This window comes from Galleria mellonella, unplaced genomic scaffold, assembly GCF_026898425.1.
Source record: "Galleria mellonella isolate WM207_F2 unplaced genomic scaffold, CSIRO_AGI_GalMel_v1 utg718, whole genome shotgun sequence".
Taxonomy (NCBI): Eukaryota; Metazoa; Arthropoda; class Insecta; order Lepidoptera; family Pyralidae; genus Galleria; species Galleria mellonella.
Genome location: NW_026442143.1, coordinates 540878 through 612966, shown reverse-complemented (window position 1 = coordinate 612966; position 72089 = coordinate 540878). Strand labels below are relative to the sequence as shown.

General features: G+C 30.9%; 1 protein-coding gene across 5 annotated transcripts; it reads right to left on the bottom strand.

Moving 5' to 3' along the window:
• Positions 1 to 38528: 38528 nt before the first annotated feature.
• LOC113516141 (protein drumstick) lies at positions 38529 to 70728 on the bottom strand. 5 transcript variants are annotated; one of them, XR_003402223.3, is made up of 4 exons: positions 70191 to 70476; positions 46321 to 46586; positions 39845 to 39921; positions 38529 to 39467 (listed from the first exon to the last, which is right to left on the bottom strand). XR_003402223.3 is itself a non-coding variant. In XM_026900517.3 (3 exons), the coding sequence occupies exons 2-3, from the start codon at positions 46536 to 46538 to the stop codon at positions 39419 to 39421; spliced, it is 267 nt and encodes an 88-aa protein (XP_026756318.1). In that variant the 5' UTR covers positions 46539 to 46586; positions 70522 to 70728; the 3' UTR covers positions 38529 to 39418. The 5 variants fall into 5 exon arrangements, 4 of the variants coding, with proteins under 4 accessions (XP_026756318.1, XP_026756317.1, XP_026756319.1 ...); XM_026900517.3 differs by lacking the exons at positions 39845 to 39921; positions 70191 to 70476 and adding an exon at positions 70522 to 70728; XM_026900516.3 differs by lacking the exon at positions 39845 to 39921 and having other exon boundaries at positions 70191 to 70494.
• Positions 70729 to 72089: the final 1361 nt, after the last annotated feature.

Sequence of the window (72089 nt, the reverse complement as noted above, 5' to 3'; positions counted from 1 at the left end):
CATAATTAAATACGCATCATGCTTTCTTATTTAAGGGCATGTGAACAATTGGTTTGCTTGTAAATGTATCCCATGATTAAGCGGTAGCTTGCCGATTGCGGCTCTTAAACATTAAGAGAGAACAATTTTGTTGTCAAATATGAATTATTAGATGTTAAAATGTGTTTGATTGGCTATTATTGTGTTTGGAAATCGATGATGTTGCAAAATATTTAAATTTAGAACGTTCAAATATTTTTATAAGTTTAAAAAGAGTATATTTAATTTCACTATCTATTCAAGTGTTATTAACTCTAATAATCATAATATATATATATATATATATATATATATATATATATATATATATATATATATATATATATATATATATATATATATATATATATATATATATATATATATTTTAATGTTTTTTAATTGTATTCACTTATAATTGTATTTTCTGATATTGCTCACAACTTAGGTTACATGTTTATTTTTATAAGTAATAACGCAACTGTTAAAATAATTGTAGTCTAATGTTATTTAATTCATTATAATTATTACTTCATTTTGTTAAAGTAAATGCTGTGATACCTATAATACCTATAATAGACACGTGCATTAATATTGTATTATATTTAATGTTTGTTATACCTATATGTTATAATGCAATATGCTGTTGGTGTTCCTCAAATAAATAAATAAATAAGTGTAATTATGATTCAGTTTTAAATATTCAACTAACCATAACTTTCCATTCATTAGGTACAAATTTCACTAACAACAAGGAAATTTATCTAAGATAATAATAACGAATAATCTTGGTTTATTCAGTTTTGTTAGTAGATAAAAAGTTCTTAACTACGTTGTTGAACGTATGTTATTGAATTATGCAACTTTTTTTCAATTTTTTATGACTTAGCAAAAATAAAATTATTTTATCAATTTTATTAATTTTTAAATATCCTTATTAATCTATTGGATGTGTTCTTTATTTTGCAACACTTTCCTCGAGACAATAAATTAAAACAAATTAGCTATTACTCAAAGAGTCACTCCTGTCAGTGAGGTTGATCGGTTTAAATTAAAGTTAAGGGGCAGTCATTAGGTCCACCGTCCATTTACTGGGCTTCTGTTACACCTTTTTGTGTAGTGAGCTCGATTACCCGCCGATAATGTATTGACGATACGCATCGGTAGAAACACTATTGGTTACAGGATGTTCTCTTTTAAATTTTATTTTTACTGTTAAAAATTAATGAAACACAATAGAAAACTAGTACTTCTAATGGTGTTTTCCACTTATTATCTATATTTTCTTTATCAACTGATAAACCTGATAACATAATAACACAAGTTGTTATACTTTCGAATAAAGTCACCATTAGCTGACTTAACAAAGCCTACTACAATCATATAGATAGTTGAATAATATGCTTGATAGTCATTCGTCATTGCTTTGTCAATCGACAATATCATACCTACCGATTCATCTTACACGCCCATTTCTTAAGTGATAACGTATCCATAATAAAATGTGTCTATCATTTATATTCTCATAAATAATATGTGTAAATAAATTAAATTAAATGAATAAGGTCGTCTTCGCAATAATGTCATTCGTTCCATTTACAACCTGACCAAACCAAACCATATCAACTGTTAACTGCCCACTGCGAGCAACATAGGCCTCCCCCATAAGGGGTTTTGACCACAATTAGACTTTTGGTTGATTTTAAAAAGGACGCTACTCTCCATTCTTCGTCCACTAAATGCCCTCAGTCGCCTCTTACGACAGCTTACGCTAGTTTGATCATAGTTCTTATTTTCGGTAAAAGTACATATACTGTGTACTCCTTAACAGTTCTTAACGATCCAAATTCTCTTGACTATCTTGAAATTTCTTGCTTAGTTTGCCAGCCTTGTTATATACATGAAGTTAAATAAATAAATGTATATAGCATAGTCGATACCGCAGAAAAGTCTGGAAATGAAAAAAAAATTATTCATTCAATAATATTTTTAATACACCATTTTAATAATTATAAAATTTAATAACTAAAAATGTTTAATAAAATATACTAAAATGTGCTAATCTACAACTAAATATTAACCTATTTTAGGTTTTTGTTTTTTTTTTAATGAACAAAGATAAAGAATGACAAATACATATCAAAATTAATTTTAAAAATCATCAAGATAAATAGCAATATATAATTTTATACGAGTATTTACTAAAAGTTTTGTGTTAAACAAATACTACTTAAAAAAAAAGAGAAATTTTAAAATAAACATCCTGTTGTGAAACGTTTGAAACAGAATGCATCAGACTTGTCAAAAAGACGTAGTCGCCGCGTCAATCAAGTAGGAACCTTCGGGAAAAAAGTAAATGTATCGCCAATTATTGTAGGCTTACCCTTAATGGGTTTTGCTTGTGCACTGATTAACTTCAGTATGCTATTTCTATACAGGTTTGTCGAGTAATATACTATAATGTAGGTGCTTTTATATATCGTTATTTTTTTATTTTTGATAATCTACATAAGAGGGAGACTTATATATCTGTCCCATTCGTGTTTCTATTTGTTTTGCATGGCTGTGTTTCGGTTTGATTTTGAATTTACTGATAATGAGTCCTCAGGAATGGCATAAGGGCGAGATACATATGGTAGAGGCGAGTTTTTCCATCAGGTTCAGTTGTTTGCCATTCTAAGTTGTATAAAAAAAAAAAAAAAAAAGAGAGTTTATTTGTTTGTTTACGAGTATTATCTCTAGGCCTTTTAAAAGCTATTACAGCCTTATAGATTTTAAGGGTAAAAGATTTTAAGGTTATTGTACTGCATTTAAAAAAATACTGACATCTAAATAATTTTCTAAAACATTAAATTACGATATTCTGAAGTAACAAACATAAAAAATACAACCGAATTGAGAACCAACCTCTACCTTTTTTTAAGTCGGTTAAAAACTATTCAAACCTGTCACCAATGTGTTATACCATAACATGTAGAATATTATTAGCGAAATATAGACTAAAAGATTTGATTTCGTTACATTTTTTTTTTGATGGGTGAAAATGGTATGGTAACCCCGCCTGCGCTAACGGGATACGCTGGCGGAGCACCAGTGAAGGGTGATAGATGAGAATGAAAACAGGCCAGTTAGCCCATCATAATGAATTCATCAGGAATTAACCATGATAGTTTCCAGGGAGAACCGCGAGGAGGTCGACCTGGTTGGGTATATTCTAACAATGAGATTCTCAGTTTTCATTACTAATAATCCCTTTCCCCCCTGATTTCGTTACATTATACCTCACTATTAGGTATCAGTTATTGCGTACATAAATAAATACTTATATTTACCTAAATGCTTTTTTGTAAACACATAAGCATTTTACATAGAAAACACCCAGACCAACACAAACGGGTGTATATTCTGACAAAGCAGTGTGTAAAACCGCTACACTACCAAGGTCGTTAAATAATTTAATTGAATTTATAACAAGCGATAAATCGAATGAATTCATTATCAAGGTATTACTAATCGTTTACAGAAGTTCAAGGCAATTATTAATTTGCAATCATAAAAAAAAATAGTTCCGGCGTCCGTATATTTTTTCTTCCGTACATGCATATCCGTGCATTTTTCACTATCAATCGTTCAATAATCGAGTATTGACTCAATAATTCAATCACAGGAAATCACGATTTCACAGACAATCGAATCTAATCGATTAATGAAGATCCTTTATGTTTTAGAGATGAGTAAATTGGAATCTAAACAACGGAAATACGTTGTCCTTTATTTTTATAATATAAGTTTAAATCATACCGTCATAACCTAGTGATGTTCCGTTTTAAAAGATCTCGAATATTATGAATTTAGAATCTGATTTAATATCAGAAAATCTGTGTCAATTTAATTTATGAAATACCTACCTGCTTGATGGAAAGAGATTATTAATAATAGGGTCTAATAACCTCATTGCTGGGTGGAAAGAGATTATTTGTAATACGGACTACGAGTCGCATTGTTATCAATATACACTCTCAGGTCGAACTCCACGAAACCGTCGTGCTGAATTCCAGGTGTATTCGTCACGATGCGCTGACTAAGCCTTTTCATTCACACTTATCATCCCTCACTGGTGACCCGCTAATGTGTACCGTTAGTGCTGGTGAAGTTACCATTCTATTATCATTCATTAAAAAAACAGCCTCATTGCTAGCAATACACTTTGTCAAGTCGATCTCCATGTGGTTCCTCATGAAAAACATTGTGGTTAATTCTTGTTTAATTTGTTATGATCGAACCTACTTTTATCATTCCTAATTAGTGCCCCACTATTATAGGTAGACTGATAACGTAGACTGAGTTACCACTTCAATGTCACATATATTTTTTTTATAACCCACAACCAGGAGGAAGCTTTTCTGAAACCGCACTGTACTATGACCATTTTGGTTCTAAGATGTGAGAATGGATTCCCTGTCGATGGCGAACTGTACGATGATGAAAGGTGATTGTATCTGTAGTATTTTGTTTGTAAAGAAACTTTGACGTTTATAAATTTTAACAGAATCAGGGTCCAAGAAAAAAATATAATATAATAATCGGTTTTTTTTATGCAACTTAGAATGGCAAACAAGCTATCGGCCCACCTGATGGATAGTGGTAACAGTCGCCTATAGACATGAGCGGTACCATGGACATAACAGAGTATATTATTTCGTCCATGATACCCCCCATGCGTTGCCATTAATGAGGACTCAGATGTTATTCCTCTGTACTCAGTAAATTCATTGAGGTATTGAGTCATTTGTCATACAATAAAAAAGTCTTGTCTACCTGCTTGCTAGAGAGTTAGAAGAGCCAGATAATGGCCCCTTGCACAATAGCTATCTCAAACAAATACGGCAAAAACAAAAATATCATCATAACACTTAATCACTGAGTCGGTTAGATTTGTTTCACAGTTTGTAACCACCGGTGAAGTCGTAATGATACGTTTTACGACAGTGGTTGTCAGTTTCGCCTCATCCTATGCCACTGGAGACGTTTTGACAGACGTAGAAAAATTTTAATTACAAGATAAGAGAATAACCACCGCATCTTACATAATAATGGGTGGAATAATTATAGAAATATATGCTGCAATAAATGCAATTATACAAATTATAGTCCATTTCCTTCATGTCGTTTTGTAAAATTTACTCTACTCTGTATTATTAACCTACCTATCCACGTACTTATTATTCTAAGCTATCTACATGTAAAAAAACATGCAATGTAATAGTAAATCGTTTGAAAAAGAAAAAATAAATAATAATAATAGTATGTTTGATTTTTCACAATATGAATATACGTATTTTTTTACAAATTCTGCTTGCGACTTTCACACAGCTTTGCCGGTGCATTACTTTTATTACATTTTGCAATGTCTATAAAAGACATTATCTGATGTAAAAAATATATTTATTGATATATTTTTTTCAGTCACTGTAAATGTAATAGGTATAATAGCTGTAATGTAATAGATAGCTAATATAACAAAGTAGTTAATAGGTGCTTTCCTAGATACTTAATAAAATAACTAACATGGTTTACATGAAATGTTAATTTTTTTATAATGGAAGAACTGATTTGTTGTGGAAGTAGCATTTTTTTATGTTTATGACGAAATTTATTTTTTCAATCTAAGCCACGGATTTATTAAATTTTTAAAAATATAATAATGTTACAGTTTATGAATCATAACAATCGATAAAGACACTCAATTTAATAATGGTACCGATATGTGAAAGAATGAAGGTAATTTATTATTTAACATTTAGATATTGATAAACTTGCATTTTTGTTTAATAATTATAAGAATATGTTACTTTGCAAATAAAATTTTACTTTTTGACCAGTCTTATGTAACTTTTGACTATCGAGTATTGGCAATATTGTCTTCAAATAATAGAAGTATTTGTTTGTTTTTATTATTGATTGACATTAGCTCGCTCCGTGACGATTCAAATTTATCAATAATAAAGTATTTCATTATTTAGAAAGGTATCAACGTAATTCATATGAACAATATTATTGGCCGTCATAAAAAATCAGATGAATTCAGACTGATTCCCTTCTACTGAACATCACTTATATATATAGTCTTTGTTTTTTTAATCTAAATACCGTATGTGTAAATCTAAATTGTTTGTTAAGACACATAAATTAACATATTATTATTATAATCTAAGTACTAAATAGGTGACAAGCAAATAGCTAATTGTTTGTATATATAACTTAATGGTAAACGATTGCCTACCTTCAAGCAAGATCGTAAATTCATAATACCAAAATAATATCTAACTTTATATAACTCTATAAAGTGGCGCTCCTCTCAACATAATTAATGAAAGCAAATCACACCTGAATGAAATTCATAGGAAATATGACTGTGGGCATAAACGGTCTATTTATAGCACCCGCCATTCTAACCCTAAAACGCGTCCGTTACAAATCACACAATAAGAGCCGATAACTTTGTCCAATCCCATCACTTGTTCCGACGCTTCTAAACCGTTTGATTAATTAAAATTCTAAATAATACAATGCGTGAAGGGAGCAGTCAATAAAATTTGTTTTTTAATTATACTTTATTAGACTAAATTGGCTTTGTTTTTTCTATGAGTGCGGCGGTAAACTGATTGACGGAATCCTTTGTATGGCGATCGGTTCCATTGATGATTTTATAAGGTCAATAATCATTATTGTGTGTGATCATATAATTAACTAGTTTTAGGGAAGGAGGCCCTTCTATTAACAACATTGGATTTTACCGAAGAAGTCCACTATAATTGTTTTACAACTGGCTTTCTGTCTTGAGACGCATATCTACTTGTTTTCGAATTTGTGCTTCCTTATATATAATGATTATTTATAATATTTATAATTATACGAAAATTTGGTATGACTTTTAGTCTTTAAAATATCGCTAACGCCTAAACGTCTGTAACAAAATAAAATCTAATTGAATAATTAAATAATACTTGTTTCATATAGTCGGTAATGTAAATTATCTAGTCTTATTAATTTATAAGGTAATTTAATATTAAATTTAATTATTATAATAATAAAAATGTTTTTTTTTTATTTAAGAGTTTCCTCTTATCGGTGCAACTAATTCATGCATCTTTCTCTAGCCAGTTCTATCCCAGGCCATATCTTTAACCTCCTTATACGACATGACACCTAGTGTTTCTTTTATCTGTCTCATGTAGTTATTCCTCGGTCTTCCTCTTCCTCTTTTGCCCTCTATTTTTCCCTCTACTATGCTTTTAAAAAATTGTCATGTCGTATAAGGTGGCCCAGCATTTTGCCTCTTCTATTCTATTCTCCTATTCAATAACAATGATAATGACACACAATTACTTTCACGGGGTATCTTATGTAAGAAAATTTTGCAAATTTTTTTACAATAAGACTATCTATGTATCTATAGTATAATCGAGCGTCCCGTCTCGGCTTCATACGGCTAGATCTGAATATCTCTAATTTATTAAAAGAAAATTTAGTCCATGTTTCCCTCATATAATGTAACTTTTTATAGGTGAATGATTTCTTTAATTTATATATTTTAATTTTTTTCATAACAAAAAATAAATCTAATCTACAGATTAATTTACACATACTTGTACTATCATGTATATATTAATGTATCAGTACATTCATCGTTCAAGTATTTTGGTAACATTTTTAAAACAATGTCGTCATATATGTCAACATAGTCCATAAACAAAATTAGATTTTTTTACAAAAAACGTTTTAAGAAAAGATACCATTTAAACAGCTAGCGTCTGGAAAACACACTTTATAACAAAATACACACCCATATTGATTTTTGTTTCGACCTCTGATTACATTATGCAAATATTTCTAAAACGTCGTAAATTCCCTTTTTCAATAAGAGACTATCGTATCTCGGGGTCCATTAATTTCGTGCACCAAGGTGGTCACTCGATAAGGTTGTTTGGACATGTCGTATTTATGCAGTGTTGGAACACACACCTTTTATCTAAATTACAGTATTGGAAGCCCGGATATATCTATTCGAATTCCAATCTCAATTAAGACAGATGTACATTTTGTTTAGAATATAGTAATATATACCTATACGGACGAATGTATTGTAAGATTTTTAAATAAGATGTAAGATTAATTGTATTTACTAATGAAATCTTTTTACTTTTAATCATTGTTGTAAGTATATAATAATGACATATTTCATATCAATCCTTAAGTATTTTTTAATTCATTACATATTTGATTGTATGATCTATTTTATCAACAAAATAAATACGTACTTATTTATTATCTATTAGTTATTTATTTTGTTATGTAAATAAAAGTATTTAATAAGTTATAAATAAAAAAAAAAAAGAATTAGTAAAGGTCACTGCTGAAATTTTGCCATAAATAACTTTATAAAACTATTTCTTTCTTTAACTCTCATAACAGTTACGTCTATTTAATTTATTGCGGTAAATAGTATATGACATCGGCCATAATACTCGTATAAGTATACATATTAATTAAAAAAAACTCCGTGTGCTATCCCACAATCGCAGCTGTGACAAATTAATTTTGTTAATCAAACGCCGCGCAAGCGCAATGCATCACGTGGACAGCGGACCCACAGATAACATTAGCGTGATATACGAGTGACCGAAAATGTGGCGAGGTGTTAAAAAAGATCCGACAGCAATGACAGGGTTGACACGTACTTTTGCGCGGACGTCACATTGACAAATTTCGTGGTGTTTTGGAAACGGTGTTGGTTATAAATAAAATGAGAAAAATAATGTTACTTTTTTGGCACGTTACTAATGTGGCTCTGGGTGGCGTTTGGATATTTATAAATATCTACTTAATATAACGTATCAGTAATATTATTATTATAATTGATATAGTAATACTAACAATAATATTATATATAATTGATATAAATTAAATGTTTTATATCAATTTACAGAAGAAGTTAATTAAAACGATCTTAGATTTAATTACAAAAAACTTATTACAATATAAATATTCTCCATATTTTAATCTCGATTTGTGATTGTTTAATACTATAAATTTTACTTTAAAAATTGTAAATTGAATATGATTAACGTATATTTTTGTATTATTTTTATAATTCAGAAAAAAATTCCCCAATTAATTATTAAATGGTTTTTTTTATACAAATTTGTAATAAGCTATCTTCAATTTAGTTGTACTCGTAGCTTAATTTTATCGCAAAGTAGTAGATATTTTTGTCAAATTATTACAATGAAATTTAGAGATAAGTTTAGACAGTGACACTTAAGAATTGGTCCTAATTTCTGCACTGTAATTTGTTTTCTATGTCTTTAAGTAATAGTCATATTTTTCCATCAAACGAACAACTTATTTACCATTACACTAAAACATTAAAAAATAATATGTGATAATCCGTCTCGCATGGGGGGAAAGGAATTGTTAATAATGGAGACTGAGAATCCCATTGCTAGCAATATACCCAACCAGGTCGACCTCCTCACGGTTCCACCTGGAAACTATCATGGTTAATTCCTGATGAATTCATCATGATTGGCTAACTGGCCTATTTTCATTCTCACCTTTCACTGGTGCTCCGCCAGCGTATCCCATTAGCGCAGGCGGGGTTACCATACCATTTTCACCCATCAAAAAAAAATCCGTCTCGTTTATTTATGTTCGAATTATTTATTTTCATCTTAATAGTTATAATAAATATCAACTAATTGTGTTTGATATCTGTGGTGCGTACAGAAATGATTTATAGTTCGTCATAGAGCCCACTCGAATTACATATCATTCTTTCATAATGTGTAGTCGTCGGTATATATGTGTGAGTAATTAAATGGTTTTATATATGTATAACTATAGATGAGTGTGTTAGAGGTAAATTGTGATTAAGTTTAATATATTTCATATTTCATGTATTACAAAGAGAACAGAGATAATCCATATCTAACAAATGTTTTAGTTCAATACTTATTCAAGTTCATTAACTTGTAAAATTTAACTGTTTAAATATCACGACTTCACAACTAGTTTTTATCCGCGACTTCATTCATATGACCGTGATACGTTGATCGACCGGGATAAATAATAGCCCATGTCCTTGCCCATCTCACATAGTATGTGTATAACAAATTTCATGACGATTAATTTAAGAACTACGAGGTAAAAAACAAACAAACTCACTTTTATAATTATAATAATTAAAGATTTGGCAATTTATTATATAGTTGTAAATTAGTAAAAAAAAGCTTAGAAATTTAGTAGAAAAGGTTGAAATATCCGTGCAGACAATTTTTGTATAAATTTCAAACTTTAATGATAAACAACTAATTCTATTAATATGTATATTAAATGCGAATATTTATAAAGATGTAATAGATAGATGTTTATTACTCTTTCACGCAAAAACTACTGAATGGATTTGAATGAAAAGTAAGTACACGGGTATGTTACATCCTAACTTAGTACATAGGATAATTTATGCAATACACAAATTTTTTTTTTTTATACAACTTAGAATGGCAAACAAGCTGACGGTCCACCTAATTTATATAGACAATACACAAACAGAGTTATTTTGCCCATGATACCCCCCATGGAGAGGACTCAGGTGTTATTCCTCTGTACCCAGTAAATTCACGCCATATCCCACCCTTCGAACCGAAACACAGCCATGCAAACACAACTGCTTCACGGTTGAAACACGAATGGGACAGAGGTACCCAAGCAATCGACTTTTGTACAAAGTTTCCCTCTGGTATTAAAATTCTGGTAAATTATTATGGAGAATTAGTATTTACGCGAGCAAAGCCGCGGTATACAGTTATTATGTAATAAACGTAATGTTTGCTTCCTGCCATGTTGAATTAAAATAGAGACAGCGAAATAATTGTCGCAGTAATAAAAGCGGATTAATGCATCGGAGTACACCAACTTATGCTTAAATACAGTCGTAGAGTTATTTACATTTTGCAATAATTATGACCTCATTACGGGCAGAACTAATTATTGTATTTACTTATCTCCATACTTTATAACTAGTTTTTCTTAAAAAAATAAAAATGAAATTGAAATATCGCCTGCACTATCAATATACGCTGGCGGGACACCAATGATAGATGACAGATGAAAATAAAAGCAGCTTAGTTAGCCCATCATCATGAATTTACCAAGAATTAACCACGATGGTTTCGATCTAACAAATTATATTGCTAGCAATGAGAGTCAACGGTCCCATTACTAACAATCTCTATACCCCCATCATCGCCCTTCAACTGATTATTAACTGAATAACAAAAATATAGCCACACACTAATAATAACAACATTATATTTTTTTAGAGATAAGGTCATATTGTAGCAGCTTCTACTACTTCGTGCCATTATCGATTGATGTCATTATTCGAATAAAAATCGTAGGCTATTTTTTTTTTGTAAAAAAAATATGCACGACGTATACATATTGACTACACGATTTTGCAATTTGATATCGAATTATTCGTGTCTTTGGAAACTCGATTTCGATTAACACATCATTGATACGAGTTGCGCGACTTATTTGACCTATGCTCATTTATTAGTGTTGAGGTGAAAATACTGTATAACTTATAAATACATAGAACTTAAATTTGAATACTAATAAACGCAATAATACAATACATACAGTAATATTAATAACTAGCAATCCACAAAGACTTCGCACGGGTTTTTTTGAAAATAAAAAATAGGCCATGTCAGTCGTTAATAATATTTCTGCTATATATATATATCTAATATATAAAATTCTCATGTCGCGGTGTTTCTTACCAAACTCCTCCGAAACGGCTTTACCGATTTTTATGAAATTTTATACATATACATATATATATATATATATATATATATATATATATATATATATCGGGTATGTCTGAGAATCGGTCAACATCTGTTTTTCATACCCCTCAATAATAAGGGTGACCCACCTCTAAATTTTATCCATTACAAACAAACATACAAAAAATCAAATAATTCTTCTTTACAACTGATAAGTATAGATAAGCTTAGATCCGGATATACTCGTATGGCACTATAACTTTTCTGAGTTCAAATAGTTCAAATCAGATTTTTTTAAATCATCCATAAAGGCTCATAGGATACTGCTAAGATTGAATACAGAATCTCTCTATAAAATATGGTTATACATATTAGCCTAATATGTATAACCATGCTGGTAATTGGTTATTCTCATAGTTTAATTTTTTTTATCGATAATATGCTTTCCTATTTTGTTACCAAATAAATAGTTATATAAATAATTATGCAATTTTATACAAAGTTTATGGAATTTTTGCAATTACTATTTTAAGGAATCCTTACTAATTCCTGCTAAAAAGTATTACAAATAAGTCTGTTTGTTTATTCCCTATTAACGGCTTAACCATTCATTATGAAATTTAGTAGATATATACGTACTATATGGAATTAAGAAGGGCATAGATTGTTTTTTCACCTTACAGTGAATATAAAAAAGTAAACGCTTTTTATGAAATATAATCTACCTAGGTAGTTTGTCGTCGTTTTAATTTTTAATCGAAAGTTTTAGAATGAGTCTGGTTTTATTGTTGCACAATAGTAGGAATTACAAAATTGTGCAGGTAACAAAATATACTATGAATCCTTCCACCACGTCCTCGTTCTTACCGCAAAAATATCCACAGTCATTCTCCTTTCACCGATTTCAAAGAACAATTTCGTTACAGAAACGTGCTTATACAAATTTGTCCTAAGGCGTACACCGAACACTGTAATCATCCCATCTATCTTGCCACATGACGGATTGCTTATTGTCCGCCCGCTACCGGTCTTTCCTGTCTACACCTGCCTCTAAAACAACCTAAATACCAAATTATAGCAAAGAAAAATGAACTTTCAACCATCATTCCGAAGACACAATTCTCTCCCAGCAACTTGAACCACTTGCAATGAATAAAATTCTAGATCAACTAAAACCTGCTACCAGTGTTACGTATATACATGTTATTCAAATTTAGACCGTATTATTTAGAATTTTAAATGAATCTCGGTTACAACATTCCAAGAAAGGTTTTGTGATCATAGCCGGCGGTTAAGGTGCAATTTACAGAGACGCTAGTGTAAATGAACCCTGTATTTAGGGTCGGGTAAAGCATTGTTCTGACAAATATGCATGGTGCATGCTGTCACATCATTCGTGTATAGATTTGAGAAGATTTCCAGCACTCTTGATACTCGTTCGAAATTATGACAAAAAATAAGTAATCTGAATCTTGAGGGCCGGTGTACTGATTAATGATTACCGGTTTTATGAAACATGAAAAAAGAATAAAAATGATGAGAAATCATATAGTTATCATTGTCGGTGACGGTTACCTCTTATTATTTATTAAAGTAACAATTTATTTAAAAACTAAACGAAATAGTTTATTGTATCAGTCTAATTAGTTCATTTTATCAGTCTCTCTGATCTTTAGCTATAAAATGTTTCAGAATTAAGACAACTTAGTTAACATCTTAGTCCTCAGAAGTGACAACGCATGAGGGGTATCATACTCTGTTATGTCTATGTCATGAATAGTACATTCATGTCTATAGGCGATGGTTACCACTTACCATCTAGTGAGCCGTCAAGTTATTTACCATTTTAAGATAGGGTAAGGAAAGGTATATTGGTGATATAAGTAATTTGGTGATAGTTTTTAGAAAGAATACCACTCATGTACCTGTACAAGCACATTCAAGAGGCAGCGCTAGCAAGTTGTTACGAGAGTGAGAAAGATATATATATATTACCCGTTTCGATACACGATTCCTGCGTTTAGTAAACAAACTTTTATGTTGATTGTGCATCAGTGGCGCTATTATTTACTGAGTTTGCGCTACGTTATGTATTTCGTTAAAATTAACTGAAATAAATTAGTGAATCAGTGTAAAAACTTATCTTTCAATAAACTAATGATTATTGAAAAAAAACTGTAGTGAAGTCGTGACACAGTTAAGGTGAGTTTTTATTTCTTAAGTTGTGGCCGTTGTTTCTTAGTGTTTTTGCCAAAGTTTTGGATACATTTTTGAGAGGTTAACTTGAGATGTATTTTATGCTTATATTAAAAATAAACTAGGGAAGTCTAATATAGAGTTCGAAAGGTATTATTTTGAGTATATTTTTTTTATCACCAAATTACCTATACATAATTTTTTTATATCACTAAATAACCTATTTTTGTTATATCTCTAGATTGGCAATGGAAAAAGAGAGTAAATATAGAAAATATAATCAGCAGCAACTTCAAAAAGCCATCAGTTTATAAGAAATGAAGGTAAAACCATATATAAAGCTTCCAAAGAAGCAGACGTCCCATTTAAAGTGATACCTAGAGAATCAAGAGGATTCTGTAAGAAAAATGGGAAGGCCTTATGCATTTCCTTGTGAATTAGAGATAAGGCTTTACAATTATATTATAGAAATGCAAGAATTGGGGTTTGGACTTACCGTTTATCAAATTAGAAAATATGCCTACGATCTTGCTGAGGTGGCTGGTCGGGAGAACTTCTTGCCACCAGCTAATCGCATTGCAAGCAAATGGTGGTGGAACAGCTTTAAATGTAGGTACAATTTATGCTTACGTGTACCAGAAAATCTTTCAGCCTATAAGGCTTCTATGGCTAATGAGGTAATGATCAAAGACTTCTTTTTTAAACTAGACGATGTTCTTATTAATCTCGCTATCAAGGACAAACCACATCTAATTTGGAACTGTGACGAGACTGGCTTGTCCTATGTAGTGAAACCATCTAAAGTTGTTACTGGTATTGATAAAAAGTATATTTATAAAAGATACTACGCTGAACGAGGTCAAAATCAAACAATGTTGGCATGCATTTGCGCAGATGGAACATGGATTCCTCCTATGATAATATTTAAAAGTGTTAGGTGGAACGATACACTTAAAATGATGTTCTTCCCAACGCATTAATCAAACTATCACCCAAAGGATGGATCAATTCGGAATTATTTTTAGAATGGTTCAATTTTTTTATAACTTCCATACCACCCGAACATCCTGTGGTCCTTGTAATGGACTCACATTCAGCACATATTGGACCAGACGTTCTTAAAGTTGCTAAAGATAACCAAGTTTATCTATTTACTTTCCCAGCTCATTGCACGCATCTATTGCAGCCTCTTGACGTGGGTCTATTTAAGCCACTTAAAAGTTACTGGCGTGACAGCATGAATAGGTACATGAGCAGTAACCCTACAGATGCTCCAAAAAAAAGTAAAATTCAAGAAATAGAAAATGATTGGGAGTGTGGATTATGTGAGTTCTTGTACTCAGTGTATGTAAAAAAAAGAAATGAAGCCAAATACTTTATATTTTAAGTTCAAAATATCTGATTATAAGAGATTTTCATACTATCACCAAATTTCCTACCCAGTATCACCAATCTACCGAACTGTATCACCAACTTACCTTCGGCTTCTTGTGTACTAAATTGAGATTTATTCTTAAAGTTATTAGATTTTTGTTGCTAAAACTATTCTTAATATTTACTTCAAATAATAGATAATGCAGTAAAACAAAAGTGACTTTTTGCTTAGTTGCAATATTCTTATAAAATTAGTTTTTTTCATTTTTATCACCAATATACCTTTCCTTACCCTACATAAAAAAATTACTATAAGTTAATTTAACTCTAGATTTCACTAGATACAGGTTTAAGTTCACCATCAAAATATCAACTGAGCTATTAGTAACTATAGTTATGGTTCTATTAGGTACTACTCATACAGTAATTTAACAATAGATAATGCATTTTATTCTAATACATAAATTTTTAGGAGATATGTTTATTTTATATACCTATAACCTTATTTAAAGTGTTCGAAATTTAAAATATAAAGTATCAAAAGATGTATATCGTACTATCAGCCTGATTTAATAACAGCACCATAGCCGATCGTTCGATTCCCAAATGCTTTTGATTTGCTGGGAAATTATTATAATCTGTCGCGGAAACAATGGGAGGCGGTGACGATATACCCCTGAAGCCGTGTCCATTCATCGGCTCGCTCGCGCCATGCTCGTCCTGTGATACAATGACAGCTATCCAGAACTAAGGATGGCAACATAAAGTTTATAAAACTATGGTTTAGAAAGTCCATTCTATCATTATTTTCAAATCTTCTTCTATGTTTTCTTATTATATTTTTTACTATATTTAATCCCTTTAAATACATAGTCAGGTTCCCAATAAAAATAACAGTTGCTCTTCTTTGCTTCTTAGCTGTAGATAAACAAAACAAGTCGTATTTTATTTCAATAAAGCTGCAACATAGATACATGTATTTAGAAATAGAATCATATGACACTTATCTAGGCTTGAACGCTATTTGTTCTATTTTCTTTTCATTAATCTTTTAAATACTTTCAATTTAACTATATTTTTTTATTCCCGTATCTACCAATTCCCATTAGTCTATATTAAATCCCCTACCCAAATCGACGTTTCGAAAATTAACCAAAATCTAAAATTTTTTTTTAATAAATTAATATTTTCCCCCAACAACCTATCATTAAGTACCTTTTTATACATACGCGATCCGCGATTATATTCATGTTTTACCACCCCTGAAAACCAAGGTACCAACCAAAACATATTTATTTATTTCATCAACTGGATGAGCTTTACAGTCTTCCAATATGCTCACCCAGGAAAGCATAAGTACAATAATATACATAAAAAAGGAATAAATAACACATAAATAAAAGGAATAATAGAAAAAAGTTTAACTTAACTAGAAATAACATTAGAGCCTAAATCTCTGAACACAAACACTCTGTGGTCATCCGACGAAACTTCAGCAAGTTGGAGGCAAATACATCCAATTGCGGATATCGGCTTAAAATATCATTAAGTAGTTTCAAGGCAAGAGATAGGGAAGCTTGCTTAGTCAACTCTATTCTTATATTATTATTATAGTTATCTAATATTAGCAAACATCTCTACGGAATGTTTAACGTAAGCAATAAATTTATTATCATCTCCACTGTGACAACCCTATCTATGTCTATACAGTATAGAATAATGATGAGATGTTGCATGTAACGTTTGCCGTAAGTCAAACAGAACTTATGGGGGACCATTAATTTTGATGGAATAACACGCGTGAGGTCGCCCTACAAGACAGATTCGGTTCTGTTATTGCGTATTGTTGTTGAGTAATTATCTATGACATGGTGTGCCCACTTGTGTTTTGGGTATGAAATATAAAACATAATATTTTTTTAATGAATGAAGATGGAATGCTGATGGTATACGATGGCAAAGGAGTGGCAATAATAAAGGAAAATGAAACATCATTACATATCAACTGTTAACTTTTCACTGCTGAACCTTCCCCTATTGGGGGGAAATGACAATAGTTGCCACGTTTTGCAGGCTAGTTGGCAACCACAATCAGGCTTTGACCATTAAGTTCTCTTAGTCATATCTTACGACCCCCACAGGAAAGGAGGGTGTGGTCCATTTTATGCCTAGGATGAAATAATGAGGATAAAATTAGATCTTTAGGCAATTCCACCTGCGGTAAGGATGAACAAGTCTGTCAGCCCATTGGGGCGAATTAACTACCAATTGATCACTATAGTTTACAAGGGGCACCGTGTAAAGATTGACCTGATAAGATATAATTGTTAGCAATTGGAATTATCATCTCTTACTATACAATCCCTTACTAACAATCCTCTTTTAAAGGGGTATCCTTTAAGGGAGTATCCTTTAAGGGAGTATCCCTTATGAACATTGGTCATAAGCGATAGCCCATCGTGTTTGATTCCAGAAGCATAAAACATGATAGACTTCAAGGGGAATCGCGTGGAAATCTACCTGATAAAATATAATCACTTTCTTTTGTATAATATTTACCTTTTATATGTATGGTGTTACGCATTTACAAAAGCAATGTAAGACTACATCTCATCAGATAGAGTAACCACCTCAAATGTATTGCAGGGAGTCAGTGGATACAGGTGACTTGGGACTATTCCTTATGGCAGTCTATGGTGAAAGCTTATGTTCAGCAATAGACAGATAATGGCTGAAATTATAAATTATAATAATAATATATGTTGATGGAGTAAAACATAAACAATACAGCCAGTCTTTCTAGAATTAAGATTTAAGAATCCAGAATATCGAAAAGTGAACTAAAAAAATAATATATCTACTAAACTAAATTTTGCAAGTTATGATAATAACGATTTGAAAATCCCTCTTCATTGAGCCAATTGTGAATATATGTATCTATGTATTTGTTATGTATATATGTATGTATATATATATATATATATATATATATATATATATATATATATGTGTGTGTGTGTGTGTGTGTGTGTGTGTGTGTGTGTGTGTGTGTGTGTGTGTGTGTGTGTGTGTGTGTGTGTGTGTACACATAAATATATACTTACACACGTATATATTTATGTGTGTAAGTTTTTATTTATTTATGTATTAATGTTATATTATTATTCATGTACTTTTATTATTTACATATGTAGGTATATAGAGCTGTTTTTATTGTATTATATACTAAATTTTTTACTGGGTATTATCTAGTTTATCTTTAATTGTACGGTTATTACCCTTAAACATTCTATAGTTTTCTTTCAGCTTCTCAAAGATTAAAGTAAAGATCCCTTTATGGGATAAGTCCGCCATTGTATATTAAATCATTTATCAGTATCAATATAGTATTCAATAATAATTATGTACAATAAAGATTTTACAATACAATACAATTAGACTTTGTAGAACTAGTTGTATCCTGAGACTTCACTAGTTTGAATTAGAAACAAGTTATCCCATATTTATCAAAAATATAATCTATCAAATCAGAGGGCCTATCGTGAAATGTTAAATATCTATATATTAAGAAGGAAGGCGCTCAGTCAGATATTAATTTTTTGTGAAATCTTGAAATTTTCTAAAATTTCAGGACCGAACGAAATATAAATTTGATGTTAAAATTACATAATACATATCATTTAAAAGTATTAAAAATATTAAAACATCGTTTCATTGAACTTTAATGGTAGGATATATGGCGAGTCTATTTTGGTATAAACGAAAACACGAAATAGAGGCTGAGAATTCGAAATTTCATTTCATGGTAGACCCCCTATCAATTGTTCAAATATGATTGAGTAACAAACATGTTACATAACTTTTAATATAATGTATATATCCTGATAGTTATAACCTTAAAACATAACTAAGAAACTCCAAGCTCTTAGCACATGATTGTATTAATTAAAACTTCAGTTTGAATGTTGCATTCCAATTCAACCACAACATTATTGCATGTTACATGAAAAAAATATGCGAATGATTAAGCTTTGTTTGAGCTTATTGCAAAATATATACATTGGTTCATGAAATAAAAAGGTATAATTTGTACCTGTCATGTAATATTATAAATAATTATTATTCAGTTAGATAGCACAGTGGTAATTAAATTAACATTTAGGAAAATTAATATCTGACTGAACGCCTTCCTTCTTATTATTGTATGACCTAACCTAATGTTTTAGCCTCTAAGTTCGAGTATTTCCCTATCAAAACTATAAGAATATTGTATTCTATTTAAATATCAGCGAATTTTTGTTGATGGCTAAAATTTAATTCCTTCTTCAAGAAATATAATAAGTAGTTTACATTTGAGTTTACAAAACAATTGATGCTTGAATCTATTTATATATTCAAACAAAACTATTTATATATTCTTCAAAATACTGATTCAAGGTAAGAATGTTCAAATTCCTCTCACGATACTAAAAATGGTCGATTGTACGGAACAAACATAATGTGCTATGTACATGCACAGACTTCAAACTTCCGCAAGAATTCTAGGAAATATTATTTTGTGTTATTACCATAAATAAATACTAATTATATCTTAGATATATGTTATTCTAATAAAAATTAAACATCCTCACATAAATCAGACATCATCATATCAGCCGACTGTCCACTGCTGTACATAGACCTCCTCCATAAGAAAGGTTTTGCCAGTAGTTGCCACGCTTGGCAGACAGGTTAACAACCGCAGTTACGCTATGGGGATATTTTAAGCCCTCGATCATTAACTTCTTACGACATTCGCGAGAAATGAAGGAGTGGTCTATTCTATGCTAGGAGCATATGGCTAGATCAGCTTATCTATATATATTTTACGAAAAAAACATGCAAGTATATGTAATATTTTCAAGAAACGCCTAATTGTTTCCAACTGACTACGAAAGATATTATTAGCTGTTCTGATCCGATTTTAATGTTTATTTTTACATGACTATATTAAAATAATAGTTGTATTGTTTTGTATTTTGTCAAAATGCTTAAATTGATTTTTATGGTACAAAATCTTAAATATTATTACTATTGTTCTATCTAATTGTATTTTAATTAAATATTTCTTTTCTAGGCCGGCCATAAATTATCGTCACAATACTAACCAGCAAACGTTAAGCATTGAAAAATTCCAATATTATTATTAAACATAACCAACAGTGATAGAAGTACAAAGCGAGACACTAAAAACTTATTCTAGACATTTCGAAGAAAATGCGATAAGTTTATATCACATTTTACAAAGGGTACGAATGAAATAAAACAAGTATACGGTGTACAAGCGCGCATCGTCTCTGTACTGCAAATGAAATGACATTAGACATTTAACGTACAACGCTATATATTTTAAGAGTCGCGCATGGGACCGTTTGTGACCTGTGTTGTTGTCTGTCGCCGCAGCCGCTACGGGTTTAGCGAAAGATTGCGCCCGCGCCTGTAGTGATGACACCAACCAATAGGTATCGATTATCGATAATAAAAGTAACGTATTTTGTGTTTTATTTTGTTTATTTTTGTCCTATTTTTTATAAAGGTAAATGTCTGCAATAATATATCAATTTATAGTAAGCGTCTAGCCTCCGAATATACTTGAAGCATTTATCTGATGTGTTTGATTTTTAACTCTATAATACTGTTTCAAATTTACGCATAGTTTTTTTAATCTTACTAATATTATAAATGTAAAAGTAAGTTTGTAAAGATTAAATGAATATTTCTTATTCAGATCTCTTAAATAGTTAAACAGATATACCTAAGTAAAATTTGATATCATTATATTATTTATAATATAATGATATATGTAAGATCCGACTAAAGGAGAGCAAGGGATGGATAGCAACGTCCCTCTTAAAACATCTATAATACCTGACTGCGGTTGCCAATCCACCTGCCAAGCATAGCAACTGCTAGCAAAACTGGTGGCTTATGTTCAGTAGTGGGCAGTTAAGGGTTGATATAATGATGATGATGATGATATTATTTATAAAAGACCAAAGTTACTATAAATAGATAGCAATATAACTTATTACCTACAGTAAATTTTAATTTTACCCAATATAAACAACGAATATATTTGATATAATGAACATAGGCTCATTATGTTAACATAAAAACTGGCAGGTTTAACACCTGGATCCTATATCAAATTTTGTTTTATTATTGACACATAATTGCATTTGCTAATATAAAATTATAATGTTATTCATACGCGCCAAACTAAATATTGATAATTATTGAATTTTTTAATTTAAATTTCAATATTTTTACTGATAAATATACATTAAAGAAATTACACGATTAAATATCGATAAACAAAATGCCATATATGTAACAACCCTAATCGGCCGCCGCCCACGCGGGTCGCTCACGGCGCTTGCGCCGCCCCGTGTTCGTGACATAACATCACGGGATCGTTCAATATCTTTCGCAAGTCCCGGTCACACATCCGCAACCTTTGGAATCAAATTAAAAATAATACTTTCGAAACACAACACGAAAAATCAACACGTTTAAATTAACATTGCAGACGTTTCAACGCCCACGACCGTTGAAAAAACTATTATTTATGTCGCCATATCATGTTCATTCAAGAACCAATTAAATGTATTCATTGACTGGTCCACAACGGGATCGTCCAGTCACAATATTGTAATATAATATCAGATCATTAAGGCACTTAAACGCGGAAATGTGTGGGTGCGAAACCACCGTATCTAAACTATAATTTGAGATCTGTCCGACAGTCCGTTATGCGTCTAATAATCGCCGTGACCACATATAATTGTTGTTGAAACTATGATTTGTTTAAGAGTTTTAATTGTTAACACGTGCGTCCAAATCTGTATAAGCACTGTCGTATATAATGGCCGGTATTGATGTGGGTGCTCCTAAATATTAGCTTTCTATTTGTTTAAACATATAATTTAAGTGACAGCAGATGAAATTGCTAGCTAGCGCCCACTGTGTTTGGAATGGTTGGATGCAATTTTTGGATTAGCTGTTAATTTATTTTCTTATATACAACTTTTGTAATATACATATACAATAGTACAGTACGTTATTATATAATTCAGTAATTAGCGAATATTTTAAACATCCTATACTCTTTAGGAGACTACACCTACCTTACCTAATCGTGGAGAAAATAATTGTTAATAAAGGGAACAGGCAGATCCATTATTAAAAATGCGTATATTAGTCCTGTCAGATAGGTGAATTCATTTTCGTCACATTAACCAACTGACCTACATCATCTTCATCGTTTCATTTTCCTCTGATCCCACGCACACTAACGCCCTCACACATATACATGGACATAAGTAGATGTACTATTCCATTTTTGGTCATTGGAAAAAAAATTGCAGATTCTAATAGTGTAGATGGCTGTAAATGTTAGAACCTTAATTTTCTGTGCTATATTTTGTACTTGTGACTAATTTATTATTTAACTAAAGTACTTATTGCTTTTTATTTTGACTTAGTTGCCTACTCCTGCTCAAGAGCCCCGACACTCGGCACGCGACGTGTGCCCAAGGCTGCGACGGGACAGCAATACCCGCGTAGACCGCCCTTGTTGTTCTTACAAAATACCAAGATTTTGTTCATCACCAACAAGTATTAGAAATATGTATTATGGTAGCGATTATCTTAATAATAAAGAGATTAACGTATCATTGTCATACAATCAACTAATCATATAAGTATGTAATCAGTTAATAATAAAAGAGAAAGAATTGTTAGTAATGGGCACTAGCAGCCCCGTTGCAACGTAGTAATATGCCTATCAGGTCGATCTCCGCACGGTTCCCACTGAAAATCATCTTAGTTAAGTTCTGATGAACTTTCATCCCCTCCTGTCACTCCTCACTTGAACCGTCAGAGCAGACGGGGTTATGATTATATTATCATCCTTATAAATAAATACTAAGTAGAACATAAAATGTACTCAAACAAAAAAATTTTTAAGAATAAAAATGAAACGATTCCCTGCTTGCGCTATCAGTATGCGCTGATGGGACACCCGTGAAGGATGATAATTGAATTATGAAGTTAGGTTAGTTAGCCCATCGTGAAGAATTCACCGAAAATTAAATTAGCCATAATTGTTTTCAGGGGGAACCGCACGAAAGTCGACCAAACAGGGTATATTGCTAGACGTTTCGCCTCATTACTAACAATCCATTCCCTCTTAACCACATCAACATTATCCATACGGTATAAAACATATATACATATATACATACCGCATATGCGGTATAAAACTACAATTTTATAAAATGTGCAATGGAATGTCTGCTGTTATTTATTAGCCACACTGATTGCAGCATTGTTTTATGGAAAACATTTCGAGAACGAACCGAAATCGAGTTGAGTATCGATTAATTTATTGATATGTGATTTATCGATAAATTAGTCTTACCTATGTTAATTTATTTGGATTAATTAATATTTTCTCTTTCCTTTTTGCAATTTACTCCAACGATGATCACATATTAATTCTTTTTTTTTCTTTACAGAGCTGATTGTTTTAAAACAAAATCTACTTGTAGACACAATTCATTCAAATATTTTAATTCAATGTCTGTAAGTGTATTTTGCGATGTTCGTAGACGCTCTTTTATTGCAGAACAATTAAAAACATTTAAGTCTAAACTTGTTTTTATATGCCTTCTATTTCAAATAAATATTTGTCTGTCCTTATGTGTGTACCTAATATTAAAAAATCAATGAAACTACGAGATCAAATTAGATGCAGCTACAAAAAGGAGATTTTTTATAAGACTGTATTTTTTGTATGTTTTTATGCAACTTAGAATGACACACAAGTTGGCAGTCTACCTGATGGAAAGTGGAAACTGTCACCTACAGATATGAACAGTACCATGGATATAAAAGAGTATAATGTATCGCCTATGATACACTTCATACGTTGTCATTCCTAAGGACTTTTGTACAAAGACTTTTTTTATTTCATTGTAATTAACTACTTTATGTAAAAATACCCGCAATTATTTGTTATTATAATAACTTCATTGAGTTACGACGAACAGTCGATTTAACAAAACCCTCTTCTAAGAAATTAGGTCGCGGCTTCATTGTCAACAAAACGAGAAGTTTCACCAAAAGTCAATTTCATGGCGTTTTACGTCACCACAACCACAATGTGTGTTGTGATCATATGATCTCATGATCTCATGCCACGATCGACCGCATCACTCATTTGTGGAGTTATGAAACATACACTGAAGATTAAAGGTATCGATATAGATAGATAAGTTAATAACATACTATTATCTATACTAAGTAGACCAGCGAAGTAATAACACAAACTATTACGCACAAAATACACCATATAATACGTATTTTTATGGATAATAAATGAAATGGTATCCCCGCCTACGGGTACGCCTATTGATGAAAATGAAAAGGCATTCAATTAGCCATTTTTACTTAGAATTAAGCAAGATGATTTCCAGAGAGGGCTGCAAGGCGATCAATTTGAATGATAATAATGAAGTTTCTAGGTCCCATTATTAACAATAGCTTGCTCTCCTATATACGATATTTAATATATGTATATGAAAGAGGAAGATATTATATATATGTACAAAATGTAACATTATAAAAGGCAGCTTTATTGCTAGGAGCATAAAAATATCTACAAACAATATATATAATTATATACATCATATAACAACCCGAATAACAGCAGTAGGAAAGAATTTTTTAGACTATATTGTATATCGAGAGCCATATCCATCAATAGGACGTTTATTATATTATTTGGACTAAATTAAAATGAGACGTGCACGGAATAAAACCTAACGATTTTTCGCTTGCACAAAAAGAACCATCCAAATCTAAGGTATCGCGTAACGTACAAAAAAAAATAGTCCAATTAAAAGCCTCCATTTTATAGTCGCTTGTAATTTGATTTAGTATTGTGTATTTTGTGCACTTACACACAAACAGATAGACAGACGTTTAAAAGATTAAAAAAACCTTTTTTAAACAAGTTATTATCAGAAAATATAATACTTAAGATTATTTAACTAATTCTTTTTTAAAATCAGGTTCCTTATATAGACATTGTGAATCTTAAACCATGAACACTCTTAACTGCACATGACTGTACGTCTACGCCCCTCTTTGAATTGCATGTACTGATTTATTGCGTATAGAATTTCTTCATCACACCTCAACATGTCACCGATGATCTTCTATTCAACTCCATAATGAAGTACCTACGCCAAGAAAATAAGTTTGTTATTAAAGTTACGAAATAAGAATAATTTACACTCCTTTGCACTGTAATAAAATAGACACTGTTGTAGTGTGAAAAAGCGTTATTTGAAATGATCATGATTGTTAATATTTTATTATAAATCATTCAAAATAGATTATTCATTATCATTCGAAGAAAAGAAAAACGTGATGATCACAAAATAATGTAGTCGAATTGAAAATTTTCTCCTTTTTGAAGTTAATAAAAAATTACAAATAGATACACGTTTCTTACAATAAACGGAAGATATATTACCCTGCTTTCCATGTGGTCCCGACAAAGGATGGGCCATCCCTTCTTTTTTCATGAATGTCGTAAGAGGCGGCTAAAGGAACCTAATGATGGTGATGATGTCATCATCATCATCGTCCTATTATCCTGCTATCACGCTGCTTATTTCACATTTTACTTCTCTCTTGCCATTTATTTTTAAATTGCAGGGAACAAATAATATATACTCAATCAATTAAATAATCTGATATCCACTTTTAATCTTAAGTAATATTATAAATATGAGAGTAAATTTATTTGTTACTTTTTAACACCTCAACGGCTCGATTAATCCTGATGAAATTTGGTACACATGTAGTATTATATTTTTTCCCGGCTCATGTTAACGAAATGGAGGTTAAAATGTAGTAAATAATAATAAATTCATTGAAAATTGATCTGTTCACATTTACTTAATTTATTTTATACTTTTTCAAAATATGAGGCGCTGCACAATACATATGGCATATTACACATGTAAATTACAAAGATAAGGTAGTTACATTGTGAGCAAAGGTATTTTAATTACTATATTGTAAAAAATTCGGCACAATTGGTTACATTTTTATTACCTTATAATTGACTCTCAATATTGTCAAAATGCTATATTAATTTGCCAAATTGTAAAGCGTATAATTAAATGATATTTTTATGTTTGGATCACAACAAAGCAAACCGCAAAATTAGACAGGTTCACAACACCTGCTGTTTCGGCAATTATTTACGTATCAATGGACAGAGATTTTTGTATCTTTTATTCATAACAATCGAAATAATATTGAATGAACCATTCTTTTGTTCCGTTAATAAATTAACGTCCATATTGCACGCAAATTATTCGTTAATAAAATTCCTTTATAAAAGTTTGAATAAATGTGATGTCACCCTAATCTAGGGATGTGTTTTAAAGTAACAGTACATGAATTAAACTTTGGGTTTGCTGGAAGAGAACTCTTTTTGAGTTAAGCTCGCCTTTGTGCATTTACTTACCTCTGTCATATTTTTATGTATTATCAGTGTGCACAATATATTGTAATTAAATAAATAAAATAGTTCAATTTAGAAGTGAACGAATTGATCATGAATGAAGACCACACATAAACTATTTAAAATTACAGTTGATAAGTGAATTATCTTTGATTAATACAATATTATTTACTAAAAAATACAATTTCTATAAAACATCTCGATCCATTTTTGCTCTAATATAATTTACAAGTAAACAAGCAATCGCTTGCTTGATGACTTTATATACTGGAGAGATAATCATTAACTATTTTCTAATTTTCTCAGCTATTTCATCATTTTTCGTACCTAATATTTAGTACAATTGATAAAATACAATTCACCTTGTGGTCCTGGCATAGAATGGACCATCCCTTACTTTCCATGGATATCGTAATAGGTGACTAAGATAACTCAATGGTTGAAGGAAAAACAGCAGCGTCTCTCTTTAAACGTCACCAAATCCTAACTAAGGTAGCCAACCCGCCTTTCAAACGTAGCAACTACTGGTAAAGCCAGACCTTATATGGGAGGCCTATGTTCAGCAGTGGACAGTTAACAACTGATAGGGTGATAATGATATGATTATCTAAAGACATGTCCATAGCGCTATAGGTATATAGGGCTATGTCCATGCCTTTAGGTAATATTGTAATAAAGGACAATACTCTTGTATTGTCTGTCAGTAAGTATATATCTCAAACTACAAATTACTAAGAGATCAGTTATACTTTCAGCATTTATTTTCTTAAATATTCTATAGTATCTAGTTATTCGTTCTTCTTTATATTTAAACATAAGAGTTTAAATAGTACAGGGCCAACAGGATGATAAAAACTATAGAGTAAAAATAATAATAGTAATAATCACCAAAACCGTTTCAGAACTGAGGAAAATAGTTTTCATAGATTCTAAAACAAAAATTATAGTCAAATGATATGCCTGTACCTATCTGAACTCAATTAAAAATCTATTAACGACTCTAAATGTTAAGTAAATAAATCTCAATCTATGTTTGGCAATCCTACTTAAAGTATTCCGGTTTCCATTGATAGAAATCCAATTCGTTCATTGTAAAGCTGTAAAACGATTAACTGCAATTATTATTCTCAATAGTCCACAAAAATAAAATCACTCAAACCTACGAATTTAATAAAAAATAATGCGTCAAAACAAAGAAAGCTTTTATGCGTTCATATTTTTTTTTTCGTTTAAAAAACTTGTCTTTTATTACTTAATAGTGTAAAATGATAGAAATTATATGCAATGTCAATTAAAATACATAAAATAAAATTTGTGAATCAATCTTAGTCGTATACAACTTTACAGTTTTAAAACAATAGATTGATTTATTATTGATAAGTTAAACGCACTTTTACACATAATAACATTTCAAAACACTACGTTGAACACCCTAAGTCAATTTAGAAAATTCATTTTATTGAAAATTGGCCCAATCGAGACTTAACTTATTTTTTAAGTCTATATTACGTCATAGACACTCTGCTATAATCATAATGATAATCCTGGTATTAGAGGCACCAACATAAATTCAGCTAATTGTAAAATTCTGTAATATTTTGAAGTAAATTTTCGCTATGATCGATAAATAAGAAATCAAGTTGGTTCAGCTCATCGTGATGAATTCAATAAGAATTAACCGCGATGGTTTCCAGAGGAACTGAGTAGAAGTCAACCTAACAGAATATATTGCTAGCGACTATACTCAACTGTTATAAAATAGATATCATTTCAAAAGATCAAAAAACCTGTATTGCAGTAAAAATGTAATGAGTCCTTTTAAAGTACTGCGTACTTGATGATTTTACGGAAATATCACTTTGTATGTAACAAACTAGCTTATCTACACTATTTCTAACCATTCACATAGCTGTAGACTACCCAAGTTGCTGCAATCGTACAAAACAAACAAACAAACACACGATCTGCGCCGCGCTAATTTCGCTCACGGCGCGGCGCGTTACAACCACACAATACGCGGAAGGCTTTGTATTGTAAGTACACCGGAGTTAAAACAATAAGGGTTAGGAAGCTATTATTTGCCAGCTTTTTCTTGTATTGTTTCCGTATAGGAAACTATTAATAATGATGATATTGAATACACCAGCTCCGTCACGAACACGACTGTCTCTTGGATATATACTCTATCTATATAAAACTCTATGAGCAACAAGCAATCATATGCGTCTAGACAGAGTGTCTCAATACAAACGCTTTGCCCAAAACAGGCGGACTCTTTATTCTCGTGTACGACGTGTGAATAATGATACCTGAATGTATATTTATTAATCAATAAATGAGAAATTCTAAGGTTAAGTTTAAAAATAAAAACAATACAAAATTCTCATTCCGAATTGAAAAAACAGGGTAGACAGATAATGATACATGTATACCTATAGCTGTTAGTCTGATCAGATATATTTATGGTAAGTACTCAATCTCAATATCATTAAAAATTACCACCATTTTGATTTATTGTACAATATGTATCTTTATGTTATTTTATTTAATAATTGATCAAATCTAGAGAATTTTTATTCCAATTACTTACAATTGAAAATTGGGATACTATGCTTTATTAAAAAAATATGAGTCACACTCTGCTGATTTTTTTGGGTCCGTTTATTGATACTCAGTGTTACATCTTGAAACATATGATCTAAGAGTCAAATATGTTAAAATAGGACACGAAAACGTGCCGTGATTAAAGTTTACTCGTGTCGTGAACGAAACTCAGACGTCTGACTAAGTGCCGTTCGAACTTTGGCCTTGAACTAGATAAGTATTATGTGACCTAATTCTGATACCTTTTATTATCCGGTACTATAAAATATATCAAACCTAAATTTATAAATATTTGTTTAAATGTTGTAATTCAGAGAGCCACTAAAAAAAATCTGCGACAGTTTAAAATTCCGATTGAATGAAGTTTGGCAAATATTGGTGTACGTGCAGGGAACCAATATTAGGGTCCTAATGAACGTATTGCGGCTTTGTTCCGAAGATCAAAGATATACGTTAAGAAGCATGCGGGTTAACCTTTAGCTGTGACATAGTAAGCTGCATCCACCAGTAGGTAGCTCTGTGTCTCTGCTGGCGGTAATCCTTGCGTTCAGGGCCATGCAGCGCTTCTTCTCGGCCAAAGGTCGTCTTCGTCTTGAGATCAGCAGAAGTGGACTGTATCGTTGGTGTATCACGGTCTATCTAGCGTAATTAGATGGTAGAAAAACAAAAGGCGATCAGCTACGATGAAACGGCGTCTCACATGCGGTTTAGAAGGGCAGTTTCCACCCAGCATGGGCGGATATTAGAGGGAATACAATATAACAAATAGTTTTAGTAACACTAGTGCATGCAGTGAAAAAATAATGAGAGCGGGGCGAATAAAATTTAAGAATAGAGTAGATTAATTATAAATTGGCGGCGTCAATAATTGGTAAGGTGATTTTTTTATAAAACTTAGAATGATAAAGGTGCTGACCGTCCACCTGATAGGAAATGATAACTGTCGCTTACAGACATGAACAGAGGTATAGATATCAGAAAATATACTGAGAGAATGCTGTATAGCATTAAGTGCGTCTATTGTACCAATATTTTTTTATAATGTGGTCAATAAAGTATTAATAATTAATAAAGTATAATTCATAGTAACAATATTGCGAGCAATTTCAATAATAAATTTCCCAATGTTATTGAATAACTGTAAAAAATATTGTACAATTTAATTGTAATGAAAAACTGAATGTCTGTCAATCCCTCGAACTACAGTTCCTATGTATTTATACGTAAGCATGAATCAAATGTCGCTGTTACATAAGCGATTAAATTACAATTTACAACAACTATTACAAGTATTTACCATTTAGCAGTGAGCTGTAGTACTTGTAATCTTGCAATCTGGGTACAACCAGTACTATAGGCGCGTGGGTGCCTGTTAATGAGTCCAGTTCACACACACTGTCAAACGTTAGACAAATGCTCCGGCTCCTCATTTCACTACTGACATAATTTAGGCATATGTCGGATAGTTAAACTATTTATTTCTACTAACAATATAGGAAAGTCCTTATTTTTTTATGGTTGACAATAGAATGCTAACCTGCCAGTGCTATTAGTATGCACTGGCGAGGCACTAGTGAACAATAATCGATGAGAATGAAACCATATCAATTAGACCATAGTGACGAGTTTAACAAGAATTAAACAATTTCCAGAAGGAAATACATGGAGATTGACATGATACGATATTGCTAGTAAAAGGGGTGTTAGACCTCTTTCCACTAAGTTCTTATGTTACCTAGATCATTATATAATTTTATAATTAATATGGTACGTAACTAAGTCATGATGAGAGAAGTAATTGTTCGCAATGGAGATTATTGACCTCATTGCTAGTATATAGACTTCAATTTCTGGTGAATTAATCACGATGGGTCAACTGACTTGTCTTCCTTTTATTTTTTACTATACCTGCTACTAAATAATACTGGAGCCCTGGAGCTTCAGCGCAGAATTGGCTCGATTGGTATACGTTGCTGACAACGAGTTACCGTAGGTACTATTATTATTATTCATAATACCTAATCCGGTCTCAACAATATACCTTATCTAATCGAACCATACCCAATCTAGACAGGTCATCTAGGTGAATTCATTCAACATGACAAAGAATTATCTAGGAGGGCTGACTCCAATTTTATGAAGATATACAATACGAAAGAAGAATATGTCTATCGAAATCAGGGGGTTTAGTTTCCCAGAGATGTGCCAATATAGCCAATTCTTACGCTAATAGCTTATTAATCACATAAAACTATTCAGTAACACTAGAATGTTGTTAGATAAACATAAAATTAAGTAATTTTGTTACATATTTATAAATAAATATTTATAATTAAAAAGAGAAAATTAGTTTATTTTAATTTAGAAATTTAATTCGGTAAGTAAACAAGTTTAGTTAAAATTTCTTTTTTCTAGTAGTTGTTATAATATATAACATACTCCCATAATAACAAGCGTCCCACTAGTTGGCAATCGGTCACTTTATTCCCTTGGTAAAGTGTATATTATTCTGTAGTACTACTATTAAAGCAACCATAGCCTGCTGTACCAGTAGTGTCGCACCCTCTCATACTCTGAAATATAAAAGATTGTTATATAAAAATAATAAAAGTTTGTGCCAAGACGAGCCGTTCGATTACTAATACAACAATGGTACAAGGCATATATACGTATTTAATTAGAAATAAATATCTGTTACCAAATTTTACTACATTACTAATTAGTACTTAATGAAAAACAATAATAAACCAATAAAAACACAGATTAATACATTACATTACATATTAAAAAAATACTATATCAAATTAGCTTTCAACGGATATGATACTCAGTTTTTGAATCAAAATAGTGAACCCCCAGACGATAATACTCTGAAGAAATCATCAGCTGAAGGGAAAATTATGCTGAAAACATATAAAGCTACTGCATGTGACTTTATAAAAATGTATCACTAAATGTGTTGTTAAAATCAAAAGTCCAATTGACTTGACTTGTTAAAGTTCGACGAAGGTTCTTGTGAAGTAGAAAATTGGCAAAAATTCCCGGAAAAATATAATGTCTGTTTACTACCTGGATGGAATAAAAGAAATCCCTTATTTAAACTGTTCTTTTAACAGAACGACGTCTACCTGGTCAGCTAGGGAGCTATAAATTAGTAAATGCATGATCCTTTCCATTTTCTTACAGTTCCTCTTTAGTCACCTTCAATCCCCGCTCACTGTATCGAAACTATGCCGTGGGAACATCATTCTGATGTGAGTTACAGTATAAAAATTCAGCTTTCTCGCCGCTCTGTGCTTCCGTTGGGCGACCCGACCCGCAGATACCATCTCAGATGGCCGATACCCGTCGCGAAACGACCGAATGACTCACGCTCGTCGTAAGCACGGATCCCTCGTGGATAGATCCGTATCCGCGTATCATAATAGATGTGGTAATCACAAACCTTAATTTTGGCAAGGGAACTGCCAAACATATACTAAAAATAATATTATGATAGATTTTTTGAGAAATTTTCTTAATTTTAATGTCATTTATAGAATCGTTTACACATCTATAACGTTTACATTAATTATTTTTGTATGTGGTACTTACTCACTACATTTTTCATATTTAATCAATCCAAAGTCACTTTAATTCTAGCTGCATACGGCAACGTCAGCCACGTAAATCAATAAAGTATCATATGTGCTAAGTTAGTAGTTATTGTTAGTAAGTAATCTACACTTGTACCAGATTCCAATCAAATCCGTTCAGTAGTTTTTGCGTGAAAGAGTAACAAATAGCCCTCCATTCTTCCATTCATTCATCGTTACAAACTTTCGCATTTATTATATTAATAGGATAAAAATGGACATTTTTGATAATGCAGTCCTGTTGGGCAATATTTGCGCAATATAAAAGATTGCAGACATTCCATCTTGTTAGAAAATAACATTTATTTCTATTTCCATATCTGACAATGAAGGCAAATATTGCCTTGTGCTAATATGATTTTGTACATGGCAACATAATAACACAGCTCTTTGTAACCACACTCATTGTAATACTCGCTCGAAATAAAGTATGCATTCCACATCGCGGCGTTTTTATTATTGCAGTATCAACAAGCAGCTTCAGTCCACTTGTCAACCGTACATATCCGTATACATACATTACAAAAACTTTATTTTCAAAAACAATTTCACTATCATCATCATCATCATTATAATAGCCTTTAACTGTCCACTGCTGAACATAAGCCTCCCCCATAAGGAGGGTTTTGCCAGTAGTCGCTACGCTTGGCAGGCGGGTTGGCAATAGTAGTTAAGCTTTGAAGATGTTTTAAGATAAACACTGCTGCGCATCCCTCACCCTCCCTTAGTCGCCTCTTACGAGACCACTTAATAAACTTAAAGAAACTAATGCTATTAAAATTGTACCCTTTTTGTCATAAATCTTAGTAAGGTATTTAAATATCACTCTCCAATTATGTAAATGAGAATAAGGAATATGGACACTGTTTAAATGCATATGTTATTGTATGCATGAAATACTGGTTCAACACTTCATAATAGATAATGTACTTATGATCAAATACTAAAAAATATTTCTCTAATAAGGTTGCGGTGATTATCAGAGAAATAAATTATTAATAAAGTATTAGACAAATAAATTCGTGAATTATGTAAAATATTATGCAGTTATTAAACGGATAAAATTTATGAGAACGAGTATCGGAAATAAATATTACCTATACAATTGACTAATACATAAAGTATCGAGTCATTTGCGCCAAACAGGTTTAGCGGCGTAACGCGGTAGCAGACAGCGGGGCTCCGGTTAGTCATCGACAACTATCGATGCGAACTAATATTCAAACATCGATACGAGTGTGATCAATTTAATGTACTTGACTACATTGGTAAATTTATTACTACCAGAGAGAGACTTTGTACAAAAGTCATTTGCTTGGTTATTTCTATCCCATTCGTGTTTCACCCGTAAAGCAGTTGTGTTTACATGGCTGTGTTTCCGTTTAAAGGGCATATGGCAGGGAAGTTACAGGCTACAAAGGAATAACAAATTAGTCCTCAGGCATGGCAACGTATAGAGGGGTGTCATGGGCGACAGTATACTCTGTTAAGTCCATAAGACTCTTCATGTCTATAGATGACAGTTACCACTTTCTGTCAGGTGGGCCGTCAACTTGTTTGCCATTCTAAATTGTACAAAAAAAATCTAACCGCCTCCGCGATTTGTCTGAAGTTAGTACTAAATGTTCTTTGAGTTGTTATGAATCATATAAAACACCCCTAGAATTATAACCAAATATGCTTAATTATCTAGATTTATCTATATTTATTTCATATTTTCTAATATTGTATTTAATAACATCATCCTATATAGCAAAGCAATAACAATAATTTTGCAATATGAAAATTATTTTTTTGCAACATCGAAAAACAAGATTTGTTCCCCAGGTAAGTCATAAATAGTGGAAATTTATATTTTATATTTTTTTAGTATAACCATCACGTACATAAATACCTATATATTTATTAATTTGAGTACAATATTAGTGGATAGAAACTGAAATTATTTTAAAACATTAACATGGATTTACTGTTTGACTTTGTTGCAAACGCAATTTGTAACTAAAAGACTTTAAACCTATTGTCAGCAACTGAGTTTTAATGGTCTATTCTTTGATGATTAATTAGACCAACGTACTATTTCTATTAATAGTATCGCTCCATCAATCTTACTGACTCGATATTTCGCAACGAAACTCGATTATGACTCATAATATGTGGGGCTTCCCTAGCTTCCGTGTTACTCAGTGGTCGAAACTTGTTCCTGTATAAACTTTGGTAACCTCTTAATAAGTATAATGTTTATGATTCATCTAAATGAATTATATTTTTATCTGTTTATGTCTCGTACAATCATAGCTTGCAGAGTTAGCAAATATTTAGAATCTAGTAGCCTCTATTTGAATTAATATTACAACTCTTACTTACAAATATGTTTTACCTGTGACTTTAACTATGTAGCTAAAATATGTTTATTAATCGGGATAAAATGTAGCCTATGTCCTTTTCTATTCCACTTAGTAAGTACACCAAATGTTATGATGATCAGTTCATCCATTAAAGTGCCAAGAATTAACAAACAAAATTACTTTCATATTTGTAATAATAGTATTGATTGCGAATCCAAACTATGTATATAGACTTATAACCAAAGACATATTTTATACGTATTTCTCAGTTTGCCCAATGGTTGACTGGCAGAAAACACCGTTCGATGTTAAGTCCGCCAAATGCACATAGAATTTTACTGTGCATTAAAGTTTAAAATAAATAAATATATGGATTTATAACTGAATTCATAAGTCTATCAATTGTAAACTTCTTAATTCGTTTAGTCGATAAGGTGCCTAGAGATATTAAATATAGAATTTCTAGTAATAATAACACACAATAATAATAACCCTATATTGGATATAGAGAACACGAAACTAAATAGCTATTATCCATCGAATACCTCCACGCTTTCCAAAGGTTGGTTGATAGAAAATGCACATAGCTCTAAGTCTACATTTTATAGCACACTTTATTGGGCAATAAAGTTGACACTTACAGTGACAGAGTAAGAATGTAACGTGTCATTATTCCTCTTTAAATATATAATATACTCACGACTATAATCCCTAATGATGTACTCAGAGACATCTGTCGACTATTCCCATTGTTCTGAACCTGACAAAATCATCGAAGTATTGTAAGAAGTAATTAAGGGAATAAGTACAATACATAAGAAGAACGGTAGGAAAATTCTAATTAAACTTCTATACCAAGTCGTTTAGCCTACATATTAGACTAAACTCTCTTCCTATTGTAAAGTTTTGTGCCTAGTAATGACATGTCAATGGGTTTTTATGATAAGGTAAACCAAAGGAATCGTCAGTAATAGAGACTAGTGTCTATGTTTCTAGCAATATCAAGTCGAACTCTACATGGACCTGTAAACCATCGAGGTTATTTTTTGATGAGTTTGACACGATGGGCTAACTAACCTTCTTTCATCCTCACTTATCATTAGGTAGTACCCTGCTTGTGTGTACCGATATGGAATAGAATGGTTATTCCGTCTGCGCAGTAACCATTCCATTACCAACAATTAAAATAAAAGGTAAGCCAAAATTTGAACGAATGAATAAATAACAATAACAAATAATAATTGTTCAATTATTTATTACCATTGATCTACACAATGAAATGGAATACATACATACATAATGTAACGTAGTCGAAATATTATATTATACATCTAAAACTACATCAAAATTATATGGCTAACGACAGAATCTTAATTCTGCCCTTATATTGGCACATGGGACGTTATTTTTATCAAAACTTAACCTTTACACATTGTAACCATTAAACTAACACAGAAAATTAAGAGTATTCATCCAAAGTGTGACAACGTAAAAATTAATCCTATCAATTAAAAAAAAAATGGCAATTTCAATATTTCTACTTGCTTATTTAAGTATTCCACTCGCGAAATAAGATGCCAATTATACATATATTATCACTAAAAATTTGGATTTTGATAACAAAAAAGTATATAAAAACTTCACAATATATATGTGCATAATATTCCATAAGTAACATTTTAGTTCGTTGTCATAGTATTTTTTATAAAAACATATGAAGAAATAACCACAATAAGATCACAATATTGAAAAATTGTTTAATTACTTTTGAAAATTTACAGATGTCGCCACATTTCGGAATGAACTCTCTTAAACTGACGATTCATTTTATTGTATAAAGGTGCTTTGAGAGTTACGACGAATCGTGACCGTGATGTAGAAGAGAAAGTAAACAGTGCGATATGAGTGACCGAGTGATAGCGCGATATGAACGTAAAGGCGTGTCCATTACAACCATATTTTTGATAGAAATTATCAAAAAAGAAAAGACAATTAACGTGTTATTAATAACCAGGGCGACTGTTTGATTTAGTCTTTCGCTCTTATTTATAAAAACGTCAAACATCTCATTAACCTATCTTAGCTATTGAACTGTTTCATCTCTTTCTTTTAGTCTACATTCCCAACTTGAACGAAAGTGACGAAACAGTTCTATAGTTAAAATAGGTTTGTAGTAGGTTTTAGTTTTAATAAATAAGGGATTTTGCTTATAACGAATATTTGTTTTATTAAAAATTAATGCAATGGACACGGATTTCACACATTTATAATTTCAATTTCTTCCAAAACACATTGACGGTCGTAAAAACAGTAAATAAATAAATATTTTCTTATTTGTATTGCTTAATGTGTTACAATGTATTAAGTTTTATTAAATAAAATTATTAAAGCACGAATATATAAGCAATGTAACTAGTTGTCTTATATGACAGTTCATATATAACATTTATATATTGTGTATAAAGACAGTTATGTTAATTACCAAGAAACCTTGCCATTTATTTCGCAGAAACGTCGAAATATGGCAAAGCATTGTAGAAACTAATTGACGTCTTGCATTTATTTATTGTAACTTGAAACTCTTATACAAAAATATGTTATTAAAATTCAAGACTAATTATTAGGAATTATAGCAGTAATACTTACAGAAATTTGGAGATTTAATACGTTTTTGTTAGTAACAAAAGAAATTTTCAAAAATATCAGGCATTAGATAAATCTTTCATAAAACAATGTTTCAATTCATTCAGTACGAGTAATTAAGTTAATATCGTAGCGCATTTTTGTTATAATCAAAATGCGAACATAAAAATAAATTCTAGTGATTTGGAACAATAAATAAAATATGTATGCGAATACATCGAATTCTGTTGCAAAAAACAAGTTATTTTATTTCGTTGCGTTACAAAAAGTAACATCGATATTAACATAATTAATGTAGAAATAAGTCAAGCACGCATCTTTCAAACTCATAATACCACAATCTCCGCCTTACCCATAGCTCTAAAAATTAGGAACAACCCTGAAAATATACATTAATTTAAGCAATAAATGGAATGTGTCGTAAAATAATTATTAATAAATAAAAATTATTGAAAACATATTTGTTAATTTCTAAAAAAACATTCGTGTCTATAAACGCATTCGTTTTTTTTTAAGAACTGTATACGTTCTACGTGTCATAAGCTAATAGTAATAACAATATTTTTAAATATAATATAAATATTATTTTACATTAAAATATAGCTAAGCAGTTAAGCCGTTTAAATGCTACAATCACTATCCTAATAAATACTATTTACAAATCACCAGAATGTTTAGCTTTTATAATCACTATTTAATGGAATAAATAAACAAATATTTCTAAAATCTGCAAATATATTCATCAAATATTTAGCTATTATTCTTTTTTAAATATATCATAAACATATCTATCAATAAATATAAAAATTCTGGCAATTTAGACAAATACCATTTATTTTTAATTTGTTTAATTATTCCATATTTAAACATTTTTCATGACCATCATAACCACATACAAGAAGACTTACTATTCCAATTTCCAAAAAAAAAACATCCAATATCACAAAACATAGACAAAAACTTAATTTCAATTTTGATTTTAGAATTTAACTTTGCAACCTTATGAATTCAACATTCTAACAATAAAATCAAACATTGCAATATCCCATTCTGGCGGTGTTAATGATGAAGCACGAATACTGTTATGTAATTGTGTATAAAACATCCAATTGTTAAAATTGATGACTGACGTCACAATGATCTCGAAAATGGCGGATATTACCATCTTAAGTACATGGTCTCCTTTGTTGGATTGTAATGTATTTCTCTGTAACAAACAAAGTATAATTAGGGGGAAAATAAAAAGAAAAATGTTTTAACCGACATTAAAAAGGAATAAATTGTGAACCGATTTCGATGAATCTTTATCCAATCGAAAGGGTTTCCTCCCATGTTGGCCCAAACTGACTTTGTTAACGCTGATGTCGGTGTACTTTACTTTTCTTAAAAAAAAGTTAATAGAAAATTCTACATTAATGCTTGCAGGGTATTTATAATACAACACGATCATTGATCTTTTACTCTGTGCGGTCTCTGGGTACTAAAATGATTCTACACTACACTTTATAATACTAACACTAAGTACATTTATTTTTTCATATAGTGTACTATACTGTGTTTGCAATAAAGAAAATGAATTCTTACTCTATCATGTAAGAGAGACCGCTGTAGTAGGATCGTGCTTACTCCATCACCTTCACCGCCACAAGCATTGACTACATCTACAACAATTAAGAAAAACATTTTATTAGTATTTTTATTATTTCTACTTTCAAAATGGTACTTTTGTTACATTCAAACAAATGTATCTACACTTCCAATACTTTGATCTAGTCTGTATCTAGATAGAGTGTCTCCGTACAAATGTTTGTATAAAAACAGCCAAGCCTTTGTCAAAATGGCGTACTATTAAAATTGGGTAAGATTTCAGTCAAATAAATCATTATTGTTTATTTATTATTATTATCAATGTTATACTGTTACATTTTTGTGCGCTTCGACAATGAACTGAATATTTCAACATTCGATGTAAAAAATTATATGTTAGCCAATAATTGGCTGTTTTTTAAAAGGTTATAACATTCAGCACTCTATCTAGAAATATATTATTTAGGTATTTGTGTTATTTAAATATACCTTTTTGAAAGTATTCCAAGTGTTAAATAGTTCAATATAAATAGTAAAACCTCAACATTATACACAGTGGTTGGTGATTCTTTTTAGAAATTCCTCGACCTCGCATGCCGAAAAGATATAGTTATACAGTGCAAAAACAAAATTTTGAATGTGTAATTTTAATAAAGTTAGTGTATGGTTACCATTATTCTTAAATTACCGTTACCATAAACAATAGAAAACCTCAACAATGGTGAAAGATAACATTTAGAAAAAAGTCACTGTTATTTTTCTACGAAAAAGACGACACTCAGTCTGCCGGTGCTATTTTTAAAAACGATGGAAGTACATTTTTAATTTTTCAGAAAAGAACACAAAAATGTCCATTGATTTTTTTTTTTTTTGTTTTACAATAATAGAAGTTTACAACGCACTAAAAAGATTAAGGTCGGACACTACCAACCCTTTTTTTCTTGGAATTTACACAGTAACTAATTAATTACTTTATTCTTAGACACTATAAACATAAGTCAGTAAGAGTTGTTCAGAATTGTTTGCATTGGCATGTTTAATGCTTCCACTTTACTGTGAATGTATATTGGGAATATAAATACAAATATGAATTACCTGTATGTATTAATTGTAAAAAACAAAGTATTAACACTTTGTTTTTTTCATACAAATATTTCATCATAAATATTCCAGTCCAATATTAGGTATTATTAAATTAAATTTTCATAGTACCATGTATATTGTATATATTCGTCAATTTAATGTTTATTAAAAATGGTTTAAAAATGGTTATTCTATTATCAACTTTTATTACCTGAACAACTGAAAAGACTTCGCTAATAAATTGTTATTTTTGTATGTATTTTGCCATTTTTTTATGTAATTTTATCTCTCTCTTATCAACCTTACTTATACCGGTTATCGTCTACATCTTTTGTCTTTAAAATTTTATTTTATTTAGGCGCTAAAATGACTTTCACTTAATACGATTCGTGACGTTGATATTAAAAGTGACAATCGATATTTTTTGTCACATCACTAGAGACCAACTCTTTATTTTCATAGTGAACTCGAAGTGTCAAGATCTCGATGCGGGACAGCAGTGTAAAGGCCGTAGGTGACAGAATGGCATTTATTTCACTTCCGCGCGATACAACACTAGGTTAGTTCGTGAGCGCACACCCTGTATGTGCGAGTGTGGGAAAAGAGCACTTTTGTTTCTATATATAGGCTGATGTAGAATGTAAAGACATATTTTTTTTAAAGTAGTACCATTTATTATATAGAATTATAGGTAAATTATTATAATACTTCCTTTTATATAGTAAGCCAGAATAGGATAGTATTTTGTTTTTAACAAATTTTAAAGCAAATCGAGTGTCTGTGCATATCCTAAAAGTTTACTGTTAGAAAATTGCTAATTCATCCGCTTTTTGTATCACATTTTATTAGTGAATTAAATTTAAATAAGTAAATATTCAAAAACAGATATTTTAATTTATAGTACTAAAATATCTAGAAATCTAAAATATTACAATTAAAAAGCTTAAAAATGACATAACTATGCATCTATCAAAGTTTAACTGTAACAGATTACTTAATACTGCTATAAATATAAGAAATATTTATATATAATCTGTACCTACTCTTTCGTCCATATTTACTACCGAAAATTAAAAAAAATTCTAGTGTATTTTATTTTTTCAGCCTATTTATGTCGAAAGCGCTTTAATCTAAACAGCTGCCAAAGTGCCAACAAAACAAAACCGCCTGTTTTGCTCAATAGCGCGGATATCCACCTATATAATAGGAAGATTTCTCAAGGGGCGCCTAATTAACCGCGATCAGCACCTCGACGCGATCCGCGAACAATTGTGTGTAGTAACTGTGCAATCGCTGTCGACATACGCCTAAGAACCTTTAGACTTTACAGCAATTTACTTTAATCTTTAAATCTTAATGTAACATCGGAACGAAATCCTTGTTTTAACGACTTGAATAATTTGGGATGTTTCGTAGGTAAGTACATTTATTTTTTTTAGGTATAATTATAGGTACATTATTTGTTTCAAATTGTAGAGTAAAGAATACATTGCATTAAATTACTTTTTTCTTAAATACAACCAAAACCAAAAATATTGGTCAATCATAACCAAAAATGTTTCTTGCTCATCTTATCTTCTCGTCTCATTGTCACTCATCATATACTGAAATATTTTTCATATTTAAGCGTACAAACGAAACCTAACATTCAGTTTTATATCATTACTTGGAGGTTCAAAATAAAATTATTATTAATTTATATAACAATTTCAAATTCAATAACAACTATAACACAATTATAATGACCCTTGTCTCTTCACTAATTGGCATTTAATTATTTTATACAATTTGCAAAATATGTCACAACAATAAAACCAATGAATAGAAAATAATCGATACCGTGTCAACTCGATTCACACGTGGTGCGCGAATGGATCGACCTATCGATGTTCGGATAAACTCGATGCGCATGCACCGATAACCCACTACGCTAACTAAATAGGGCATCGAAAACTAGAATGCTATATTCTTAATTAAGGAAAATGGTAGCATTTTAGCTCTTTATGCAATTTCAAAAATTCCATTCTCAATTGGATTGTGTATTTTGTGTTTACATATTACGCGTAATCGTCATCAATTCTGAACCAAAATTTTACTATTTATTTTATTGCCACCGTAACTGAAATTGCTGTTTATTTATTTGGAACCAAATCAGGGTGTCTTTTTTCGGACACAACATCGTATTTTCGTTCATACTGAAATTAGTCCCGTAAAAGTCCAAAGTAACGCTATTTTTGATATTTTTAATATTTTTAAACGTTATCTGTTATGTAATTTTAACATCCAATTTGTGTTTCGTTCGGTTCCGAAATTTCGAGAAACATTTCATGGTAGGCTCGTCACCCATCAATGTTTTTAATCTTTTTTAAATCTGTTAAAATGTTAGATACTTCTAAGCATCGTAACAACCCAAGTGATCATTATTAAATTAGGTATATATATATATAGTTTTTGGGACGAAGAAAGATACAGGCTTTTCACCCCAGAGCTCGGTCATGCAACATACTAGCAGGTACATAATAGAATTGTTTATAAGTATAAATGGATATGTTTATGTACGTATTATGAGTTCCGTATGCGTGTCAGAGGTCTTTCATTACAGTGGTATCAAACAACCGTATATTTAGTAAAGAGATCGGTAGCGGACCCCTCCGCCGTTGGCGTTCACGTTGCGAACAAGGGGTCAACGTTTCGCACGCAATATTTTGTATGAAAATAGTTATCTACTTATCGGCAGAAAATCGTATGAATGAATGAATGAAACCTCTTTATTGTTTTCTTCAAAGAATGATACAGATTATAAAGATTAACAATATGTACACAAACAAAATTAAAAATTAATTACATAAACTTATTTACGATTAATAGTAATGTCATATTTTAAACCAACCGTTAAATCTTAGGGAAGAAATGCTTTAGGGTCGTCACTAATGTATTATCAAACGCAGTGTGAAATATTCCTCCACGCAATAACGTCAATGGATACTAGGAGGAGAAGGAATTATTAGTATTGGGGATTAGTATTATTAATATTGTTTTACAGAATATAAAGTTTCTAATATTACATACATACAAATTATTATAAACTCCTTTCATAACCTAATATCTTATACGAGTATATAGTTGTTACTCTACTATGATTGATCGTTTTATACTTACATACTTACATTCGACTAAAACTAATATAACTGTACAACGTAAGTGATCCTACCTTTACAATTTCTTTATCGACACATACCGACACGATAATAAAGGATTATTGCGAGGATTTATGACACAGGAAACGTTTATAGACTCCTAGGTAACCTTTGCGAAAATATGAGGGTAGAGTAACCGCTGAGTTGTAAACCAAAATAGGGTGGCCATCACCTACATGGTCCTACTGACAAATTGCCGTAATTCCTTGGCACGGTAAAGCGTAGTGCACATTGTTGTTCCTTGTACGGCCGGTGCATAAACTGCAAATTATACCGCACCAGTCACGTGTGCCAGACTCTTGCGGGCTACCGTCCGCGTTCGCACAGTTTCGGAAGCATTAGGGCCCATTAAGCACCGTTAACACACGAGCTCGTCACGAGCTCACGACTCGCATGCACCGTGAGCGATCTATCGACGATCTCGCGGTAGCAGGATGGGGATCGCGTATTCCACGGAGATTCACACGGAACTGTTGTATCCGTGTGTACACGGGTTAAACACAGCCGACGTTTCAACCGACTTCGAAAAAGGAGGAAGTTCTCAATTCGATTGTATTTTTTTTAGTTGTTCACTTATAACTCCGTCATTAATAGACACATTTGGAAAAAAAATTAATATTTCAAAAGATATACTTTTAGAATGGACTCATAGAAGTTTTATCAAAATCGATTCAGCAATTTAGTTTGTAATAAAAGTAACTGGTTTTGCCACGATTGACGTCGGGATTTTTTTGCGGTGTTCCACAAAAAAATGTGATAATTATACATGAAGCGTGATAAGTATGATGATACTTAAGTATAAATAACGTTAGATTGAACTTTGATAAAATATTTCAACATCTACAAATACGATTATGTCCCAACTGCGGTTTCTCAGGCGCGTGTCACCTACATCTATCTTGTTTTGTGTCACTTTCATAAACGTGTTACCGCGTCGCCCCGGATGATATTTGCATTGGTTAGGGTCGCGACCCCGGCGGTAAGCCGCTACCACCACATTGTATGTTAATTGCAGATGACAACCGCCGCTGGAATGCCGTCGACAATCTTGACTGACACGCGGACGTGTGAACGCGCCTTCATGATTTAAGAAGTTTAATGAACTCATAATTATATCTAATATATTGACAGTTATATTATGATTATGAGACGGATCTTTTTTAAACAGCAGTAATAATTAATCTTCGGTGTTTGTTTACACGCTCTATTATCTGATTTAAAGTGTTTTATGATACGATAAGAGAGTACAAATATGTCCCGGTTTTAATTGCTAGTGTCATTGTGATGTTTACGGCTCATTCTCTCAATGCCATGAGGATTTTGTGTTCACATTACATCGTTGTGGAATGTTCTGGTAGATATTATATTTACAGGTTTAGAATGTGTAATAAATTAATATAAATACGTTTTTATTTTGTAATGATTTAAAACTTTAAATTTAAATATCGAACGTCTGCTTCTTTTTCTTGTTCTAAATTTGAAAAATAAATGTTCTGAAAATAAGAACCTATAATGAAATTACAGACGTGTTAGTTGGTTACACGTATCTATTACGGTAGTAATAGATAATAGTGTCTGTTGTATGACATGTGACTGCTCCCGTGATCGACTAGACCCTAATTCCGACCGAGCTGGTTTGCCACAGCCTTGTCTCACCTGACTAGCGTGACCACGAACTATGTAGGTCGAAAGGTTCCGCATATTTAACATCATAATTTGTTCAGGTTAAATAGGTTCATATTTAATATCTCTAATATTTAGAAAAAATGTCCAGTTTATTAAATTAAATCAATTTAACCGACCATTATTTCAAGTTTATTATATTACATAGATTATATCTAATTTGATTAATGATTTTTTTTCTTTTTTCGAATATTCAGCGTATAAAATATTAAGCATTTTAATCTAAATTTATTACCTATATCAATTTCACCGTTTAATTCAAATGAAATCTCCTTTTGATCTAAGCTAGTTTATTATGTTATTTATTAAGCCTACTTTGAAAAGGTTTTCAAAAAAGGAACATCACCGATTAATTAAAAACAGCACCACGTTAGAATAAATTGAGAATAATTTGAACATCGAACTAACCTGTGTTGGTTGAAAAAGGTTTCAAATAAAGAACACAACTAATAATTAAAAACAGAACACCACTTTAAAATAAATGAAGAAAAATTTGAAAATGGAACTGACCTGTGTTGGCGCAAGTTATCCTGCCTCTTGAAGCTTTTCCCACACACCTCGCAACTGAACGACAGTTCCGGGCTCTTGTGGGTGCGCTCGTGGATCATCAGGTTGTAGGATTTCGTGAATCGACGCTGGCAGTATTTGCAGACGAACTCGCATTTTGGGCGCAGCTTACGCCTGAAATCCCTGGTGTGGTCTTCGTCGATCTGCATCACAGCGAACATTTTGTCTGGTCTATGATGTGAAGCGTGCGACGGGCGGGGCTTGAACGTCTGTATCAGAGTGATAGCTTATCAGATAACTGCATGCGTTCAAAATTCGACTCTAGTATACAACGCGCAGGGTCTGTATTACATTATTATTGAAATTCGGGGCAGGATTCAAACATGCGTAGGTATTATTAGGGTGTAGTCATAATATTGCAATGACTACACTCTACGTGTAAGTACCTACGCACATAAATTTTTATAATTGATAAAATATCTATAAAATGTTCCACGGCAAAATAATTTTGAACGTCAACTTCACGTTGAAACCGACAGTGGCACGCTAAAAATGATAATGTTTTTGTTAGTAAAAAATATGAACACGTTAATGAAAAATATGAATACAATGAACTTATTAAATATCTATAGTTAATGATATCTAAAGTTAAGTGATTATATTGTACATTAATAATAAAACATGCTAGAAGCAAGGACAACCATACCATACTTGACCTAAGAGTCAAAGTAACTTTACATCTCATATAAGTGCTTATTAACCATAAATGTACATTGAAAATAAATATCAGCAGATTATTAATGTCATTATTTACTTAACAAGTTTATTCAGTAAATGTTGAAGTATAAATTATTAAAATAATTTATTGATATTTATTTAAAATTATTAGATACGCACCTTCGACGAAGCAATTACAATTTACGATATAATATTGCTCAACGGATGTACCTTTTAACACTTTCACTATAGTTTTTAACTCAATAAATATTAAAAGTAAATATATTTCTAAACGGCCAGCGTCGGATTTGATAATACAACATTTAAATATTTATATTTGAAACGACAACGATTAACGCGGAGTTAAAGAAGCTAGATGTGTCAACGATCGACGTGTGACCAACAACGGGTGCGTTTAGCAACTAACTGCGCTGGCGAGAGGGTGCGGAAACTACTGATAACGTTATACGGAAGGCCCGAGCCCCCACTACGTGCGAACGAGTGAATGAACAGGTAGCGCCACAGTAAGCTGATGGCTGTAAAGGAAAATGATGCACTAACTCAGTAGGTGTTTTATATGATGTTTATGAATCAATTAATATTTTTTTATGAATATGTTATGAACAAAGTGCAAACATGTCAGTACTCATGTAGTACATATGCTTGCGACTTAACTTCTGTAAAAACAGAAATATTATCTTTAACAAAACTTTGTACATTTATATACATATATTTGCTATTAGTTTTAATTAAAGTTTCATTGATTCTATGATATTTAGGAAGCTCTACTCATGTGTACAAATATTAGTAAGATATTTACTATGAAATGTTGTTTTATTAGTATTCTAAGATAATTAAAATCTGTACTCTAATTCCAATAACATAAATGTAAAGTAGTATATTTTTAGTCAGAAATAATTATGGAAATTTTTAATCTTTTTTATCATAAATAATTATTTTATTTATTATGATTAGGTACTCTGAAAGACATTAATGCACTCACAACCTACCACGTTGTCGCAATAAATTGTATGTTTTCTGCAACGTTCACCGACTCAGAAACTTCAATCATTTATAGACAAATAATTTAAGTATAAAAAAGTTATTTTTCAATATATTTATTTATTTTAAATGTCACTAAAAATATACCAATTACATTATAGTATCAGCAGTTCTGTCGGTGGGAACTCAGCCGGTGGCTTGCGGCGCTACCGTGGTTTTCACTCACGAAACACTCGTCCCCCACTTATTTGGGTACCGGTACAGTCTGTAATTGATGATTATTTTCGGCTTCTGTCATTACTGTGACCTCGGGGCAAGTACACAATGTAGGTAATTTCTAGCAAAAGTACTTCAGTTTAATTAAAAATTAAAAATAAGCCATTTTTTTTTTTCATAAATATGGAATCATCTTAGAAGAACAACATTTTAGAAGTAACTATTTTTTTTTTATTTCTTAAACAGTTCATACTTATATGTACTTAAAAACATACATAAATTTTTAAACAGGTATACTTACTAATTTTTTTTTTGTAAATTAGTCATTCTATATAGGTATATTAACTAAAAATCAAAAAGATTAACCCATACATATATTAAGTGTTAAAAATAATTTAACAAATTTCCATAAAATTTACAATTTCTCAATCAGTATATAAAATTCAAATACACGTAAGTTTCAAAAATTATTCAAATTTTGATTGCTAAAGAAGGCATAAACTTTATTTCTTGAAACAACCGTAAAGCGGTACTTATGACACGTTTTATAGCCGCGTAACTCCATTCAAATTATCTCGATGCCCGTCAAGGGTGCAATGTTGGAAACAAAAACGTATAATGAGTTAGGTTCTTATGCGTATTTACACCTTATGACAGATCATATATAATTAGTTGAACAATTTACTTAAATTTGTCTTTTTGCTAAAAGTGCTCACGCTGTAATTCCTAATAGGATTGTCATATGCCAGTATATAAATATATGAATTAATTAAAAACTTCCCCCTATTTAATAACCTTCGATTAATAACCCAAAAATTATTACATCATCGTCGATCTATAATAAATATTAAAAAAAAGTATAACTAATTTTGTTAGCTTAATTATTCTGAAATATGATTTCATTGATTTGGAGCCATCGTACACGAAAATTACAGACGAACTTTAATAATTTGCGTATCTATCCACATTTTTATTCCCAAACTTTAAGGAACAGGCACAGAAACGTTACGTACTTTGCTTACATATTTTATTCCCAAATATAAAATATCCATATTAATAAATACGTAGACGGAGAATGAAAAATAGAAATAAACCGAAAGTGTATTTTAAGATTCTAATATAAATATACACAAAAAATACAGATGATTAAGAACCTCCCCCTTTACTAGTCATAAAACAAATACAAACTACGACTGTACTCAACAATCTTGAAACTTTTAGTCTTTACATGATATAATATTTGTTAATATATAGTCCTTCAAATCATGCCAAAAATTTAGTCTCTACGGTTTATCATAAAATTATATTAACATCACGACAGACGGGACACGCACCCGAAGTCGCAAAATGTGATCTTGACATTACCATATTAGTCCAAATCTCCGCTTTATATACAAAGAATGCGAGTTAAATCCCAATGATAAGCTGTTTACTACTTTTATGAGACCTCTTTAAAAAACGAATTCCGACATCAAAGGTAGCGTAGCTGACTATCTAAAATAAGAGACAGTGAGAAATGTAATAACATGCGCTAGAAGATTACTCCAATTGACTTATCCTCGTCTTTGCCTATTTGGAACTGAACAACCAATTTTATAGAAATTCAGTATATCCAGCCAGTCAGTGTAAATTTCTTTTTAATAATCGCCAATGCTATCGTTCTAACTTCTGACTTTATCATTCTAATCCTAAAACCTCTAAAGCTATAAACTGTATGTTACTTTGCCATAAAATTAACTAGTCATAAATGTAAATTATATTAACAATAAAGTCCTTTGTAGGTAGCGTGGTTGTCGATCTATTCAAGGCAATACACAGTATGATATTTATTTATCAAGCGTTCTCATAACTGATTAAAGGGAATAATTTTATACAGTTTTATCATATTTATATAGTATTTATAATAATCCAGAAAACATTTAATCTAAACCACAATAGCTTTCACATAAGCTTCACTAAATATATAGATATAGTTTTTTGCATTATTAAAAGTGAATATGAAAAAGAATTGTATAATAAAATAAACTGTGTGCAAATAACAAAAAGTCTAATCAAAACATCATTGTGAGTATCTTTGATGATCAATCGTTATCAAATTTATTATAGTTACATTTCTAACTCAATATGACCTCAGAATGTTATAAATGTAAGCAACAACAGTATATAAACAAAGGGGACGAGACATATATAGTAATATCTGTATTTTTTATTTACAATAATGAATATGTTAAAAGTCTTTTATCCAAGAAATAATATTGGATAACAAACTTAATATATTCGAAAATAAATATCCGACCGATATAGACGATATCGAAATAGAAAAAAACCTTTTTTACGCCATCAATGTCTAAAGGAACCCAATATATGTATATCAGATCGGTATTCATATTACCCATGCCTAAACACAGCAGTAATACTAACAATAAATAAATAAAAAATTTACGTGTTCATATTCACATTATCAGATTTTATGTCACTACAATAATCAATCCGAAAAACAATTACAAACAGAAACACTCGTATTTCTATGTAATTCGGACACATCACATATAACAAAACAACTTTACCTAATTACATTAACGCAACGTAGTATCCATTTTTGAGAACAATCATTCATAATAATTTCTTAAAAACAGACTCTTTGATGCCCGAAAAATTTTTCATTAAAAATATGCGCAAAGACGTTGCAGAAGTTACTAATAAACTAAAAAGTTTTTGTATTATTTATCACTTATATAGTTTATTTAAATTAGTGCTCACGGATCTTTGTGTGAGTCATTGGACCACAGTTTCGTATCTTGAAGACATTCTTCAAAATTGATACCTACTTACCTATTCTAAGATGAGTCAGAACAACAATTCACTCCCTTGAACTATTGACACGTATGACATTTTCAGGTAACATGGTACCAATTTACTGACGTGCTGGAAAAAAACCCAGGTCACAGTAATTACTTGAATTTTAATATGTCACGATGATTGTGACGTGAAATGACGTACGCGTACATTCAAAGAAAAATATGGACTTTAATACTTAAATTAGTGTCATCACAGTATAATGAGTGTACTTGACAAGAATTTGCAATTAACGTTACAATTTCATAATAAGATATACAAGAAGATGTTAATTACTTTTTTATTGATTTTATTAGCTGTTTAACTTTAAAATACCAAAAGCAATGAAAATAAAAAAGTTGGGGTTCTAAAATAAAAATACAGGATTTTTTCATTCAAGTAAAACTTTACAAGTAACCATATTTATTAGAAAAAATAACATAATATCTCCAGCAGAAGTAAATGGCAAGTAGTTAATACTCATCAATTATATTATTCTTATATTTTATATACACAATGTTCTTTACATTGTGCATGATGTTTCTTTAAACCGAAGTTTCATTTGCCAACACTGATGTCCTAACAAGCCGACGGAATTCCGCAAAACGTTTTACAATATTTACACAATCTTTACGTAACACGGTCGCAAACGAGATGTTTACGGGTCGGCTTGATATTTATCGTACAATAAAAGCCTACAGTTATGATGCGTCACATAAACGTGAGAAATCTGCGGTTTCGTCTGTTTCGAAAGCTGGCTGACTCATTAAGACATTAATTAGAATATTCTGCTAATAACAGTATATGCCTGAGAAAGTTTTTTTTTTTTTAACAAATAAAATTTTGTTTCAAAAAACGAAACAGACTTAAATTTTTACATAATCAGTATTGGAACGAGACTAATCCATGTATATATTTTCTTATTAGAAAATAAATTCAAAATTGAAGTACGTATGTATTCTATTATTAACCCCCTCTTCTACTAAAAAAAAAAAGACAGTTGAATTGTACCAATTGAAAAGAGTATCACGAGTACCTACACAATTTAAAATTATACTATCATAACTCGTTTGCTATTGAACTTTACAAAAGGCAAAGAGAAAATCAAGTATTTAAAAAGAGTTATAGCCATCTTATATTTCAACACAATGGGATTGCATCTCACTACTTAGTAGTAGATACATTATTAGTCATTTCAGTTCATTAACAACATTGTATAACATCTCACACATCCATGTCGTGAATGTTCCATACAATACACACTTTAATAATTACACACAAAAACTGCCACTTCAAAGATAATTACGCAAAATTCCACAAATGTACACAATAAGGATTCGTTCTACTAAAGTTATTCGATTGTTGCCAACATTGTAACGTTTAATGTTGGACATCACATTGCTCTTTTAGTACGATAAATATATTACTGTATAATATTATAAATCAGCAATGAAAACTTCATTTTATGTCCTATGGAAAAAAACCAGTGGTAAAGGAGTACAACCAAGCATAGTGCTGGTTTATTTTATTTGTTACACAATGCAGAAGAAATCTTTAACGATATATAATCTATTAAAATTGTTAAGCACCTACGTAATTAAAATTTACTCAGCAATTTAAAAGAAGTGTATATTCTTGCAAGGTAAAAAAACATTTATTATTTTGAAATGGATAATGGTTCTAAATGAGTAGTGGCTTATATTGTTAATATAATTAATTTAATTACTGAGCTGTAATAATACTATGTACTTATGTTATTAGTAATATATGAAATAATTCCTCGAATCAATTTACAAGGAAAATAAGAACAAATAGAAAATCAAGTCATGAATCACTTCACTTTCTCTATCATGTATTAGGTATCAATATATTTTTAATAACTCTATTAATCCATTAGCTAATTACCTAATATTCATAATTATAAATATTTCTAACCTTCATGTAATATTCGTGTCTTTTTGTCATTTTAAGTTGCATAAAAAAAAACTATTATTTTATTATTACGAGTAGATTAGGCTCTGCATTTAAATATAAATGTAATGTGTGAACAAAAAAAATCGCTCATAAAAATAAATGTTATTTATACCATTATTTCTAAAATGATAAAAGTAAAAACATTACATAACAAATTATTGGAAAATACAAAAAATAAATTACCAAATTTGTATTTTATATAAATTAAAAGTAGTAGATAGTATCTACCCAATTCTATTTCTATGATGTTTCATGTGTCTCAATAAATAAAGAATTATTATTTAAAATGTATAATGTTTCTATATCAATTTAAGACATGGTTTGTTTTCCAGTCACAGTATTTAAACTTTTCACAAACATGTTTGTGATTTAAACTTAAATACGATTAATAATAAACAAAACTAAATGGATGCAAGCGTAAAACCAAGACCGACAATTCAACGTTTAACAGCCGTTTCAGAAAAGGATCATTCGACATCAATAGCATTTGTTCAACTCCAATATTTATCAAGTTATTGTGTCATTGCTTTCATGGTTGCATCTAATACGGTCTATTATAACTGCATTGAAGCTATTGTGGGCCTTTCAATGAGGACGATATCGCCGAGTCAGCGTGAGACCGGCGGCGCTCGGCTTTCGGTATTCGGCTTTCTAGGAATATGTCAAAGTGTGCTTTGTGTGTTTGTGTTAAATTGGATAATATTTAATTTTAGAAATATATACATACTTTTTATTAGTATTTTATACACGTTTAGTTTATGTTAACAAACATAGGGAATTCGCATATAGGGTTACAACGGTGCATGCCTTGCCTATATGTTTTTTATATATTTTAAATTATCTTAATAATCTATACTGTAGCATAATCGTTTATACATAAAATATAATATTAAACTTATTACGTAGTCATGTTACAAATATCATATTTTCATACAAGTGATAAAAAAATAAAATAAAAATCTATACTACTCATATACATGCATATTATAAGAAACGAAATTTCACTGCTGAACCGAAGAGTATTTAATATAATACAGACCATACAAAAGTTTCACTTTACAAAACAATTTAAACAAATAAAGGCTTTTGAATTAAGGCATTAAAATACAATCTTGCGTGCGTGCATTCTCACGTAAACGTAAAAGTTTCCACAGGAATGGTTGATAGCAAATATCTATTCACTGTATCACGTGTTATATAACTAATATTTGATTTTACCACTTGTAATAAAGAATTAAAAAAAATGATGTAGGGCGTTTTAATAGAAGCTATAGAAGGCAAAACGATATTTATTTATTTAGAACTGTTGTTCGTCTATCTGTCTACATATTTGTTAGTTCGAGCATCACGCAAAAACTATTGCATCAAATTGGATGTAATTTTCACAGTTGTGTCCCTAAAGATCTGTATTAAAATTTAGTGTATATTTTATCTTGATATGCTATCTAAAATAGCCTATTTCATTGGTACTACTTTTGAAATCCACTTGTACGAAGTAGCAAACTAAAAGCTAATTTTACGTTAGATTGGTAAATTACCTGAATGTAGACATAGACTGTACTCTTTTTTTATGCAACTTAGAATGGCAAACAAACTGACAGCCCTCCCAATGTAAAATAGTAACCGTCGCCTATATACATGAGCAGTACCATGGACATAACAAAGTATACTGTTTCGCCCATAATACTCCCCATGCGTTGCCATTCCTGAGGACTCAGGTGTTATTCCATTGTACCCTGTAAATTCACAGCCATATCCCACCCTTCAAATCGAAACACAGCCATGCAAACACAACTGCTTCACGGTAGAAACACAAACTCTTACCCGCTTGTGACTTAACCCGAAATCGATATCGTTTGTATACATTCAATGAACATTCCGATTTGAATAAAATTATTACCGTCACATTGTTCACCGCTCATCTCGTGCGTTTCAACACGAATTTTATGTTTATCATTCTATTTGACATTTTTACGAACAATGACATAGGTCTGTCTCACTCCGACTGATAACAATCTACGTTGTGGTGAGAGGGATGGAATGCAATTGTTAGCTTGTCCTTTAACTTTAAAAATGCCCGGTATGAGCTGAATCACGGTGTTGTAATTACCGTGTTTGTGGTTTTATGAATATATCTTTAATAATGATGGGAAGGGATTGTTTGTAATGGGGAGCATAGTCCCCAATGCTATATACCATGTCAGGTCGATATTACATACAAACGTCCACATGGAAACCATCATGATTAATTTCTAATTAATTTACCACTGTGGGTCAACCATCCTAACTTCATCCTTCACTAATGCTCATTTTATTATAAGGTAGGTATAACTATAAGCAAAGACATTTTATTCCATAATCATAAATAAAGAAATATTAATGGAATATTAATTTCAGTTTTCCCAAAAGTTGATTGGGAAATAACGTATTAAATTCACGTTTGTGCCGTACGTTTTTTGCAAATATGATCATTAAAGATTTAAATTTGCACGCCATGTATGATACAATATTAACTATTATTATTATTAAAGAATTACTAGTGATAATCTACCTATGTAATTATTAGATATAACTGATAACAACAATATAAATCCATCCGTATATAAATGAATAACTTCTAAATTTAAGCCATAAAAAACAAGTATAATCCGTGTAGGGATTGTTAGTAATGGTGATTATTGGCTCCGTTCCCTATCAGGTCGACCTCCACATTGTTGCCTTTGGAAACCATCACGATTAATTCTTATAAATTCATCACAATGTGCCAACTGGCCTGCTTTATTTTCAGTAATCATCCCTCACATCGCCAATGTACACCGATAGCGTAGGCGGGGTCACCATTCCATTATCATCTCATAAAAAAATCTGTATATGCAGCCTAATCATTATTTTTTTATTAGAATTATATCGAAAGAACTAAATGAGATAATGTAATAATAATAATACAAAAATGGTCATCAAAATTAATTCAAAATTAGGAATTTTCGTTATATACCTACAAATACAAAAAGCGTTGAAATAACGATTTTATTTCAACTTTAATACCTAATATGAGTAATTATACTTTTATTAAAAAGTTATTTTGTAAATTTCTATTATACCTATATTGCGCGGTAGAGCGCAATAAAAGTAAGGTAGAATAAACTTAGAAAATACCTATTTCAATTACGACAAAAATTTACCTAAATATAGTTTCTAAAATGTTTAAATGTTTTCCAAACATAGGAACATTTTTTATACAAATCAAAGTCTTAATCTTAAAATCAATAACCGTTAGAGCACTAACAGCCATAATAACATATAATTATAAAGGCGTAATATATAGTTAGTTAATAATAATAATTTCAAGCTGACTACGCTTAGTTGGACCCAAATTATAATATACAAATGAGCGAATGAGCAGAAATAACGAAACAGTTTATGTCCCGCGCGTTCCCACAGGAACGTTAGGCGGCGAGCTTTGAACAGCGACAAACTACGAGTAGCACTTATACCTATATATTTTATTTATATCCTATTCATATAAGAAATGTAAAAGTTTGTAACGATAGATAGATGGATTATTGTTTGTTACTCTTTCACGCGAAAATTATTGAACAGATTCATGTAAGTGAAGCCGCGGGATACAGCTAGTACATTTCTTCTTTGTATAGATCCAAAAAAGAAAATATTCTGTATATGATTTATATTTTATTTACACTCGAAAGATTTTATATATAATAAAATTTATTTATTCATTCATTTACTTCCAGGTACTCTAGCTCTAGGTAAAGCTCCAACATTACCTATAATCTATGCCAATTAAACATCTTCACTATCAAAATAAAAAAAATAAACGAACTAATCAAAAATTTACTTCAAATATAACAAAACTTATTAATTAGTATTTATTACATTTTTTTATTATCTTATAATGATCTTATATCGATTAACTCTTTCAATCAAGTATCAAGCTTATTACTAGTTGCATATTTTTTTTTTTACTTTTTTTTTATCCAGCTAAAAACTTCAAACGAATCTTACAATATTTTCTGATATAAGTATCTATCTGCCGTTCGATAACAACTTATTTTCAATTATTCAAATTCTCTTATAGTATCACTGAATATGTAACCACACCTTATGACATAGAATTTTGACTTAAGAAAAATTAAATATAAATAAAATATGTATTTAAAATTATACCAAAAAAATTATAAATATATCATAAATGTCTACCTACTAGTTTATTATCCTAAATATCATATAAAAAATGTACGAAAAAATCACAGTTTCTACTCCATGGCACTTACTGTGCAAGAAGTACTAAGCGTCTGTGAGTGCCGGCTGATATATTGAGGGCTTCGGCCGAATAGCCCCCGGCGGCATGCGCCCGCGCCTCTTGCGTTCGCTCCGAGTAGGTACGTAGAAGTCTAGTAGTTTTAGTATCTACCGTTTCAAAACTTTAAAGTCCGTAGATTCATTTCCAGTTTAAGTAATATAATATCTACTAGTCCTACATACTATTAGATACGATTGTCAAGTATTTTTTTATCGTCAACGTTATATTACTTACAATAATAAATTCAAGAATTATTTTTTATAGAAATGACTTTTAGAGATTTGTCTAATTCTATAGACATACATATCTGTCACGCCTGTAGGTAAAACAATGGAACGCCATATGCTTCGATTCTTATAAGCCTCTTTCGCCTAAGCTTTTACCACTATATACCAATACGATAATTAAATAGGTTGATTTTTATTTCTATTTATCTGTAATAATTCACAATTACACAGGTACCTATTTATAATACTTTAATATAATAAAATATTAGTATAGCTTGTGCAACTTGTAGATTACAAGTTAATTATCAATAAGAGGGTTAACTTTTAATAACTACCCGCTTTCCTTCTGGCCAATATCTGTACAAGATTTTGGATTTGACTGTAAATATGGCAAAAGTATAAACGAAACCAATAGATACTGTATTCATGAATAATATAAAATTTATTTAGCAAATAACCTATTATAATAAATTATTTATTAACAGTAATCTAATAACATGTATATAATGTAATGGAAAGCAATAAATTTTAATGGGATTATACTCTCCCAAAATACTTAAAAATTTTGGAAGAGTATAATCCCACAAAATAGTGGTCTTTTTCTGCTTTAGGTTGAAGCAAAAGGCGAAATTTAGATACAATTTCGACTGTAAAACTTGCATTTGGCTAAAAAATATTTTTATGCAAATTAGAATGGCAAACAAGCTGACGACCCACCTGATAGAAAGTGATAACCATCGCCTATGATATGAGCAGTACCATGGACATAACAGAGAATACTGTTATGTATAACTAAAGACAGTTAAAACATATAAATAGATATATTTACTATTAAACAGACTTTATTATATTTGTTAGTTGTAGTATAAATAACATGACTTTACATTTATACGTAAATAATCATGCATTCATGAAAATAATAAAATCTAAAGACCCAAGAACCTAATCGAACAATAAGTCCTTGCTACTTTGTCTTTCTACGTTCAAATGTGTAGCGATTATTATAAACATTCTCAACATAAAAACAATTTTAATATCTATTCAAAGCTCCGCCTTCCATTATAATTGTGCCTACATAACTAGGGTAAATTCTCATCCATAAGAAATCGCCCTCAGGGAGGACGATGTAGGGAGGGCGGGCACTCTCACGGTAGCACAGACGAACTCACATATGTATCCAATTCACATTATATGCGTACGGGAGCACGGCTACTGGTTTACGCGGCGCCCAATCAAAGGCGGTAGGTAGAAAATGATATTAAGCAATGTGAAAGAAGTTTTTACTCTGTGACGTATGATAACACGTTATGTTCGTCATATGTATTAAATGATGATACATGAAGTTTAATTAATTAACAAATAAATAAATATTCAACACACTATTTTTCATTAAAAAAAGAAATATTTAATATTCACAATTCAAATATGAGTAAATAATATATAATGTTGAAAAGTATATGTAAATGTTTTAAAGCTTTATTCTAAATAAAATTTTTATTTTATATATTTCTAGGTGACTTTTAGTGGTATCCTAACAATAAATCTCAGTAAATACCTTCCAAGCCTTGTTCTTTAATATTATATCTGAAAAGAGTTTTCTAAAAACTAACTAAAAGAAACAATGTATTTACTTTACTGAATAAGAACTGCGAAACCAGAGCGGATCGTTAGTGAATATATAAAAAAGAGACATGTCCATTCCGTATTGTCGTAGGTCATTAAATGTATCACCTGCTAACCAAGTTGTTACTAGGACCCCATAAATAAATTGTAGTGGAAAAAAACTTGACAGATGTGTTTATTTACGAATTGACACTGCTGGTACTATCAGCGGTTACATTAGGTACCTATATACGATTATCTACTATTTCTGATACTTCAACAGTAATCAATAAACTATAATTAATCTTTTTAATCAGTACTAACTGATTCAAATTAATCAGAAAACTTACTTAGGACCTACATTTTATACTCCTACAATAATTTTTATTTTTACACATTAAGCATAATCAATTTTTAATTGAATGACATAAAAATAGACCTGAAAATAAGTGGATATAAATACTTTATTAATCTGCTAATAATCTTTAAGTTGTATAAAGTAATAACAATAATTATAAACAACTAGCTTTTACCCGCGACTTAATCCGCGTGATCAGGATATGTACACACCGAGATCAAAAGATACATAGTTAATTTTGCCTACCTATTCCAATAGGTATTACAGCTTACAACGTCCTTTTACATAAGTAAGTATCTACATCAAAACTAGATCGTGATCTTGTAAATCGATTAAAAATTAATTTGCTCAGCCTGAAAGCTTTAATTCTGCGATATTCAATTACAACTTTATGTTCCTTGTTGATTTTTATAGCGACAGTTTTATATTCGTGGAATAAAGACGCCACTGTATAGATTTCCATTTAAGAGTGATATCTAAATTAGGGATGGAAAAAATATAGCAATAATAGTTGGTATTATAAGAAATAATGGATATATTAAATATGGGTTATCGAATATATAATATAAAAATAAGGAATCCAATCGAAATGAATAGGTATAGGTGGGTAGTTGTTACAGTAAAGGAATTTTGTTGCATTCAAATCATAACTCCTTAGTTTTTAAATATATCTGATTTATTTTAAATCTGGAATAATTGGCTTCTATATAAGAACTGAGATTAAGCTTCGAAAATATCCTTGTGGAGAAAAGTGCCTAAACATGAGCAAAATTGTCACTTTCCTGTGGGGCGATTTCACAAAATGCAAGTTTTCTACCAACATAAAACGCAAAGTAAGTACCTAAATCAAAGAAATTATATCTAATCACAGTAACAATCAATAAAACTTTGCTAAAACGTAAAAAGAAGTTGCGTGTCTCCCTAATTTCAGTCGATTTTTCGTCAGAGAATAGGGGTGACATGAATTGTGTGTCACACTTCTGTCAGCTAAAAACATGTGAAAAATATCTATATCGTACAGATGTGGATGATATCGAAATGGGTAATAACGTTTTTTCCGGCATCAATGTCCAGAGGTCCGACATACCTATAGGTATGTAGACATTAGTGTGGTACCGATATTACTGAGAGATATCTGAGTATAGTTTTTAATTAATTAGTTTTTCGTTGAAATTTACTTAAAAAGTAGAAAGAAGAATTATTGCAAATTTGCTGCAAAAAAAAAACTTGTTTCGTCATTATCATGTAGACCTATTACAAATATATAAATAATGTAAGGCCATAAAATTCATGTATAAAAAAGATGATGTATCTTTGATAGAGACGCAATGAAATGCATTACCTATTGATTTATGTTTTTAATATAGAGTTTGTTTTCAAAATAGAAAAAAAAATCCTAATCCGTTTAATCGACACAATCATGCGCACGCACATCGAAAAAACACATTGCGGCTACCGTTCACCAATCAGGGCACGGGGCGGGGCGCGTAACACAGCAGCGGACTCAACATTCAAAAAACGAATATTCACTTTTTTATTTACCACCGGGCTGCGCGTGAGCATTGTACGGCGTGGGTGGGACTTTCTATCGCCCGCGGCTTATTTCTCGTGGGACGATGCCACGATGTATCAAAAGCCGTAACTTGGAATTACGTGAGAGTCTACCGCAGGAATTCTAAGCAGTGCGATATGTTTACTTATATACATAGAGAATAGATATCACTTTTAGAGTTACAAAATTACTTTAGAATGAATAACAAAGTAATTTAATTAATAAATAAGTTTAGCTAATAAAAGATAAAAACAATTTTCGTATTAAATATAATAATATGTCTTAATTGAGATTGTCTCTCTTGTTTCTGCCTACCTAATTGGAGACAGGTGTGATAGATATGTACATTCATATATATGTATATTTCAGTTTCCTACAGATAAAGTAAAGAATTCTATCTTAGCTCTATTCAACTCTCATCAATCTACATTCACAATTAGTGAATGTTTTGTTATATCTGTTTTTAGTTTTCAAACCATGCAAAAATAATCAAAAAAAATCAAATTTAATTAATCAAATCGTAACACCCCTAACCAACAGCCCTTTAATATTCTTTCTAAACCTACCTAAAGATATATAAAAAATAGATAACGTAAATATCTAGGTACCTAAAAAACTACCAACACAACGATAACCAAGTTAATCGATACGAGTGTAACTGAAATATTAGCACATTTGTATTTAACACCTAATTTCGTAAATAACACAAAAATACCGGACGATACAGCTATAAACACTCCAATCTGGCCGTAAACAGTGCTGTGTAAACAGATCTAACTTCTTAAGCACACACGGCAAAATATAAAAAAAATGCGCAGGTACACCTGTGGCGCTTGGCTAGAGTTGAATGTTTGGATTGTGGTCGAAAATAAGCAAATACCGATGGCGCGAACTCGCCTTTACAAACAAACTCAGTCAATGGACACGCCGCCGTAAAATTTTATGAATGGGTATTAGGTAATCTATTTTTGACCGTGTGTCAACCCTATTCATATTATATTTTTATGGCCAACTAAAAATATCTTTATAATCTATCTGTCCCTAGAAGTGACATGGGTGCCTCTACCTATGTACAGTTACTCCCAACTAATACGGTAAATAATGCGAAATTGACTATATCTAATAAGAAAATCTTAGTTCTACTTTACATATATTCGTGCTCAACTATTATGATCGCACTAGAGCTAATTTTAATGAAAAAGTATTAAATATGTCCATTTATAAATAAGATTAGATACTAAACCTTCAGTACATGACCCTTTAGATATCTATATATATTTACCAAAGTCTTCTGTAACAATACATAAATATTTAATGTACCTATTATTATTTATACGATTATTTATTATTATCTAATACATATAAACATAGTGTCGTAAGAGGCGACTAAGGGAGGGCGAGGAATGGGCAGCAGCGTCCTTCTTAAAACATCTCTAAAGCCTAACTGCGGTTGCCAATCCACCTGTCAAGGGCAGCAACTTTTGGCAAAAACTCCTAGGGGGAGGCTTATGTCCAGCAGTGGATGGTTAGAGGCTGATATGCTGATGATGATATAAACATTCCTTCTTTTCCCATGCATGTGGTAAAAGGCAACTAAGGGAACCTAATAGTCGCGGGATGAGCAACAGCAACCCTCTTTAAATATTACCAAAACCGTAACCACACAAACGAACAACTAGTACTACTAGAAACACTCCCTTATGGGAGAGGTTTATCTTCATCAGTGGACGATTTACAGCTGATAAGTATGATAATGATGATATAAACATTAGATCATACTATATCTATCTACCTAAGTACCCACAAAATTATCTCCTATCATTCACTTTAATACTATCGCACCACCCTCAAGGTAAATTCTTCGTATATCTATCTATATTGTTTTTAAAACAAAGAGTAATTAATGACCGATACGTATGAATTATTTGCGAGAAGGTACTATGTAGGAACTCGTTGAAAGTAATAATCTTTCTAGGATTTTCACTATAATTTAGATAAGATAATGATAGCAATCAGGATATACCTAATGCTTATATGCAATTATTTAGACTTATTATAAATTGATTGTTATTTAAAAGCCGATAATGTTTACATAGATTATATGTTTCTAGATGGAGCATCAAATAAATGTCAAAAAACGTCTCAATCAGCCAAAAGAAACGGGATCATAGGATCATTTAGGTACATATCTTTCACAGATAATTTACTCCGAAACTTCTAAGCCGACTGAGTTGAAATTTGGTACACATGTGTAAATCGGTGACCGAAAGACGAACATTCAATACAAAAAAAAAAAATATTTGAATTATTTATTATTACAAGGGGATAATTAGGTTATTATATTAAAAAATCCAATCCAAATCCAAGCTTTATAATGTGACATATTAAATGAAAGAGCTTGTTGTGAGATACTCAAATATAACTTAATAATTATTTTAGGATATTTTTTAAGTTAATTAAGAAAATAGGTGAAAGTTACCCGTTCACCTCCCTCCTTATCTTAAAAACTTAAAATTTTGAAAAAATACAGAAAATAGATCGTTACCTATATATTACAGGTAAAAAAAGGAAAAGTGGTAAATTTCTCAATATTTGTTCATATGAATTTCATTTGCAGTTGTAATAATACAACTAATTTGCTTCGAATATACTAAATAATTAACGTACGGAACTCTGTCTACGCTAGTTTAACTCGTACTTGTCCAGTCTTAGTAAGAACTATAATATTTCGGTATTACTATTCAAGCTTACATTGAGGAATCGCCTAAATCAACATGTTGTCTACAATACAAAAATCACAGCAAGATAAAGTAAGTTGGGTCGTTTTCGGCGAAGCTTTTCAAGAGAGATACCTTCTCTATTTAGATGTTATTAATCTATATACATATAAATATATAATAGGTGTAATATATATTAGACGTGTTATATATATTTTAAAGTACCGACAAAAAAAAAATCCTTAATAGCTTCTCGAATTATTTTATCACTTATGCGAGGATTGTTTGTACATTTTATATAACGGTGAAAGAAAACAAAAAAATATCCATAATTTGCATCTTTTCTATAACTTAGATTAATACATTACTTGTCTATTCTTAAAACCAGATACCATTAGGATGTACGCAATTTTGAGTAGCGAAATGGTTTACAATAACATTTACCAAACAATGTTATTTCGAATATTATTTTAAAAATATTATCTCGATAGGAAAGTACTTAGATAATTGCGTACGATTGTCGATTGCAGTAAAAATAAATTGGAGCTTGTTATACGGAAAATAGCTATATTACCTGAGGCATTCCTATCACAATTTTCTGTTTAACTAAACAAAGATAAAGTTGATCAAAATATTTCAAGAAAGTGTATTTTATATGAATTATGGGATACAGCTTGATCCTTTCATTAACTATATGGAGTAACATAAAACGTAAAAGTCTATGTTAATAAAATAATTGTTTACAAAAAAACCACAAATGGTCGTAACGTTTAGTTTATCGAATAATCTTTATATTTATGCACGTACTTATTTAGTAAAAAATATACATTTTTATTGCAGAAATTAAAATTTATCAGCTCCGCCTTCTATTGCTCCATTAATTTTATAAAATATTGTTTACAATATCGTGTCTATAAATATTACTTTTTTTTAAAATACCTACTAATTAATAACAGAACTTATTAAATACATAAATACGTTATACTCCGTCTATAACAAAATCAATTGTAACAAAACACACCGATGAATGTATAATGTAGTCAATAGGGAATAAATAAGTAAATGTTTTACGAAATGTTTTCATAGATTCAGACATTATATTTAAAATTACTTATTTGAATTCAAAACGCGGAATTGTGGGTCTAGGAGTAGATTATACTTTACAACAAAATATTTTTTTGCTTCTTAATAAAAAAAGCAGCTTATATCATCACAATAATAATATAGGACCAATACGAAAGTAAGGAGAACAGATTGAAAAAAAATATATAAAAATCAATTTAGAACGAATAAAATAATCACAACATAGAGCAAAGAAATACAAACGAATTAACAAACTCCTCCATTTGGAAGTAACTCAAAAAGAAACAACATTGATGTGACTACAAATGTTTGTCGACCCTTGAATGGGTCCGGCGTCTAAACTGTCTAAAGTTAGCGCTCTATTTGTTAATATTTAACACATCCAAGAAAGGAATTCGTTTATCTATAGTCGAGATTACCGGTAGATAAGAACCGAAACCTTTGTCTTTTATCTCGTTCAAACAAAAGTTTCCTGTCGTGTTCTTGTAACGAATATGTTAAGGATGTTATATACAAATAAGGTATTGCGTATTTACTCTCGAATATGCAATGACTTTCATTACATTTAGGTATTATTAAAGTACTTACATAAGTAATATAACTACCTACAGATTACTTACATACCTACTTAGATACATGTTATATTTTGCTCCATAAAAAATACTTCAACCGTGATAAAACATGCCAATGATGCACAAAAAACAAGTGCTAGAATATTTTTAAATTTATATAAGAAGAAATATTGTAAAAAAAATATTCCAATAAATGGAGTTATTGCAAATTTAAATTCCACCCGCTTTACATTGTTTCAATTATTAAAATATCATTTTCATACTTTAATAATATTTTTATATAAATTTTCAATTAGCAAATTACCAAATGTCTACTTATAATTAAATGTTAAATTATAAGAATGTTTACTTTAACAAATATTTACATGTAGGCAAAAAAATAAATTAATATTCTATGCTTACCTACTATAATCGATTCTGTCCTCGATCAAACATTATAAATGGATATAATATCGGTCTGACTTCGGCGGTATTATGACAAAAGCCATGCTGACAATAAATAATCATTGTCTTCGAATATTCCACCCCGTGGTTTATTATAAACATGGACCAATATGTGTTAATATTGAGTGCATTCTACGCATATGGATTTAAAATGAAAAATACAATAAGTGACATTTAAGAGTTATTTTTTTATTTAATTACAATTTAATTTAATTATAATTATAGTGAAAAAGACATATTATATTTTAAAAACTTACAAAACTGAAATGCGTTGATAAAATTAATTGATCATTAATCCACTGTACTCATATCGCAAAATTAAATCAACAAAGATTTTGACTATTTTTAAGCATCATAAATCGTTTTAAAAAAGAAAGTAGTACTTTTTCATTTCCTAAATACGACCAATTAAGAACATAAAAAAATGTATTTAGATCGGTTTATTCGTTCTGATCACGGAATATCAACGACAAGCGTTTAAGTTATATTTACGTCTATACATTGTTAATTTTTATCATTGAATCAATATCTATTTACGTAGTACCTATGTATATCAATAAAGAAAAACTTGTATTTATTTTTTGTCACTTACTACGTTTCTCATTTAGCGACCGATATGTGACAGAGCCTTTTTATTCATAGTGGAAAAAAGAGCGAGCTTGTTCAACGGTTCGGCAAAGTTAAAAGAAAGTGGCGTGCGGAGAAGGCGTCATGCGGCGAGTCTACGGCGTTCCCGAATAAACGCGTTCGGAATTCGAAAATTTGAATTTATATTGGGTGCGATTTTGTACTTTTTCTTCGACTTTCACTACTTAAGACTGGCTGCTTTAAATATTGTTTTGTATCGAAGGCACAATTAAGAGCGTTTATAACTTTTGCTTACCAAAGTGTGGAAACGTCGCAATTTTTTTGTCAATTTTAAAAAACAATTTGACATTTCTCCAAATTTCCTAATGATTTCTTAAAATTAATCCAAATCTACCATTAAAAACTTTTATTATTTATTCTTAAACTTTACTACCGACCTACTTATAATATTATTTATAAAATTTCACAAATTTCATTTTTTAATTAAATATGTAACTATTTTTATGCAACTTAGGATGGCAAATAAGTTAACGATCTTAATAAAAAAAATATAAAATAATAAGTCACATGCATGAAGTATTAGGTATGTAGACTATTACTTACAACATAAATACGTTGTAAGTAATAGTTCACATACCCCTGTTTCGCCAATTGTACGTACATACGAATTTACAATTCCTTCGATTTAATATTAATATAAATAATGCTCTGAGACGTTGCGTGAACCATCCTAATTTGTGTTCATAAAATTACAGAAAAAAGATATAAACGGTATCATCATCCAAATATAATCCGATTAATTTGCAAAAGTGTTCCACAATTGGTAAGGCGCGGGCGGCGCGTGGCAGCTGTGTGCCACTGCGTTACGCGTAGTCCAGGAGCCCGCCACTCAATTAATTAACAGTTTGCTAAAATTTATAATAGTATTTTTTATTTCGTTAACATAAAATATTTTTATAAAATATCAATGTTTATGGAATTAGAAACATGATTTTTAATATTTTGCTCCACAACATTAAACAAATACTACATTCATGACAACATTAGTATCTACCTATTTGAAATCGCTTAGAACTACAAAAATACTACGAAAAACTATTTCGTTAATTTGACTTATGATTTTTTTTACAAACTGTAAAATACGTATACCTAATGATAAAATGAGGTACGCTAGCTAAATTAGTCTTAATTAATTCTAAATTAATCTTTTAACTATGATATTGTAAATTTAAATTATTAAAACTAATCCATACACTTTTGTGAGTTCCGAGATAGTACATTATAAGCCATTATAAAAAGTGTGTAGGTACTAGACATTTTCGACTGCCGTGTACGATAAATCTGATTCCCATAGACAACCAACATTTTTACGTTAGATATCGCTTTTAATAACGTCTATTTTATGGACTTGACACATGTTTCGTTAACAAGAATATACATAATTAATTTCCTAAAAATGGAGTTTATTTTTCTCTGACAATCCTTCTGGATTGATTAGGTTAATATTCTTATTGCAGAAAGTCAACGGCAAATGTAAATTGTTATTCTTTTATCTAATACACAAATTAAAACCGATAATTATATAGAAAAATCACCTAACTCCAGCTCTATAAACTCCATTTAGTGGTAATTACCTATGTAAATTCGTTTAGGCCTTCGGGCGTGCGATGTTTTATATAAACTTATTATAGCACTTTACCTTATTAAACACAACAACTTACATACAAGGCCACGTTCGTAAGAGAGTCATTATTAGGCGTCAGTTTGCGTGAAAATTGTACACGATAATTCGTTATAGTTAGTGATTTAACAACGTAACATTCAGCTCAGCAAATTATATATATTATTAAACGTAAAAATATAAAAATAAATTGATCTAAACTCTATAGTAACTACTAACTTTAACACATTAATACTGTGTAAGTCACATACTTATTCATGATAAGTCCATTATTTTTATCGACTGACTATTGTACGATATTTTTACAAACTTATTTATAGGTGATATTTTTTAGAGCTCGTTAATTATTTTTAGTTTTTTTTTTTTTTGTATATCTACGTATCTCCTTTTAAAATATTCCCTACCCTATGTCGATCTTTTTTCATATTCCATCAAAAATTATAACTAATATGCACTATTATATATCAATATAATACCATAAAATGTATAGATATTAATAAATAAAACGCATACATATTAAATATACCAATTTATGTATAAAAAAAATAAAGAATCTTGTCCGCTGTGTATCTATTTTTAGGGTTTCTGACAATATCTAGACATCGTGATGTTGCAAGGAACAAAAAATGAACGAATGAAAGAATGAGTAATAACTTACTGACAGCGTAAGTTAAGATTATAGTTAAACACGGGCTCTATATAACCTTGTGTAAGAACAAGTTTATAATTATTAATCGTAAGTATTCAGAATTTATATTTATACTTTTTTGCCTATAGATACCTATTCTTGAAGGTTATTTTAAAAATAATAGCTGCATGTAATTTTTCATTACTCTTCAAATTTTTTTTAAAATTTTCTATCGCATATTTTAGGAGATATGATTTCTTTTAAATATTTTACAAAATATTTATTATAGTAATATACTACATACTAATTCAGTAGCATATAAAATATAAATATAAATACATCAATTAAGCAACATCATTATCCACAAATCTCACGGGAACCTGTCAGTGTCAAAAACTGCACCTAATGATGCTTGCAATACAAAACTTTCGAACAACAATGGCGTATGAGGACCAAAAAACATCCCAAACATTCCACGTGCATTCTTCTTTTATTGTTAAATAAACCATAAATTTATAAAATGGTCAGTATGGGACAGTGAATGGCGAGGCCAAGTCGGGTGCGCATCATGATTTTTGTTGAAAAAAAAGTCTAATAACAAGGACAATAATTTCTGTCCTTTTTGTGTGACTAGCGCCGAGCGAGGCGCTAAACACCATTTACATGATAATAGCCACGATTATTCAAATAACGCCTGTTTGTAGATATGAAAGGATGGGAACCTTTTATAATATGTCGAATCCTTCATAATTTATATTTACTTTATCTTACGATATAAATTTTAATTGGAATATATATATATATATATATTTTTTTTTTGTAATAATATAGATATAAGTTACTTTGCATCTGGTTTCCTTCTGATTGGTTATATAAGCAAAATATAAGAACCGATTGTAATAAATAACACATTTTTTTTACATTTGGAATGGTTGTCACTTATAAAAGAACTAACAATATAAAACATTTAAATATCATCACTAAATAAAAATATATATAAAAAGCGTTGTGTATTAGCATAAATACGAGTATTAAGGGAAAATATAATTTGCTTTTAAACTTCTTGAAAAAAAAATTAAAACTAATTAAAATAACTGTTCGCAATTACACACAAGGCACAAACAACAAATGTGTAACATTTCACAAATTTAAAAACAAATTACAATTCATCACTTACTCTCTTAATTCTGATAATTATAACATTATTCTCAAATGACTGTCGTAAGAAATATCATAAGTAACTCAAGTGAGAAATTATAAATATCGAGTATTGTGCAACTTTGTAATTGATTCAATGAATTAAGAGAGTAACGATTAAATCATGGAAAATATATGAACAGATGTTAGGGTACTCACTGTGTTCGGTCGCTAACAACTGCGATTATTACTGATTAATGTTTATTTTTACGTATAAATTACTCGACTGCGCGGCGGTGACTGTTGCGAGTGAAGTAAAAAACAGTAATTTATTAGTGGCGACTTCTCGTGTTGGCACTGGCTTAACGAGTGTGTGGCGTGCGGTGCGGTGGACAGAAAAAACTGGCTCGCTTGGTACGTCGCTCGAGCAGCAGTGGCCTGAGGAAGAATAACCCCAGGAGTCGATGGGAGCTGCCACCGCTTCCGAACGCACCCCGCACCCCGCGTCGCCTCCCGCCCGCCCGATACAGATCACGCATTCTACGAATACCTTTAACCACGGCACCGGCGACCGCCAGCCATCCCTTTCGCTCCGGCACTGTTGATGCTGTGCTGGATGCTTCGAGCCGCGCGGGACGAAGGGGGTCTAATGGACGTTTCACAGCGGACGACGCTTCCTAAGTTCACCAAGTAAAGGTCACACAGGCTAAGCGAGCCGGACGACGCAGCGTGAGCGTGGAACTCGGCCGCGGCGAGGTAGCTGCGCGTGCGCAACACCGGCAGCGCCCACATGACCGGCCGTTTAGCTGCGCGCGCTACTCGGGGACCGATATCCGTCTCTGTCGCACATACTATCTTCGTAGCGGTTCTCGCTCTCACACGGCGACGTGGAAAAATGTATCTAGTTCTGTGGAGGCGAACGCGGAGTGCAGTAGCAGTTGATTTTTTTTTCGTTTCAATAAATTTGTGGTTGTTCGTCTCGCTTAGGCGCGCGCCCGGGGCGTCGTCGAGCGAGACGGTAGATTGCCACTGGGTTACGCCTTCCGCACGTTCTGGTTATTAAGTAGGCCGCGTATTAGAGCCTCCGTGTACTGAATGGGCGCATGTATAAAACATAATATTGTCGTAAATACGAGGCTTGTTTGCGGTGTGGCCGGTTATTTATGTGCGCCCGCGGCTACCGGCTTACGCGCCGCCTCTTATGTCTTGTTTCCACACTATACCCCAACGACTACATTATCTTCATGTCATGTAATGACTAAGTTAATGAAATTATAATTCCTAATTTACAGCGGTTGAAAATTTATTTTTTTATAGAGGTATCCACTTAGTTACCTATAGTGATCTAACTTATTGTTTTTTTTTTTCTAGATATGTCATGTTCTAATTTTAGATTTTAGGTAGGTATGTAACAGATGTGAAAATGAAGACGGATGTTTTATTAGCTAACACTTCGTGTTTTATGTTTTTTTAATGTTGGTTTAAATAATATATCTATCAAATTCACATAGTCGCAGGTATCAAATAAATATTATTTATTCGTATTTGCATTGAAATATTGCTAATTTTTCGTAGCTTTTTCTTTTTAATTATACAAGTAAGATATAAGTTAAAAATCTATTAAATTAGTATCTCATCATTATAATATCAGCAGTTAACTATCCACTGCTGAATATAGGCCTCTCCAATAAAAAGGGTTTTGCCAGTAGTTGCCACGATTGGCAGGCGGATTGTCAACCGCAGTTAGGCTTTGATAATGTTTTAAGAGGGATGTTGATACCCATCCCTTGATCATTAAATTCCCTTAGTCGCGAGGTTAGAAGGGGCGGCCCATTCTATATTGGGACCACACTAAATAAAATTGAATTGACAATAATTACTTCCTTATTACTTACTTTAATTTTTCTTTAATATCTAATTTATAATGTAAATTATATGTCGAAAATTATATTGACCGTATTGTAAGCATCTAATAGTATCTAATAGGTATGTGTAAAAAATATTTTCATATTAAAGTATCTACTCAATAAGAAATCATGTAAAAGAGGAAAGTTAATATTCAGGTATTATACATATATTATATATATGAGATATATCTATATATTGATCGATATATGA

Bases quoted from the DNA above. Each gene is read 5' to 3' on its own strand.
- LOC113516141 (XM_026900517.3), bottom strand. From the start codon at position 46,538: ATGTTCGCTGTGATGCAGATCGACGAAGACCACACCAGGGATTTCAGG. The intron at 39,468-46,320 runs GTCAGTTCCATT...TGTTTGTTACAG, and splicing joins GATAACTTGCGCCAACACAG to AGAAATACATTACAATCCAA.